This window comes from Gossypium hirsutum, chromosome D05 (assembly GCF_007990345.1).
Source record: "Gossypium hirsutum isolate 1008001.06 chromosome D05, Gossypium_hirsutum_v2.1, whole genome shotgun sequence".
Classification (NCBI taxonomy): domain Eukaryota; kingdom Viridiplantae; phylum Streptophyta; class Magnoliopsida; order Malvales; family Malvaceae; genus Gossypium; species Gossypium hirsutum.
This window is the reverse complement of record NC_053441.1, coordinates 51,609,170-51,681,258: the sequence shown is the minus strand read 5'-3', so window position 1 is coordinate 51,681,258 and position 72,089 is coordinate 51,609,170. Positions and strand designations below refer to the sequence as shown.

Here is a 72,089-nt window from a genome sequence, read left to right as displayed (position 1 = left end):
TGTTCGTTTGAATCATTGCGATTTGGATTTCCCTTATTCCTTCATTCGGCTTGGTAAGTAGGGCTTTGCTCTTCCTTAATTTCTTGATTTTGTAAGTTCTTTGGTTTAAGGGTTTTTGGAGTGGCAAAGTTGTGGTGTGGTTTGGGAATTTGATTTTTTGTGGATGTGTTTAGGAGAAGATCGAGAATCATTGGGTTTTCCTTAGGCGACTTAATTCGTATGTGTGGTTGTTGTTCATTCTGCGGTAAGGAGTTATTACGTTTTTTAATTTATTTAAGTGACTCGTTTGGTTTTGTTCTAGGAAGTAATTGGGAGCGTGTATTTTTTATTCACTCATGTACATCGTTAATTTGGATTCTAATGGATGCGTATAGGTTCGAAAAGTCTTGTGGGTGTTTGCACATTAGAATCAGTAAAGGTATGTAACGAGAAACCCGAAAAATAGCGAACGGCAGGAGCCGAAATTGGGCACCATCAACGCTACATGGCCGTGTGCCAAGTCATGCAGTAGGCCGTGTGATAGACTATATGTTGGATCGTGTGTGACACGCGATCTGGGCTATTTTGGGTCGTGTGGGCCATGTGGGCTACACGGGCTTGTAGGCCAAAAATTTAGAATTCTCCCTTAGGGTTGTACACGTCATCTCGAACAACGTGAGCCTTCTATGGGGTCAATATGTGACTAAATCTACTATAAGACATGAAATCTAGACTTCTACTGATACAAATTCTACTATCTGTAAGAATAATGGAAATGTCAAATGAATAATAAATCTGAATACGTATGATAAGTATGTGGTTCGTATCTGTTATGTTATGCATGAAAAGCTATGTCACGTTTAATTTTTGCTCTGAATATGTATGATATTTTCTGTACTCTGTATCTGCATCTGGGTTGGGTTGCAATAACACATGGAGGAAGTGGTTCTGTAAAAGGCGATAAATCGCCTATTGATTTGGTGACTCAATTACTACTATTCTGTAAAGTGTCCTGTGGACACTAAATGGTGTGTAGGGATGAGTGTTTTATACCCATATGGTGTGCTGGGATGGACGGAGTTGGTGTGTAGCAGCTGGGGGTAGGATTATGTGTTGTATTTGCTCTGTTTTGCTATAAAACTGATTTTTTGATAGATCTGTCTAATATGTATTTTATTGTATTAAGTTTATCGTTATACACTGAGTTTCAAAACTTACTCTCGGTTTAACTGATAATTTTAGGTAATCCTCAAACTTAGGCGGATCGGTGTGACGGGAGCTCGGTTATATTAGTATTTCATTTCTCTAACTATTTTAAATTGGGTTAAGTGCTTTCTAAATTTTGGACTGTTTGGACATTTTGGGACTATTTTGGTTTTGGATTTTATTTTCGATTTTTGCATGACACTAATAAAACGATTTATCGAAAATGACTGTTTTCTTGCAAACCATCGATTTCGAGAAGCAAACTTGGTTTTCCAAAATATAATGATCTAAGTTTTTCGCTGCAAAATATTCGTCTTATTAAGTAAATGTAAATAAGCAACATTTTCAACTACATAGTTATGTAAAATATGTTTTTCTAATAAAATAGGTTTTAGATAACAAAAGTTTTCGATGTTTTCAAAATATACGAGAATCGGATTTACAATTGTTTTACGTAGTATCTCCAGATCTAGCCATAACGTCCAGGCCAGATTTGGGATGTTACATTTAGTGGTATCAAAGCTGGATTTCAAAACTTTGGCTGTGAAATTTTGGATTCAAAATTGCATTTGTGAAAACTGTTTGTTTGAGTAAAGTTTATTTTTGCACGAATCTGAAAAATAATTCTGTGAAATACTATAACACCCCTAACCCGTATCTGTCGCCAGAACAGGGATACGGAGCATTACCCGGGTTTACGGATCAAACAGACAAAAATTTCAAACATTTGATAACATATTAATATTCATAATACAACCAACCAAAATCATATATACTATCCCTTATACGACACCTCAAGACCCTAAATACGCATTAGAAACAAGTCAGGACAAAATCGGAAACTTAGAAAATTTTCGAAAAACATAGAAAAATTTCAAAGCTACAGGGGTCACACGGCTGTGTGGTCAGGCCGTGTGACTCATACGGTCGGGAGACACGCCTATGTCTCAGGCCGTGTAACTCCCTGACTTGGTCATACGGCCAAGTCACACGCCCGTATGCTAGGCCGTGTACCCTTCGAAATAACTGATGCGACCTTGGTTTAGTAGTTGAACCCGAGTCATTTAGTTCCCGTTCGTAAACGAAGAAGTAGAATAGACGAGAAGAAGATAGAATATAATTGAGTTTCAAGAAGTAAAGTAAGTCCGTGCAAAGTTGGATATGGATTTGGTTTAATTCGAAATGGTATGACTAGAATGGTCGAGTTCGGTTTAAGATTAATTAGAAAATGGTATTTGGTTTTGGTACGATTTGGTATTTGGGAATTGGTACTAAATGGTAAAGGATTTGGTACGAAATGGTAATGGTTCAAAAGGTCAAGAGTGAACCAACACTGAAGAAAAGTGTCGACCCGAAACTTATAGGACCAAATTGAGTTGGAAATGGTTGATAAGGTCCTTGACCCGATACTTAGTAAAGTATGAACCAAAGGTATCAAAGGTGAACGCCACACTCGGGTTTTAGGAGTGATAAGTTCGGAAAAGACTCGGAAAGACGCCACTAAAAGCTTAGATAAGTCTTACGGGTCTCGAACGAAATTTGAGAGAAAATACCTCACAAATTTGGCAGCAATTCGCTAATTAAAAATGTCAAAAAGTCTTTTACAAAGTAAAATTTCAGCTATTTATAAGCAACACCTAAGCTAGCTGAATGGTCACTTACATTCCTTAAAATTAAGCAAATGAATCACTTAAATGAACTAGCTAGATTCGGCTGAACATGGAGCTCCATTAGACACCTTCTAGATGAAGCATTGGACTTGGAAAAACTTGGATGATGCATGGATAGCTAGGTTCGGCCAATAGGCATAAATTAGCTCATTTATGTTGCAACTTTTGGCTGAAAAGTGACCAGCAATTAAGAGGGTAATGAGCAGCCAATTCAAGTGTGAAAGCTCAACATTGAAGAGTCATGGAGTGTGAACACATGGAACCGAAAAGCCAAGATGCATCCAGCAAATGTGAAAGGATTAATTGACAGCTTTGGAGTTGGAAACATTAGCTCTCTTGACCGAATAGTCACCTAGGAATGCCAAATTCAGCTCACCAATTTGATGCATGTATCTCCAGGTTCATTGAATCTATTGTGCATGCACCAAGCTAAATGAATCTCCACATTCGGCTCACCTTGCTAAATGAACCCCCACATTCGGCCAACCTACATAAATAGGAAAAACTAAGATTAATGTGGTATTTAGCTGAACTAAATTAAGAATAAAAACAAGACACATTAATTCGGTCAACAATGACACTAAAATCAGCTCGTTAAATTCGGCATCTTTAAAGCAATTTTAAATCATGTAATAAAACTTGACATATTAAAAACATGCAACAAACATATTAATAAGCTGTAATAAACTAATTAAATCGACTTAAATATTCAGCTATTAAATTAATGTCTAGTTGATATTGAGCTGAATTGAAAATGTTTGAGCTGAAGTTGAGCTAATTCGAGCTTATTGAGCTTGAAAGGAGCTGGAAACGAGCTAAATGAAGCTCCACAAAAATATAATTGAGCTACGTCCAGCTTGCAAACACGACGAGCCTCGCTTGTAGGCTGATGCAATGGCCGTTCCCAAGGGCGGGTCGTATCAATAACCTCACATGCCTGTGTGCCAAGCCGTGTGCTAAGCCATGTAACAGTCTAATTTGTAACCCTTTAAAAGCTACAGGGGACATATGGCTGTGACACATGCTCGTGTGGACAAGAAAATGACCACTTCCAAGCCATTTCTTTCATCCTTTCAAGCATAAACCTACAAGAAATTTGTACATGTATACAAGGCCTTTAAACATACTCAAATTACGCAAAGAATGACTAATCTCCATACCAAATGTTCATACAACCAATATGCCAAAAGGCACCTCAATCATCAAGCATCAACTTATATTTATACATGATCATATTTGTTCAAACCTTAGCCATACATATCTAATTAATCTCAATACTATTTCCATGCTATATCAAAAATTATCTCACTACATTTGACCACATATATACCATTTACCAATTGACTTGTTTCCATACCAATACATAACACAATTGACACATACCAACCTTACCATATTAGGGGTACCATTTTAAATCATGCACATCTATTCAAGACTTTTCCAAAACATGCCATGTCTTGGCCATATTGAGATCGATACAACATATAACAACTTTGGTTATTTCTAAACATGCACTAAATTGACCATATTAATCATAACCAACAAGATATCAATAGTACCTTAAATACCTCAAATTCAAGGCAACATTTCATGCCATAGTTATCAACCAAAATGACATATATGTATATACCAAACTCATCAATTAAACATTAAACATAATCCACCTATACATGCCATAATAACTTTAACCAAGATATCAAAAATCTACCGATATAATCGTTAGATAGTGTGATAGATCTCCGACGAGCTTTCAACCTGATCGAGCTTCTGATAATCTATAAAGTAAAGGATAAACAACTACGTAAGCAATGAATGCTTAGTAAGCTCGTACAAACTTTAATCATAATATTCCAATTCAATAATAAACTTTATATGATAAATATAAAGCTATACCAATGCCTCAAGATTTATCAACTACATAACCACTAACTCATAAATGAGTAAGTCTATCAACATCATATATTTGTTCATTCCTAACATAATAAGATTTTATAAAACGTTTTACACCATCATTAACATTTTCATAAAACTACGAATAACTTCTTTTACTTACTTTCCATTCCATTTACTAAACATAAACTTAAATAACAACATCAATTAACTAATTAATATATTTATTCATAACATAGGTAAGTTCAACCATAACATACGAAATTTCTCATACATAAGTACATTATTCAACTCATCAATCCCTTTTTCATCATATCACATTTCAATTATGAACTTACCGTTTCATTTGTATAATACCTGTAACACCCTTAACCTGAATCCGTCGCCGAAACAGGGTTGTGGAGCATTACTAGAATTTACAGATCAAATAACATAAATTTCATATCATCTAACACTCGTATCAGAATCAAGTCTAAATACATCATATTGTCCCTTATGTGAGCCCTCGAGGCCCAAAATACATGTTAGAAATAAGTCGGGACTAAACTAGGTACTCAAAGAATTTTTCAAAAAATATCAAAATTATCCTAAAGTGCAGGGGACACACGCCCATGTGGCCAAGCCGTGTGTCTCACACGGTCAAGAGACACTCTCGTGTCTCATGCCGTATGGACATTCAAAATAGGGACACACGGCCGTGTCTCAGCCCGTGTCCAAACTTATGAGCTCTCTAACTTGGGTCAACCGCCAAGCCACACGCCTGTGTGCTAGGCCGTGTGAGCATACTGATTTGCATTAATATGGTGTAGGGGTCACACGGCCAAGCCACATGCCCGTGTGCAAGGCCGTGTAAATAATTTGAGCATTCTGTTTTGCAATTTATAAGATGGAGGGGACACACGGCCAAACCACATGCCTATGTGCTAAACTGCGTGAACAATTTTGAGTATACTAACTTATGTAATTTTTTTTAAATATAGGAGATACATAGCTGTGTCACATGACCGTGTGTCACACACGATTGAGACACACGCCCGTGTCTCTACCCGTGTGGGCGAAAAGAGGCCATTTCCAAGCCACATTTCTCACCCATTTTGGCCTTAACCTAAACACATCAATTTGCACATTCACAAGCCATAACAAAGCAACCAAAATAAGCCAAAATCATATCTTAAACATGACATATTACCACATATATCCAAGTATCCAGTCTTACCAAATTAACTTAATACAGATATATGCATATTTTACCAAATATACTATCTCAAACCAATCATCAATATGCCTATATGTTTTCCATTTATCAACCATTTCAAACACACATCAAACATGTTAAGGCCATATATATATATCAAAATATACCAATCACAAGCCATACCAATGGATAGTTTCAACTAAACATTTACATGCCATCATTGGCCAAATTTTGCCTATGCATGACATTATAACCAAAATTGATTTACTATATATACTGAAATAGGCCGATGGATAGTGTGATGTAGCTCCGACTAGCTTCTAACCTTAACGAGCTTCCAAGTTACTATAAAACAAGTGAAATATAACAATGTAAACATTTAAGCTTAGTAAGTTCGTATAACATGGAATTTAACTTACCACTCAATCACAATTAATGTAAGCATTTAAGGCATAATCAAACCAAATTGGCCAAAAGCCCTAACACATATCCTCATCAACCATGTTAGTCATGTATTTCATATGAATATCAAAAAATATGTATGAGCTCATCAATAATCAAATTTCCATATACATATACTTTCCACATCATATGTTCATGTAACATATTCAAATCATATCCATGTATTTCAAGTATATACCTGTAATAATTCATCTCAAATTCATATTATCTCATGTCAGAACTTTGCCCGTTGAATCATTCAAAATATCGATGGATACATGAGTAGTACACATGAAGTGTACAAATCTATAATCCATCAATTCATATACAGGTATGCCCATACGAGTATGTAATCGGGAAGCTCTTTAGAGCCATGTAACGAGAAGCTCATGTGAGCCATATAACGGGAAGCTCTTGTGAGCCAATTATCAGGAAGCTCATACGAGCCATAAACGGGAAGCTCAAGAGAGCTAAATATCGGGAAGCTCTGGAGAGCTAAAATCGAAAAGCTCATGCGAGCCAATATCGGGAAGCTCGTGAGAGCCATGTAACGGGATGAGCATAAGAGGTAAATAACGGGATGCTTTTGTGAACTGTGGTGTGTCCGCAACACATGCAGGACCACAACCAATCGGGAACCCTTAATGACAATGTCATTTGTATCCATCGAATTTCTTAGATTCAAACGGGATTTGATACTTGTCGGATATGTGATCATAATTACACATGACAATTTGTACAAATCACACACAACAAGATTCAATTTTAAAACATATAAATATACAATTTAGTTACACGAACTTACCTCGACAAGTGCTCATATACACAAAAGCTATTAATCCGATACTTTCACTTTTCCTTGATCCAATTTCGTATTATGTCTATCCGGATCTATATGAATGAATTTAACTCAATTTAATACAATTCATATTCAATTCAATCCAATACATATATTTGGAAAAATTACTATTTTACCTCTTTACTTTTGATTAATTACGATTTCATCCCTAGGCTTGGAAAATAAAATTCATACAATTTAATCCTTATTTCAAGCCTAGATGATTTTTATATGTCGCAATAGCAGCCCATGTATTTCATAAAATTTAGAATTTTTCCATGAATTTTTCATCTTTTCAATTTAGTTCCTAAATCATAATTTCATCAAAATTCTCTTTACAAAAGTTGTTTATCTATCAACAACCTTTCATTTTCTACCATAAAACTTCATAATTCAACTATACTCATCCATGAAAAAACCCTAATACTTTAATATTTTTACAAATTAATCCCCGAGATAGCTAGATTAATCTATTACGATCTCGGAAACATAAAAATTATTAAAAACGGGACAAGAATACATACCTAATTAAGAAAAATAAGCTTGCTTGAACTTAGGTTTCCATGGCTAGGGTTTCCATGTTTTTATTTTAGGAAAGATGAAGAAAAATGATGATATTTTATTATTTATTTCTTTTATCATCATTATTTTGTCATCTTTTCAATTTAACCCTTTACTTAATTAAATTTTCCAATGATGAATAATCATTCTTATCTACTAACTCCTCTAGATGGTCTATTTGCCACCTCAAATTTTGAATTCCATAGCTGTTTGGTACCTTTAGCTAGTAGAATTCAACTTTTGCACTTTATGCAATTTGGTCCTTTTCATCAAATTAAACATGTAATCAGTAAAATTTTCTTAACAAAATTTTCATATGATATTCCTATCATACTGTAGACCATAAAATAATATTAAAATAAAATTTTCTTCTGACCTCAGATTTGTGGTCTCGAAATCACTGTTTTAATTTCACAGAAAACGGGCTATTACAATACCAGACATAAGCATATACATCAATCATAATCTCAAGCTTGACATAACCCTAATCACCATCATCAATACACAAGTTAGTGCATTTATGTATATAACTCATTTTCATGTTTCAAATCACTATCTCATTTTCAATTCTCATGCAATATCATCCAATATCAATCTTAGTATCGTTTTATTTAATTACGCTTATTAATACGACTCAAACTCAGACGGATATACGGATGCAACCAACACAGCATTTTGGCACCAGTGCCTTATCAGATAAATTTGAAGTGGTAACTGCGCCCAGCACTATATAAATTGACACCTAGTGTATCATTGGTTAAACCGAAGTAAATTGACACCCAGTGCATTATCGACTCGAATTGAAGAAATCCCTGAACCCTTCCTATCCTATGGCATCCATCTATATCTGACTCAGCCCGATACAGTTAATAGGGTTCCAATTCACTTCCAAATACAACCAATATCCAATTCAATCCATTTCAATCAACTATCAAATGTCAACTTTTTGAATTCATACATATTAGCACATCATTTCAACATCATTTCGTACTATACTCAAATAGCACATGCTAACATCTTTTATTTTATTAACAAGGTCCCAATTCACACAATTTCTATATAAATAGCTATTCACATATCAAACCATAATTGTATATACATTGGCATTAGCCATTCAATACTTAATTTTTGAGTACATAACTTATGTATCTCATTTAGTCACAACATATCTCATTTTCATTTATGTTCAGGTCAATATTCAATAAATAAAAAATCTTTCAAATTCATTAAACAATTTTACATTACCAAGATTTTCCATACAAAGAACGACTTACGGATATGAGTACATTGTCAGTCCAACCAAACACACCAAACAAAGTGTATAACACAAGAGAATGATGAACCTTAGTTTACTCGGGTAATATGAATATACATCACTCCATAATTATCTCCACTCCAATCCCCCATAACACACCAAATCACGACTGTACTCTATCCCGCATTCAATCCAATCCGAGTAATCAAATTCAATATATATATCAAATTACCATTAATTATCAAAAAAAAATATACAAGTTGCACCATGTTAACCTAATAAAAAATCATATTGATGGTAAATTCGAACCGTACGAACTTACCTGGCTAAATTGCAGAAATGTTAAAGTACACGGGCATTTTGGTAATTTTCTATTCTCCTCGATTTTCCACTCGACCTTGATCTAAATTAATAATTTCATTAAATTTATTAATTCAAAAAATAAATCAATTTATTTTATGAAATTTATTTTTTTACAATTTTACCAAATTGCCCCTAATATTTTACTTTTATTTAATTTAGTCACTGAGCCTAAAACATGCAAATTAACCATTTTTAATGCAAACCCATGCTAGCCGAATGTTCATGGCATTCATTACAGCCAATTTTTGCAATAATTTCACAACAAACCCTTGTATTTTTACTATTTCAACAATTTAGTCCCTAATTAGAAAATTCATCAATATTACTTAACAAAATGCTTTTAAATGTCAACCAACATCTCAAATTCATCATTTAATAACTAAAATCATATAGTTTCATCAATAGAAACATTCACAATCTTTAATAGTTTCAAAATCGAAGGAATGGACTAGCTGAACTTAGTTGCAACTATCTCAATAACATAAAAATTATTGAAAACGGGGCTAAATTGAACTTACATGCACCAAAAGAATGGCCGAAACTTGAAGCTTACATGGTTTCATTTTTTATTTTCATTCATGAAGAAGAAAACACCGAAATAAATACAAAACATTTTGGTTTTAATTTAATTTAATTATCAAATTACCATTTTGCCTTTGGTTAAATAAATAAAACACCAAAGTCATGTCCATATTTGTCCATCACATAAATATATGGCATAATTACCTTCAAAGGAAGGTTTAATTTCACAATTGGTCCTTCAATTTAATTAAATTCTAACTAAATAAACTTATTTACAATTTAATCCCAAACTAATTAGGACTAAAAGAATAATTAATCCTAAAGCTAGTGGATTCAATCATAACACCACCGCTTGGAAACTTTGACCATGGTTTAATTACCATTTAAGTCCCATTTCCTTTATTCAATTAACCATTTAATCACTCAAATCAAATAGTGATTAAATTTTACATATTTTATAATTTAGTTCTTTTTAATTAATTAACTATCGAAACGTTAAAATTTTTCAACAAAACATTAATAACACCTTAATGACACTCCGTAAATATTTATGAAAATATTTATGGATCGGTTTATAGAAATGAGGTCACTCTAGAACCACTTGAACTTAATTAATCATTCGAATAGCATAAATTATCATATCAAAAATCTTTTTAAAACCATATTTGACTCGTAAATATTAAATAATAATATTTATGAACTTACTCGTCAGATTTGGTGGCCCCGAAACCACGGTTTCCTACACCACTAAAAAACAGGCTGTTACAAATATCGAATCTCCAGTGCCGATCCTGTAAGTACTTCGGGCTCAGAAAAACTTTAGTTTAGAAAACTCTGAAATGATTAAAACTATACTGTGACAGTTAGAGATTGAAATATCTCTGGAACTTCTTCTGATAACTTTTGAGCATAAAATATCTACTAGTAAATATTGAAACTGATACATAAAATTCGTAATGTAAATATTATATAAAACGAGCAATCGTGGATCACATGGACGCGGTACTCGTGGGCACAGCGGACGCCGTAGAGGGACTCAAGCCGAGTCATCCTCGATGCGTAGTATGGCCAATCTAGATACGAGTGAGACACCGACTACACCTACTACTGAGACTGGGTCTCAAAGTTGCTCGAATGGGGACTATGCATTGTCCTAGGCCATGCTAAGGGTTTTGCAGAGGGTCCTTGGGCCCCATTCTGATTCTGGGAGCCGTGGGTTAGTAACTGGATGACTCCGGTCCAATGGCGCTTAGTTATTTAGAAGTGTCACTGGAGTTGTCCCGATTGTGGCCGAGTATTGGTTAGAGGCCACAACAAGAATTATGAATGACATTGACTACACCCCAAGTAGAAATTGAAGGGTGCAATATTCCTGCTTCGCGATGAGGTGTATCAGTGGTGGTTAACAATTGAGGAGGGTACTCAGTCGGATCAAATTACCCAAAAAACTAATGGTGTTAAAAATTGTGTTATGCTACAAAAATATCATGTGTTAGATGAAATTTGTGTTAAAAAAGTATGCATTGAGCTATGCTTAACGAATTAATACTAAATAAGAAAACAATAATTTTGAAAGCCTAAAATAAAAGAAATTTATCATTTTAAATTAATAAAATGAAATAAATAAAACAAAAAATTAATTGAACATTTAAAATACAAAAAAGAAATACCATTTCTTCTGTCACATGTTGATCATACCTTAATTATTTTTGCTACCTCATAAAAAATAACATTGTTAATATATTGGAGTAATTTGTATAATGTTTGACAAATTCATGTACCAAATCAGACAAAAAAATAGAGATTAGGTACCAAATTAGACCCAAAAAAAGATTGAGTACCAAATTAAAAAAAATGTCAACTTCAGATATCAAATTAGGGAAAAAATGTCAAGTTCAAGTACCAAATTGGACAAAAAAATGTATAAGTACCAAATTAGAAAAAAAGTCAAGTTCAGGTACCAAATAGAATATTAAACCAAAATTTAAAAGAAAAAGAAAAGTTTGGGCCAACCCGACTGGCCAGTCTTGTAAACAGAGCCACGCTCCAGATCCAACATGTAATTTCAAATCCCCAATTCAAATTCTCTCTTCTATGAACGGCTATTTTTCCCTCACTGCATCACCTTTCTCTCTCTCTTTTTCTTTTCAACCAAAAACAGAAAGAAAATAGCAAAAATGAAGCATTTCATGTTACCAAGAAACACAAACTTGAGAGATCCGATGGAGAATTCTTCTTCCCCAAACCCTACCCCTCCCAAATCCAAGCGAAAACATAAAAAATCTTCCAAAGAGAACACTCCGCCTCCAGATCCCAACTCCCAACTTTCCCCCGCCTCCGCCACTTCAATGGCTAAGAGCAAGTGTCCACTGCCCCCTCGTCCCCCCTCCTCCAACCCTCTCAAACGCAAACTTTTCACTGAAACCCTCTCCGAAAACTCCGTCTCGGGAGCTTCCGATTCCGGTGTCAAGGTATTTCGTTTTTATAATTTTGAATTATTTGATTATTAGGTTCAAAAAATCTAAAAAAAAAAAACACTTAACTAATTTTCTTTCAAGGTGATTATAAGGATGCGACCACCTATTAAAGAAGAGGAAGAAGGGGAAACGATTGTCCAGAAAATTACCGGTGATTCTTTGAGCATCAGTGGACAGACCTTCACGTTTGACTCAGTCGCCAACTCGGATGCAACTCAGGCACTAATAAGCTTATTTTATTAATTTCCATATGTTCAATTATTTCTGAAATGGCCTAATTTTTGGAATTTTAAAAATTTTACTGCAGCTAGATATCTTCCAGCTCGTAGGAGCGCCTGTTGTCGAAAATTGTCTTGCTGGGTTCAACAGCTCCGTGTTTGCTTATGGTCAGGTACTTGCTTCTTCATTTTCTTTGATTTTTATGTTTGAATTACTTTTTTATTTGCTTTATAACCTTTCTCAATTTCTGGATCTGAATGATATGATTTCATTAGACTGGAAGTGGAAAGACTTATACGATTTGGGGTCCAGCCAATGCCTTGTTAGAAGAAAATTTATCAAGTGATCAACAGGGTTTAACTTCTCGTGTGTTTCAGCGACTGTTTGCTCGCATCAATGAGGTAAAATTTTTGAATTTATGTTCATCAGTGAATTTGCTGATTTTTTTATTATTATTTTAAGATTGAACCATTTTCAATAGTTTGTGTTTTGACCTTTTTTATTCTATAGGAGCAAATTAAGCATGCTGATAAACAGCTCAAGTATCAGTGTCGCTGTTCTTTTCTTGAGGTACAGTTAAATGACTTATTGTGATTCTTAGTTTTGACATAATTGAACTGCTTAGAGTTGTATTATTCTTGCTCCTTATCACTTGATTCCGAATTTCCTTTTGCAGATATATAATGAGCAAATAACAGATTTATTGGATCCAAATCAAGGAAACCTGCAGGTAGAATGGATAGTTATTTAACTTTTCAATTGCCATTTTCTTACCAGACGAAAAGATTGGGTTTTCTTATAATGTTTTATCATTTTCATCCAGATCAGAGAAGATGTAAAATCTGGCGTCTATGTTGAGAATTTGACAGAAGAGTATGTAAATTCGATGAGGGATGTGACTAAGCTATTGCTAAAGGTTTTTTTTTTCTTTCAGATTCTTATTTTTCATTGCTTTCTTGCTTGTGGATGCTCATGAAGGAAATCTTCAATTTTTATGTTTAGAATGCCAATGTTCAACTTTGTATTCCGAGAATTAGAACATTGTTATGTATGATTTAATTTTCCAATCAGCTTGATCGATTTATTCCAGTAGATAAAAGTGAATTGGAAGCATGACTATTTGAATAGGCCAATTTTTAAGATGTTAAAATTACAAGCTGCTCTTGAATGTAGGGATTATCGAATAGAAGAACAGGTGCGACTAGTATCAATGCTGAAAGTTCTCGTTCACATAGTGTTTTTACTTGTGTTGTTGAATCTCGGTGCAAGGTAATAATGCTTTGAATTTCAGGTGGTTAATTTTGTGTTTCTAATGTTTATGTTTGATCAAATATAACTCTTCCAGTTACGAATTGGTGGCATCAAATTACTAATTTTGCTGCTCTACAAAGAGGAATTTTCTCAAGTACAATGGCATTGTTTATTTGCTAATTTCTGTAAATAATAAACATACAAGGATCTAATGATCTGCACAACAATTGAAAAATATATCCTATTTTTGGGTTTCCTCTCTCAATTATACTCGAGGGATTCAGAAGTACTATTTATTGTTACAGAGTGTGGCTGACGGTGTAAGTAGCTTTAAAACAAGCCGGATAAATTTTGTTGATCTAGCTGGCTCAGAGCGACAAAAGTTAACTGGTGCTGCAGGGGAGCGCTTAAAGGAGGCAGGCAATATTAACCGTTCACTCTCACAGCTTGGGTATGCTTTTTTCATCCTTTCCTTCCTAGCATCCTTACTTGAAACTCTAGTCTCTGGATCAATTCTTATTTGACAGAGTTGGCAAAATATAGTACTGAACATGTCATCTTTACTGATGTAGGTTTCCAGTTACCCACTGAAAAGTATACAACAGTTGTTTTAATTGTGTTACAAGCTAGCACCTTTTGCTAATTTTACATAATATTTGGAGTTCAGGAACTTGATAAACATTCTTGCTGAAGTTTCCCAAACTGGAAAACAAAGGCATATCCCCTACAGAGACTCCAAGTTGACATTTTTATTGCAGGAATCTCTTGGTGGCAATGCAAAATTAGCAATGGTCTGTGCAATTTCTCCAGCTCAAAGGTAAATAAGAAGACATCCTATTTTACTTAAGTTCCCCCCTTAGTCTTTTTACTTTTTGGAAGGGAAGTTTACGCAAGTAATAATGCAGCTGTAAGAGTGAAACATTCAGCACACTACGGTTTGCTCAGCGTGCAAAGGCAATCAAGAACAAGGCAGTTGTTAATGAAGTAATGCAGGATGATGTAAAATTTCTACGTGAGGTGATTCAACAGCTCAAGGTATATTCTCATAATCCTCCCCCTCCCCCTCCCCCCCCCAAAAAAAAAAATCAGTTATGCAATAAATGTGAATCTAACAAAGTTGATGGAACCATACAGGATGAACTCCATCGAATGAAAGCTAATGGTAACAACCAAGCTGATCCAAATGCAGGTTACTCAACTGGATGGAATGCCCGCAGAAGCTTGAATTTGTTAAAATTTAGCCTCAATCATCCAAGGGTATTACCTCATGTTGATGAAGATGGTGACGAGGAGATGGAAATAGATGAGGAAGCTGTTGAGAATCTTTTTGCTCAAATAGGTTTGCGATCATCTGATATATATAACCATTCAAATGAAGTGACCAAACTAGAGATAATTGAATCAGATTCCGGAAATCCCACGTCCGAGATAGGATGTGCTAGTGATCCAGGGCCTAATGCATCTGAATGTGGCAAAGCACGAAATGTTGAGGGTACTGATGCTCACATTGAAGAAGAAATATCTGAAGAGCCTAAAACCTCTGAAATTATGGCTGTTGATCGTGTTGAACCTGCTACGAGATCCCCAAACATTATTCCTGCTCATGAAAGTATCCAAGAGAATCCAGACTGTCTAACTATTGAAACAACTGATGGAAATTCCCCTGGGATTCTTAAATCCCCAACATCAAGTGTCTCACCTAAAGTTAACCAGAGTACAAAGAGTTTGAGGACATCATCAGTGGTCACTGCTTTGCAGAAAGGCCTTAAGAATGATGGCCCAGAGGCTATCACACCAACAGAACACTTGGCAGCTAGCCTTCATCGAGGTCTTGAGATTATTGGTCGGAGTTTAGCATTGAGGAGATCATATCATTTTTCATTAAAACCTGCTGATTCCCAGCCAACCATTGCTGCTTTCAAAGTTGATGTTGGAATTCAAACTTTCCCTCAAGATTACGAGATTCAAGGAGAAGAACCGCTAGTATTTCTTTGTACTAATTGTAAAGAGAGAACAAATCTGGAGGGCAAAGAGAACAATGAAAGCTCAAACTTGCAGTTAGTCCCTGTTGATGAATCAGAGTCTTCTGAGAAAACCAAGAAGCAAGTTCCAAAGGTAAGAGGTCCAGGTTATGGCATTGCAGATTCACATCTTCAGCATAATTGACGTTTCTTATTTTTCTGTTGCACAGGCTGTGGAGAAGGTTTTGGCTGGATCTATCAGGAGAGAAATGGCTCTTGAAGAGTTCTGTGCCAAACAAGCTTCCGAAATAATGCAGTTAAACCGTTTGGTAGGTTCCTTTGTAATTGTACTAGCAGCTAACTGTGGTCTGTGGCCATCTTCATTGTCAACTATTGATGTTATATTTACCAGGCTGTTATTTACAGGTGCAACAGTACAAACATGAAAGAGAATGCAATGCTATTATTGGGCAGACAAGAGAAGATAAAATTCTTCGCCTTGAGAGCCTTATGGATGGTGTTTTACCTACTGAGGAATTCTTGGGAGCAGAGCTAGCTTCCCTCGCACATGAGCACAAGGTATGTGCTTGGGCTTTAAGCATTTCTTAGTTAAACATCTTTTATGCATCTATGACTTACCTATTTGCCTTCAGCTCTTGAAGGAGAAATATGATAATCATCAGGAGGTTTTAAGAACGAAGATTGAGTTAAAAAGAGTTCAGGATGAGTTGGAGCAGTTTCGAAGTTTTCATGATTTGGGTGAGAGGGAAGTACTGTTAGAGGAAATTCAGGATTTAAGAAACCAGTTACGGTATTATATAGACTCTTCTTCCACATTAGCTCGAAGACAAAATTCTCTACTGCAGTTGACTTATTCATGTGATCCAAATGTGCAACCACCTCTTAGTGCAATACCAGGGACGAGTGAGGCTAGTGCTGAAGCAAAATTTGAACAAGAGAGAATTCGGTGGACTGAGGCAGAAAGCAAATGGATTTCTCTTGCAGAAGAATTGAGGACTGAACTTGATGCAGCCAGGTTGCTGGCTGAAAGAAGGAAGCAGGAACTAGATATGGAGAAAAAATGTGCAGAAGAATTAAAGGAAGCAATGCAGATGGCTATGGAGGGACATGCAAGAATGCTTGAACAGTATGCAGATCTTGAGGAAAAACATATTCAGTTGCTTGCAAGGCATAGACGAATTCGAGAGGGAATAGATGATGTTAAAAAGGCAGCTGCTAGGGCAGGAGTCAGGGGTGCTGAATCTAAGTTCATAAATGCACTTGCTGCTGAAATTTCTGCATTGAAAGAGAAAACGGAAAAGGAGAGACTATATCTTAGGGATGAAAATAAAGTACTCCAGGCTCAACTGAGGGATACTGCTGAAGCAGTCCAGGCTGCAGGCGAATTGCTTGTACGGCTAAAAGAAGCAGAGGAAGCTGTAGCAGCTGCTCAAGTAAGCTAACTTATTGATATGTTTTCATGCACTTTAACTTTGACTGCTTGCTTATGATTGTTGCTACATATTCAGTTTTGAGCTTAAGGCCATAACTGGTAACTAAGATAGCTTTCATATTTGATTTTAGATGTTGAAGTGTCTGTCCAGTCTTCTAATTTATTGATTTTAAATGCTTTTGCTGGAAGAGTAATAAGTAGCATTGTCTTTCAATTTATTGATTTTCCAAGTAAATGTGGATGAGGCAATATAAGATACTTTCCAGATGGAACGCTTGTACTTTGAAATCAGAGAACATTAAATAACACTGCAGTTAGACTTGTTAGACCTAGTAAGTAGTAAGCTTCTTCTGTATCTTATATTTCTCCTTTCTCATAAAAAATTTCCTTTAGTATGCTTTCCCAAGATGTCTTTAGCAAAGCTCATAAATTTTAATTTTTTTGCTTTGGGATGAGCTTGGAATCTATATGATTTCCCAGGGGGCAGTGAAAGTAATCTTTGATGGTATTCGAAGCCTTTAGATTGTTCTCATTTCCTTCTGTTCTAAAATAATTGCAGAAGCGAGCAATGGAAGCAGAACAAGAAACTGATAAGGCTCACAAAAAGATTGATAAATTAAAGCGAAAACATGAGTATGAGATTAGCACTCTTAAAGAACTGCTAGCAGAATCGCGTCTACCTAAAGAAGCCAAACGACCTTCTTATGACAAGATTGATATTGCCAAATATGATGCAGGTGACCAGCGATGGCGAGAAGAATTTGAACCATTCTATAACGGTGAGGATGGTGAGTTATCATCAAAACTTGCAGAAAACTCATCATGGTTCTTTGGATATGATCGATGCAATATATAGATCACCTTTAACTGCAGCAACAGTGTATGTATGTATTTATGTATGTATGTATACTCACGTACTATTTCATATAAGTTGTGTCATGTAGGTCCAAAGTAGTAGCTTTCTTTTGTTGTTAATCTGGATACAACAGTTCTTGCCAATCAAGGGGGACCACTGTATCTTGGTTTTTGTAATCAAATTCCGATTCTTTAATTTCATAAGAGTTGAATGAATGATTTATATATTCTTCCCCTTCTCATCCAGATCACAGGTATTTTTTTCTTGTTATTTTCACTTTGCTTTTAGATTTTAGATGGAGCAATCCATTTATAGGCACTAGTATGATTCTCATCTAGCTTTGTCTTATTTATATTTGGCTAAATTATAGAGTAAAACTTTAAATGTTACAATATGATCAAAGTTATTTTGCTTTTTCCTATATTTGGAATTTAATTCATACTTTTATTTTTGAAAGTTTAGTTTTATTTTGCGAATTTAGTCCCTCTAGCTTTCATTTTCTTTCTCTAACTCTGTAAAAACTCCTATTGAAATCTAAGGAAATGATGGTGGAAAACTAGCATGTAGACATTTTAGCAAAACCTCAAAGTTTATTTAAAAAATTTAAAGAGAAGCAAAGAAAAAGAAGAGGGAAGCCATGGAAGGAGTGGGGGGAAACAACAGCAGCAAGGGGAGGAGGGGCTTCCACATCGGCACTTTTTTTCTTGTGTTAGGCAAAAAAAAGATTATTTTTAAAAATATTACAAAAATAGACTAATTTTTGAAAAATTTACAAGAATAAGCTTTTATAAAGACCCAAAGTGGCAGTACCAATTTTTTTTTGGTTCCACCAATTAATGTGAAAATAAAATTTATAAAACAGATCTTTATATAGACCCAAAGTCTCATTTCTCCTTCTTTTTTTTTTAAGTAATGTGAGATGTGAGATATGTGTATATATAGATTCATGAATAGGTTTGCAGTGTATTCCTAGACAATGTGTAATTCCTTCCTCTTTTAACTAACAACATAAAATTAAAGCTACACTATAATTTATAATTTTTTACAAAACAATTTCTATTTTTTTATATTTTGTTAATATTTTCTCATATTATAAAATTTTCTTTTGAGATCTTTAATCTTGTTGCATTTTAAAATTGTTAGCATATACAAAAGGACCATTAAAAAAAAAGAGAACAAATTGCACATATGAAACTTATACATGCAATAATCTTCTATTCAATTTTAAATGTTTGAAGTTAATATCCATACAATTCTAATTTTTAAAATAATTTTTCATTATTTCAATTCAGAAGTTATATTTTTAAATTTTATTATTATTTATTTTATTTTATATTATGAATGTTTGATTAATAAATAAATGGTGAATATTTGGTACTCAGATAGTATATATATTTTTTAATTTTAAAAAAATTGATCTCTTTTTTTAAATATTTTACTATACTCATTAATTTTTTAATCCTAATTTTAATTTAATTTTCATCACGTAATGAATGTTGATAAATTTATTTTAGATGTATTTTGACTAGATAGATAATCTATTTAAACATAGTATATAATTATGTTAAATAAGTTTTTTTATAGAAATATATAATATACATAAAATATAATAATTATTTTTCATATTTTTATATCTAGATTAAATTACATTAATAGTCACTTAACTATGACTTTTTGACCATCAAAGTATAAAAACTTATAAAATGATCACTCAACTATTAGTAATTTTTTTGGTCACCCAATTATCTTGAAATTTAAGGTATGTAACAAAAAAAAGAAGTAGAAGAAGACAAATTTGAATAGTTGAATGACAACTTTGTAACTTTTCATAAATAGATGATTCAAAAAAAAAACATGATTAAATGACTATTTTATTGCCTTGTATAATTAAGTGATAAAAAAATTACCTTAAATACATAAGAATAGACAACTTCATAATCAGTTTTTATATTACATATGTATAAAATTCTTTATACGTGAATGATTTTTGTTTCAATATAACATTCATTCATTTGAAAAGAAAAGAAATGTATATGAGTTGATTCATTAAGAGTTTCATACCTACACATTATATTGATTGTTTGCATCAAATTTTAGTGTTCAGTAAATAAATCTATATAATCTTTTTAGTGGATATCTAATAATATTGGTATTGAAGTATATACAATGAATTTGCTTTAAAAAAAATCAAATGCAACAAAACAAGATTGCATTAATGACAAATACTATATAATCTTCCACATATCCTCTAAACACCTTTACTTCAAACCCATTTGGTCATCTTCAAACAAGAAGAGACCAAATCCCACGTCATTTTATATTTTATAATTTTTTTACTTATAAGGTTTAAAATTTTTATTTATAATGTAACAAATGTTAACTTTTTGTAAAAAAAATTTAAACTCTATAAGTAAAAAAAATATAAAATATAGTGTAGCCTTTAATCTTATGTTGTTAGTTAAAAGAGGAAGGAATCCCACATTGTTTAGGAACAAGCTGCAAACCTATTCAGGAGTCTATATATACACATTGTAACAACCCTATACCCGGTCCAATCGTACAGACTCGGTATAAGACTATTACATTTGGTGCCAAAACGGTTATGGCTAGATATTGTTTAATTAAAACATTTGTACATAGTATTTTAACTTACCAACCATATTTGCAAACATACTTATAGTTTCACTAATTCATTTCATATGTACCAAAATACTTCAAGTACCTCAAAATAGATAGAATTGAAAGAGTTTACATTTTAGTCCCTAATACATGGGAACACAACTAAACTACCAATGTACATGCCATTTTAATTCAAAATATGGTACCTACTTTTGAAGCTCTTGAGGATGTGATGAGATGAGAAATCTTCTAGCCCGACTTTATCTTTTCGAGTCTAACTGAACCTACGCGTTAAAATTAAACGCATTAAACCGGTGAAGGCTTAGTAAGCACTACAAGAATAAATAGATAAATAAATCCTAATAAAATATTTTAAATTCATTCCATTAATACATATTTACATACATATAAGTTTATTTAGCTATGCTATATATTAATAAAATATAATATATCTTTTTTTGTAAGTTTTAAAACTTACCTTAACACGTTGATGATTCACTTTTGTTTACAACTCATATTCTTAGCCCAAAGTAGATTTTATAGATCACACCGGATATACGGAACAAATACAGAGGTACATTATTATGCATTAATGAACAGAGAGCATAAAGTGCTATACAGAGAGCACATATGTGCTAAACAGAAAGCACTGACGTGCCAATAATCAGAGAGCGCGCTAAGATTCCTTAATGGCATGCCACTAATATCCTAGTAGTTCTAAATTCCATCTACTTGGGCATTAAAACTGAACTTCATACATTTAAATACTTTACAAAAATATTTCAAAAAAGATTTCTCATTTCTCCATCATTACAATTTAGTGCATATTTCTCGATTCACAAATATCACACCTTTTTCACATATATATATTTTTGTCACAACATTTACTTAATATTCAAACAATATACCATCTTATATTCTCCATCTATAATTTTCTTTACAAATTTCATAGTTCCATAATCTTTTATTTTATAATGATTTTATTTTATAAATTTAAATATATATATTTTACATTTTTTTATTTCTAAATAATTCTATACTATAATATAAGTATTTAATTAAAAATAATTTAAAAATCTTGTAGTACTTACAACAAAAAGGTTGAGATGATGTCTTCCTTCACTCCTTAGCCTTCTTTTTTTCATATTCTTCAATTAGGTCCTCTCCTATCTTTTCTTTCTCTTCAATTTCATATAAAACATATAACATTTATATATTAGAGAAAAACAATCAAATGACTTTCCTATACCATTTAATAAAAATAAACATGTATGATATAATAAATTCATCATTTCTTACATTAGCTCACATTTCAATTTAATCCATAACTAAAATTATTTCTATTTTATCACAATTTATACCTTATTTTTTTACTTAAATTCTACTTATAACTTAACTTACTCTCAAATTTTCACTAATAAAACCTTAATTTTGAATTTTTCTTTACAATTTAATCCTTATTGCATTAAACTTATAACTTATTTCACAATTTAATCCTTTTTTCCAATTTTAGTTTGAATTTCCATCAATTCAATCTCTAATTCATCCATTAATTCAATATAAATTACATTCACAAATCTACTAACTTTCAAAATTTCAACATATACCTAATAGTATTTTGTTCTAGGATCATAAAAACTTAAAAATTACAAGAAAAGGAATTAAATTGACTTACCAATTTAAGTTTGAAACCTTGAAATCCCAATTTTTTTTTTCTTTTTCTTTCTTCTTTCTCCCTATTCTCTCTGTTTCAGTTCTATTTCTTTCTTATTTCTTTTCTTTCTTTTGTTATATATATAATAATATAATAGTATAATAATATAATACAATAACATACTTATTAATTAAGTAAACATAACATAATATATATTTTAAATTAAAAATATCTTAGATTTTTTTGTTAAACCGCCTCAATTTATAATAATGGCATATTTACTTATTTAGTCCTTTTTACTTTCTTTAATCTATAATTAAACTTTCACACGTATTTCAATCTAATCCTTTTTCCTAATTACTTTTAATTAAGTCAAATTCACCTAATCAAAACCTAATTAGACACACAACTAACTTGTAAATATTTATAATAAATATTTACGAATCCGATTTACCGGAACGGAGTCCCATGAATGCATATTTTTTTATTTGATCCTTTTAAATCAATTTAACCATATAATCAATAAAATTTTCTTATCAAAATTTTCATGCAACATTCCTATCATAATATAGACCATACCACAATATTAAGATAATTTTTCCTTCTAGCTCAGATTTGTGGTCACGAAACCACTATTTCGATTTCACTGAAAATGGGTCATTACACACATATCTCACATCCCACATTGTTTAAGAAAACAAGAGAAATGAGACTTTGAGTCTATATAAAGATCTATTTTGTAAGTTTTATTTTTACATTAATTGGTGGCATAAAAAATGGTGCTTCCACTTTGGGTCTTTATAAAAGCTTATTCTCATAAATTTTCAAAAAATTGATCTATTTTTGTAATATTTTAAAAAAATTACCTTTTTTGAAAATTTAGTCCGAGCACGGGCAAAAGTACGTCCATCTCAGTGCATTTTTTCCTGCCATTAAGGAAAAAAGCATTGATGTGGGGTTATCCCCTAAAAACGTGTAACAGTCGTTTTTCAGTGGTGTCAGAAATAGTAGTTTCGGGGCCACCAAATCTGACGAGTAAGTTCACAAATATTATTATTTAATATTTATGAGTCAAATATTATTTTAAAATGATTTTTGATTTGATAGTTTATGTTATATAAGTGATTAATTAAGTTCAAGTGGTATGACTCAGGTATTAGAAAATGAGGTATCGGGACCTTGTTTCTATAAATCGAGCCGTGAAAATTTTAAATATTTATGGAGTGTCATTAAGGTGGTATTAAAGTTTCGTTGAAAAAATTTAACGTTTCGATAGTTAATTAATTAAAAATAACTAAATTGTAAAAGATATAAAATTTGACCGCTATTTGATTTGAATGATTAAATGGTTAATTGAATAAAGAAAAAGAGACTTAAATGGTAATTAAACCATTTAAGGTTTTAGTGGACGGTTTTGGGCAACTAAAAGCATGAAATTGGATGATATTAAGTGAACAAAATGGTAAATTTTATAATTAATTAATTAAAAGAAAACAAAATGTTAAATTATCATCATCTTTTTGGTTTTCTTCACCAAGTACAACCGAATTTCCATGGAAATGAAGCTAGGTTCGTGCATGGTGAATTCCTCATGCAATTATTACCGGCTTTTAATAATTTTTATATTTTTAAGATTGTTGCAATTAGGTCCAGCTAACCCGTACCTTTAATTTTGAAACTGTTAAAGATTTTGAATGTAGCCATTGATGAACCTTGTGATTTTAGATGTTAAATGATGAATTTTAGATATTATTTTTTATTTTAAAGTATTTTAGTAAGTGATTTTTGATGAATTTTCTAATTAGGACTAAATTGTTAAAATAGTAAAAGTACAAGGATTTGATGTGAAATTGTTGCAATAATGGACTGTATTGGATGCCATGAGTATTTTTCTAGGCTCAATTTTGGGTGAAATTGATTAATTTGCATGTTTTAGGCTCAGGGACTAAATTGAATAAAAGTAAAACTTTAGGGGTAATTTTGTAAAAATGTCAAAATGACTAAATTGAATTATAATACATTGTTTTACTGTATAAATTAATAAATTGAATGAAATTATTAATTTAGATAAAGATTGAGTGGAAAATCGAGGAGATTAGAAATTATGAAAAAGCCATTGTACTTTGTCATTTCTGCAATTCAGCCAGGTAAGTTCGTAGGTATAGAATTGTATATACCCATATATATAAATAATGTTATTGCTTATTTGTGAATGTATATACTTATATATGATGTTGAAAATGTGCGTTGAAACTTGAAATATTATAACTGAATATAAGGTGAGAAATGATTTATTAGAAAACTATTGAATATTTATGAAATATGAGATATGCGATTTTAGAATGATTATGAATTGTTACAATTTGCATATCGAGAAATATGAAAGTGATTAATAGATGATGTTAATTTTTGTGATGGTACATTGACAACATGAATATATGTATTGATATTATATAATGTGTACGGGAACGATGAAGTGCCCTTGAATGATAAATATGTTTAAAGGAAAAGGATTACATGAAATGCCTGGTTGAACGTAGTAACCACTAGGATACGATTGGCATGCCAATAGGGTTAGGATGTGTAGTTGTACGAGATTTGCACTTCGGTGCCCCTGTATACACTTCTGTGTCTCTATTCGCACTACGGTGCCCCTGTTTACACTTCAGTGCCCCTGTTATGCATCCATGATGCCTTTGGTGCGGTGTAGTTACCCGAGTATCCGAGTCAAGTTACTAGTTCGTTGGGCTAACTGTGAATGGAATTTACAAAATTATTTTAATGTTAAAGGCTAATGTATAGTCAAGATATTAGTAATGTTAAATGTTAAATGAATTACTTGATCATATGTGAGTATCGTTATATTGATGATTATTTGGTTAAATATATATGTTTATATACATATACAAATGAGTTTGGGTTGAATTATTATAGTATAGGAAGTATAAGATGAACCATTTTCAATACTAAGCCTATAAGTGCTTCGTAAATGTATAACATGTATGATTAATTTATTCATTTAGCTCTAATCTTATTTAGTGAAGGTAAGTGATTCTAGAATGACATGTTTATAGGAAAGTTTGAGACGAATGATGAATTACAGAATGATTATTAGTTAAATGTGAAAGAGTTATGTTTAAATGCACTAGCTTGTGGTATGGTTGATGTTTATTCAAATGAAACTGGTGAGAATAGATACGAAAATAATAAGTTCATAGATGTGACGAAATATGATTAAATAGAAAGGATTGTTGAGTTAAAGGACTTACTTGTAAGGAAGGAATTTACTTATGATATATGTGACTTATGTCACGAATAGATACACTGATTCGTGAACTGATAATGTAATTAAGCTTATACTAAGTAAATGGAATGATAAGTTAGTAAATGAAATGGTTCACCATTTTAAGAAAAGGTTGATGATTATGTAATTCAGTTTATAAGACCTTATTATGGTATAAATGGAAAGTATTCGGGATGTTAATGAACCTATTCATTTGTGAATTGATAGTTATATAGTTTGATAAATCTTTAAGCATTGGTATAGGTTTATTTATGATTTATAAAGTTCATATTTAAAATGGAATGTTATGTTTAAAGTTCATAAGAGCTTACTAAGCATTCATTGCTTATGTGGTTGTCTTTCTCTTACTTTACAGATTATCGAAAGCTCAATCGAGTTGGAAGCTAGTCAGAGATCCATCACACTATCCATCGATTTTATCGGTAGATTTTGATGTCTTGATCAAGGTTATAATGGCATGTATAGGTGGAATTGTGATATATGTTAGTTTGATGAGTTTGACATGTATATATCATTGTGGTTGGTGTAACCTTGGTACTTGTGAGGTCTTATTGATATGTGTCACTTGACAATGAATTAATGCTTGTTGGAATGGCTAAAATGGTAGGTGATAGATTGACCACAACATGTTCAAGTTATGGCATGCTTTATAAAGGTTTGAATGGATGTGCACGAGTCAAATTTGGTATGTATATATGTTGGTTGTTAGATCCATTTGGAATTGGCTAGATTGGTGTCATTTAGATGGTTTTGATGCTTACATTGTTGGTGTTGGAATGGTCAAATGAAAGTATACTTTGAATGACCAATTTAGCATGTTTGGTTGTGTTTTGGAATATGGTCAATTATGCTATGTTTTGGCATGGAGACAAAATAGATGATAAATGGTAAATGTGCATATATTTGGGTTGATTTGATAATTATGTTTGAGGTGCCTTTTGGCATATTGGTTGTATAGATAAATGACCTATTGAATTGGTCTTATTATGCATATTTTAGGTATGATTGAAAGCTTGATTGTATGTGCAAATGTCTTGTAGGTGTGAGCTTGAAATGAGTGAAAGGAATGGCTTGAAATTGGCCTATTTCTTGTCCACACGGTTTAAGACACGGGCGTGTGTCTCAGTCGTGTGTGACACACGACCACACGACACGGCTGTGTGTCCCCTATAGGTTTATAAAAGTTGTATTTCGAGAGTTACACGGCCTGGCACACGGGCGTGTGGCTTGGTTGTGTGAACCAAGTCAGAGAGTTACACGGGCATGGACATGGGCTGGGACACGGCCGTGTGTCCCTACTTTGAATGCCCACACGGCCTGAGACATGGGGTTGTGTCTCAGCCGTGTGAGTCACATGGCTTGACCGCACGGCCGTGTGACCCCTGTAGTATGTGTAACACCCCAGACCCAACTAGATGTTATGGCCAAATCTGACAATGTCACAAGGTAGTGCTTTTCGAAAAATATGTTGCCGCTAAATCCCTTTTTCTATTTAACCATTTTTTCATTATCTTATGTTAATTTCAAATCGCGTCGTTCATTTCCAAAACATTATTCATTTACAAATCGTTATTCAATTTCAAAACGTTTTCTTATTGCGGAAGCTTTTAAACAGTTTGCGTATTCATGGTATTTTTGATAAAACATTAATTTCATTTGAAAACCCGAGTTTTACCTAACACTTGCAGATTTAAATCATAAAATCGTATAAAAACCAAATTTAAACCAAAATCCATAAAGGCCATAATTACAGCAAAATACTCCCAAATAAAAGTAAAATCATAAATAGGTAATAAACAGTGTAAAAGAAGTTGTGTGGCCACCACTGAGTCCTCTGTCGCACCGACCCGCCTAAATCTGGGGATTACCTGTACAGATTAAACAAAAGGGGTGAGTTTACGTAAACTCAGTGTGTAATCCCCATGCAAATGAACAGACAGTAAACAGATAATCACTGTTTGGGCTTAAGTCCTTTTCAGTACCAGTATCAGTCTAGTTTGGGCCTTAGCCCATCTTAGTACAAAAATAGTCATGCAATAGGGCTTTAACCTATCACAGTATTAGTAGCAGTAACAGATATGCAGTCACAAAAATCCTACCCATCCAGCCTCTACACACCATCTCCGTCCAACCTTACACTTCATGTGGGGATATAATCAACCCACCCATCCCTACACTCCAAGTACCGAATGCGGCACTAGACAGTAGTTTGTAGCTGAGCTTACAGTAAATTAGGCTCGAGGCATTTCAGTACACTTCCTCTGAACATTATAATCCCCCAACCCAATGCAATGCAATATACATATATGACACGCTATAACATAATATCATGCATGTAAACAGGGCATACAGTATCAAATCAGTGGGACATCATCAGGCTTAATCATATCAGTCATACAGTCATTTCAGTCAATTAGGGGTTTAGGTAAGATTACCGATCCTACAGTAGGTTTACAGTCGACTTGGGCGACCCGTGCAACCTTATCAGTTAAACAGTGAAAATGGGCCTACAAGCCCATGATGTTCGCCCGTGTGGGCCCACATGACCCAAATTGGCCTTGGCCTCGTGATCCATTTTAATGTAACCCGTGCTAGTTAATTATTCATATGTGTTTCCACTATTTACTCATATGATCCTTCAAAACTGTCTACTTGAATCACTGTTACTAAATTATTTGTATCTTAAGCTACAGAATTCCGAATTAAGATCCATAAATTTTACCTGAAACCAGACTCGCATATCTTCTTACCATAAAATTTTTAGAATTATTGGTTTAGCCAATAAGTACAGTTTATTCTTTAAAGTTTCCCCTATTCTGCTGTCTGACAGTTTCGACCTTTCTACACTAAAAATTAATTATCTTCTTATACAGAATTCAGATGATGTTTTCGTTTATTTATCTTGAAATTAGACTCATTTAGGATTTTAAAAATATAAATTGTAACCGATAATTATTTTTATACAATTTTTAATAATTTTCCAAATTCAGGATAGGGGATTCCAAAATCATTTTAAATCTATCTTACTAAAATTCAAATATCTCATAGTATGAAATTCTTTTGCTTACTTCGTTTCTTCTATGAGAAACTAGACTCAAATATCTTTAATCCCATTTTTTTCATCCTCTAATTCGATTTACATAATTTATGGTGATTTTTTTAAGTTAGCCTATTGCTACTATCCAAACAGCAAGCAATTTCAACTTTTCGCAGAATCCCTTATTTTTGTGTTTTGGGTACACACCTGGCTTTGTTTGATGCTAAAACAGTCCCCGAGCACTCCAAAGCCTATAATTGAACAAATAACACCATAATCAGTCTTACATCATGATTAATCAAAATCTCAAAACCAAAATACTTACTCATAAAACGATGAACACTTACCGTAAAAACTTGAAATCGGTACGTTTACAAAAATCACGAGGAGAGCCTTAATCCTCGAAATGCTGTTGACAACACCCCAGAATTAGACTATTGAACACAAAATAATCTCTTAAAATGATACCCAACAACTTATTGAATTTGCACAAGTGCTACTTAATGCTACGAAATCAAGAGGAAAGAATAGTTTAGGGGGAACAAGGGAATTTCGGTAGTAGAGGAAAGAAAAGAAAAGATAATCGAGTAAGAAGAAAAGAAGAAGAAAAAATTCAGTAGAGATGGGGGAGAGAAAACGTCAGAAAGATAGAGAGAAAAATGACTCTTTTTTTTTGAAAAAGGAAAAATTGATCAGATTTTGGATATTCTTCCCCATAATCCCTCACTTCATACTACACATCCACCACTCAGAAACCTAGTTCAGCACAACTCTAGCCAAAATTAGGAGCAAAAATACAACCTTTGCTGTCTCAAAAATTTGAACCTATAACCTCCCTTACACCAACACTCCACTTATCCACCAGACCAGCAGACCCATTTTATTAATTATTTTCCAACTTTTACTTAAAAGCCTACTGACCAAAGATAGAACTTATTAATAAAAAAACCAAAATTTACCCAAGTCTTGACTTAAACTTAGGACCTCCCAAACACTCCTAGAACACATAACCACTAAAGCTAACAAATGTTTGTGTTGTACATGCACAATTCCCAAAATTAAAATTTTGGGGCGTTACAGTATGAATTTTTCTATCTTTTGCCATGAAATTTTAAATGTTTTCTATTTAGTCCCAATTTGTTTCCAAAGCGCTTTTAGAGCCTCGAGGTCTCGATAAGAGACAATACGCATGAGATTGATTGATTGTGTAATGAATTATGTTATGATTTGAATCTCTTGAGTATTTGATTGTTTTGAAATGTAAACTTTTGGTAATGCTCTTAACCCTATTCCGACGACAGATACGGGTTAGAGGTGTTACAAAATACATCCATGTTAGCGCGTTTTTGGGTTTTTGGTCCATACCTGTAATTATTTTTAGAAACGGCTCATTTCCATAAATAATTTTAGAAATGGGCCTTTATTGGTATATTTCCCAACCAAATATTTCATATAAATAATATTTTATCATAAATTTTTTTAGAATCAATCAAAATATCATTTTGGGGCAAAATAATCTTTTTGTCCCTTTATGCTTCTAAACATAATTTCTTCACAACAAATATTAAGAACCCAAATTTCATAAGTTTCATTTAATACTTAATACGCATCCTTGAGTACTAAATTAATTTTTTTTAATTTAGTCCAAAGGTGATTTTCATCACTAAAAAAAAATCCAATATGCTTCCATGAAGGTAATCAATAATAATTCATTTTTCCTGTTTCTGTCAAATTTGCATTTTAGTCTTTGAACTTTTTAAAATTTACAGTTTGGTCCTTTAATCACATTTCGCTTCTAAAAATCTTTCCATTAATTCTCATATCCAAAATCACTTATTTTCAGAAAAATTCTTTAACTAACTCTTTTTCATATTTTCTTGAAAATTCACTATATTTGCTCTCAGAATGGTGTCACGTGTCTATTTGAAAATTTTGGGATGTTACAATTTCTATATGTTTACACTTAATTTCCTTATTTATGGTAAGAAAAATTCTAAGAGTACTTACTTTTTCTTTGGTTTGAATATGCTTCCTAACTTTCTCTACCTTCTTTCACTTCTTAGCTACTTGTTTTCCTTTCTCAACACCTCTTTAATAAACTTTTTTTTGTCTCTCTTTATTAATATATCAATAAGATAAAGTATATATAATCAAAACACTTGTTTAAGAACACTTTCATGCATTACTGATTGAAACAAACATGATCGTGAAATCCTTACATTGTCTCCATCGTGTCTCATGGTAATTTGATCTTCTCTCATTTCTACCATGAATATACAATATTAAAACTTGAAACCAAGCTTTCTAGGTTGCTAGAAACTTAATTTTACTAAGGATTTTAATGAAAATTCAAAGGTTTTTGGCTAGGATTTGACATTAATGGAGGAAAGGGATGAAATCGTAAGAAAAAAATTCTCTTCTTTCTTTCTATAGTTCGAGTATGAATGATGGAGAGTTTCTCCATCTTTCCATAAAAATATCTAATTATTTTAATAATAATATAATATAATTAATATAAAAATCTAGTTATAATAATTTAAATCCAATAGCTAGGATTTAATCTCAATTTCTCGTCAAATGCATTGGCTAAAAATCATGCCAACATATTCCTAATTTTCTTATTTTAATAATTCCATAATTATCCATTTTCAAAAGGATTTTTTTCCCTTTAAAAATCTTTACAATCCACACTTTGAATCACTATTCACTTTTGGTAAAATAATACTTCTAATCCTTTTACTTTTTCTTATTAATTTAATTTTATCCTTTCATATTTTAAATTCCACACTTTGATCCTACGCTATTCACAACTTACGATTTAGTCTATACCCTAAATTAATATTTCTCAACATATCATTATTTTCAACTTCCTCTGATATCCAACTATCTATCATTGATTAATCACATTGTAGTTACTCTAAAAAACCTACTTGCATATTTCCAAAATAACACTACCTATGAATCAATATCCTGCATAGCATCATTGTGTGTGAACGAATCATTGTATTTTTATTCAAAAATTTTTGTGTTATAATCACTACCATCATACATGAAGAAATCTGATTTCTTGGAAACTCTCCCGCTATGACGAAAATCTGTAGCTGTCTATTTTCAGTGTTGTCAGAAACAGTGGTTTTGGGACCACAATTTTGATGAGTGAGTTATTATTTAAATATTTATTGAGTCTACAGGATTATATTAAGGTCGTATTAAAATTTTGTTAAGAAATTTTGATGTTTAAATGGTTAATTAAGTGAAAAGGATTAAATTGTAAAAGGTGCAAAAGTGAGTATCTAATAGTTTAAAAAGCTAAATGGCTATGAAAAGGAAATCTAAAGGATCTAGATAGTAATTATACCTTTCTTAATGTTAGTGGACATTTATGGTAAGATTTGTTAAATTTTAAGTTAATAGTCAAGGTTAAAATGGTAAATTAATAAATAGACTTAAACTAAATTTAACAAAACTTGCTTCATCTTCCTCCCTTAGTCTCTCCACCGAAATTAAGGAAGGAAATAACCATTTTTAGGGCTTGGAGGTTCGGCCAAGTCTTTTCTTTGCATGGTATGTGAATTTGATCCCGTTTTTAATGATTTTTATGTTTTTGAGTTCATTTTAGCTTAATTTAGCTAGTCCAGGAGTTAATTTGTAAAATTTTTAAAGATTGAGGGACTTGCCATAGATGTTTTCAATGTTTTTTGATGTTATTTGATGGATTATTTATCTTTGTTGTAAAATAAACATGTTTTGTTTAGTGATTTTTGATGAATTTTGGAAATAGGATTAAATTGTTAAAAGCGTAAATTTATGGGTTTTATTGTGAAATGTTGGTTAATAATGGGTTATTTCAAGGTCCCTTGTAATATTGATTAAGTTGGATTTATGTTAAAATGAGTTATATTTAAGTTATGAGCTTAAGGACTAGATTGTGAAAAATTAAAATGTTAGGGAAAATTCATAATTTTACATAAATATGAACTATGGATTAAATTGAATACTAGAAGTACTTAATTGATTGAAATTATCTATTTAGATCAAGATAAACCACATTCGGGCTTAAATCGAGGAATGGCTAAAGCTTCAGATTAGTGTTTGATTCTACTTCTACGCTCTAGTTATCGAGATAAGTTCGTATGAAGTATGATTGTTTTAATGTTAGTTAAATTAATTATATACTATATTGTTGTAATATAAATGAATTTGATTATAAATGTAACAATGGTATTATTACAACCTGATGTTCAGTAGTGACGGAACAGTGGTTCGGGACCACAAATTTTTGTCATATCGACTCATATATATTATTTTTAGAATATTTTTAGAGTCATTAGAATTGTATTAAAATTTGGTTAAGAAATTTTAACGTTTTGATAGTTAATTTAAGAAAAAAAACTAAACTTTCATTTTCTTCTTCAAATGTCCGAAAGCCATAGCTAGGGGAGGAAAAAGCTTCGGTTTGGTTATTTCCTTGCATGTAAGTCCATTTTGATTATGTTTCTTGTAATTTTTCTATTTTTGATATCGTTGCAACTAGGTCCAGCTAGCCCGTACCTTCATTTTTGATTCTGTTAAAAAATTTTAAAGTTTCCATCGTTAAATATTGGATGTTTTTGATGAATAGCATGTATTTGGAGCTTTGATTGTGTTGTTTGATGATTTTGTAAAGTGATTTTTTTTAGATTTTGATTTTAGGATTAAATTGTGAAAATGTAAAAATAGTAGGGTTTGATAGTAAATTTAATATTCATTAGGGATTTTTGAAGGGCCTAGTATATTTGGATAGAATTTTGATTTGAGAAAAATGGTTAATTTGATGAATTTCAGGTTAAAGGATTAAATTGTAAAATTTGTTAAAATTTGGGGTAATTATGTAAATTCAAAAAAAGGGTATTAATTGTAAAATGGTTGAAATGTGAAATTTAAGCTGATAATTGAGAAATTTTACATTTTAGATCAAGATCCCGTAGATACTCATGGAAAAAGTATAAATAGCAGAATAGTCCCTGAACTTCTTCAATTACCACAATTAAGTCGAGGTAAGTTCGTACGGTTTAGAATTTAATATCTATACGAATTGGTGAGTAGAATAATATAGTACAACTTATATATATATATTTAATTGTTGATAATGAATGATTATTTGAGATATACTTTTAAAATTTGATGCTCGGTTTGGATTGAACGCGAGATAGAGTACAGTCGTGCATTGGTTTGTTATGGGGGATTGGAGTGGAGATGATTTTGAAGTTATGTATATATATTATCTGAGTAAACCGAAGTTCAACATTTGTTGCGAACTCTCGTGTTATACTTTTTGTTTGGTGTGTTTTGGAGGGACTAGCTCTTTTGAGCATTGGTGTGTTTCGGTTGGACTAGCTCTTATGAGCAATGGTGTATTTTGGAGGGATTGCATCATGTAAGCATCTGGTGTGTTTTGATTGGTCTGACAATGTACTCCTATCCTTAAGTTGTTCTTAGAATTGAAAATCTCGGTAATGAAATTTGTTTAATGAATTTGATGGATTTACTATTCATTGAGTATTAAATTGAATATATGTGTGATTCATCGATTGTGATTGTGGATGACAAGGAATCTTCGTGGTTGAATTGTTATTGTTTGAATTGTTGTATATACTTTGGTAAGATTTATTGTTTTAGTACGTCGAACTTACTAAGCTTCTTTAAGCTTACTGGTGTTAATATTTGTTTTTGTAGATACTCGGAAGGTTAGACGATCGGATCGACACTCGACTCACACTATCTAGCATATTTATTCTAGATTATATGGCATGTATTGGGTTTGAATGTTGAAACTCATGTTTTTGAATATGTAAATAGTTAAGTATGAACTTGGTTGTATAAGTTGTTTTGGATGATACTTTTTTGGTACTTTTGGTGTCATATTAGTTTGTGCTAATGTGATTAGGTTATAATTCTTGTTTGAATGGCCATAATGGTATATGATGAATTGGTTATAACATTGCTAAGATATGGTATGTTTGAGATGGTATTGAATTAGATGTTAGATTGGAAGAAGAGATAAGTTTTATTTGAAAATTATTTTTATGAACAATTGTATATATATATGTGGTACCAATGAGGGTACATTGGTTAGGCACTTAATACGTTGATTTTGGTATGTTTTTGGCTTGATTAATGTCTTTTTGAATAGGTATTTTGGTTGGTATTTGAGTTTCTTAGGGTCCAAGTAAGTTTGAAATGGTAAACTTGTTGTTTAAGGTTCATTTTAGGTCCACATAGCCTAAGACACGGGTGTGTGTCTCAGCCGTGTGACACAGTCGTGTGTCCCCTGTAGGTTTGAAAGTTTGTTTTTTAAAAGTTACACGGCCTAGCACACGGGCGTGTGAGGCTAATTCGAAGGTTACACGACCTAGAACACGGACGTGTGGCTTGGTCGTGTGACCCAAGTCAAAGAGTTACACCGGTATGGGCACGGGCTAGGACACGGCCGCATGTCCCTATTTTGATTGTTACAAGGCTTGAGACACAGGGGTGTGTCTCAACCGTGTGAGCCACACGGCCGTGTGACCCTTGCAGTCCAAATTTTCTGATTTTTTTCTTAAACTTTCCATATGTTTCCAATTTAGTCCCTGATTGTTTCTAAAGTATTTTTAGGGCCTCGAGGGCTCAATTAAAGGTCATTATGAATGTAATTAGACTATGTTTACATTAATGTATGAATTGAAAAGTTTACTATTTTGTTTGTATGGTAATGTTCTGTAACCTTATTTCGACAACGAATACGGTTTAGGGGTGTTACAAATATGGTGAATTGATGGATAACGAGTCTCGGTTAAACTTGAAGAATTCTTAGGATGCAAATGACATGTCATTAGGGATTTCATGTTTTGGGTGCTAGTCTTGAATGCCCTACCGATGGCTCAAGTCCTGCATTTGTTGCAGATTCTCCACAGCTCATGTGAGCAGCATCGTGTAGCTTACATTCTGACCCACAGCTCGTGTGAGTAGGCCCATTTTACAGCTCGTGTGAGTATTGATGTAAAGGAAATGTTATGGTTATATGGAAAGGCACACTATGTGTGAGCATTCCTGAGTATCTGATGTAATTCTAGATGGTTTAACGGGTAAGAAAAGGAAATGAAATGGTAAGTATGCAAATGGATTGAATCATGACCTTATGAAAAGATTTATGAGCTAAATGATGTATTTACATGTGGAACTGTACTTATCTTATGGTTGAATTCATTTGTATCATGAACAAGTGTACTAACTTGTGAGTTGATGATGTTGTATAGGATCATACTAAGGTTATGGTATTGGTAATGATTTATGTCTAATCTAGGAATTGTATTAATGAAATGGTAAGTTATGTTTAAAGTTTAGACGAGCTTACTAAACACTCATTGCTTACGTAGTTACTTTCCTTTGTTTTATAGATTAACGAAAGCTCGATCAGTTGAAAGCTCGTTGGAGACCTATCACACTATCCAACAACCATTTCGGTTGTTTTTGAGTATTGCAGCCAAGGTTAATAATGGTATGCATAGGATATTTTGTAATGGTATTTTGTGAAAGTGTTAATGGTAATTTGATATGTATATGCTTTGAAGTTTATGTTTGGTTTGGTGAACCTTAACACCTTACCAAGTTGTGTCATTTTGGTCACTTTTAAGTGCTTGTATATAAGGTCCTTGTTGGTATGTTTGGAATGGCTTGTAAATGGTCATATGTGATATCCCTTGGTAGGTAATTGAACTAGGTTTTTGTGCTTGGAATATGATAATGTTGGCATGTTTTGGTTAAAGATGTTTTGATACAACTGTGGTGCATTTGAATGGCACATCGGTCAGATGAATCAGGGTGTTTCAAATGGCATGTTTATGTGTGTTTGATTGATGTTTAAATCCCTTGAACGTGAGCCCAAATGGTATAGATGATTAGCTATGATTTGGACTTGAAATGACTTGATTTTAAGCAAACTTTTGGGTTCACATGGCCTGGCGATACAACCGTGTGTCATTTGTAAAATTCTATTGTTTCAAGTCAGTGAGTTACATAGCCTAGCACATGGCCTGACACACGGCCGTGTGTGGCATCTTAGTGAGTTACACAAGTGAGGACACAGGCTGAGACATGGCCGTGTGTCCCTTGTTCAAATGTTACACCGCCGTGTGATCCCTATTTTCCAATTTTTCTAACTTTTTCTTAAAACTTCTGGTTTGTTTCAAATTAGTCCCGAATTGCTCCTAATCTATTTTTAGGGCCTTGAAGACTCAATTTATGGACCAAATGCTTATGTTTGATATCTTTTGAATGAGATTAATTTATTTAATGTTATGATGGTGAATGTTTTATGATTGATCGGTAATGTTTCGTAACCCTAATTTGACTAGGGAGACGGGTTAGAGGTGTTACACAATCCCTATGTTGTTGATTATTTACAGGTCTATTATAAAAGAATAATTTGTTTCCTTCATTGATTCACTTTACTCAAAATACTTAGTCTAATACAAAAGTGATTTTGAAATAAATTTCTTAGTAGTTCATAAGAATTCTAATTATTGTCGCTTGGTTGATATAGTAAAAGTCAGAGCGAAGTAGTTGCGGCTACGATTAGACTTTTCCTACAAAGCTCCAATTAATACGATTTTTGTCTATGCAAATAAATTAAAGATATATTTCAAACCTTCCTTTTCCCGAATCTGTTATATCACACATGGGTCCATGCTGTAGGTTCATCAAATCCTATTTTTCTATTGCGCTTGTGATCTGTCGTAATTAGTTATAGAAGATTAAAGTATTTTCTATACTTAATGAGCTCGTAGGAAAGCAATTTTGTTATGTTTTCATTTAGTTTTTACCTATAACACTTAGGCAATAAAATGAGCAAATTTGGTGATTTATATAGCCTTGTAGGCCTTGAAGATATGCCCTAAGGAGTAAACTGACATCGGTGTTGTGACACAGGCCATAGGGTGTCACGGCACCGACTTGACATGGTTACTTACTGGTTATAAAGACAAACGACCTGTGGCCACATTTACTTTTCATGTATCATGTAATGTCGATGAGAGGATATCAATTTACCCATTAGTTGGGTTATGAATTCCATTATTTTGAATGATATTACATACTGCAGAAGCCATATACTCACCGCACTAGCTTTCGGCTTCTTATCTATTTGAATTTAGACTGTTATTTACATCAAAGTGTACGAGTCATGCATACATAATCTGTCATCCACTCAAGATTAATGTATGCCATACTATGAATGTCACAAGTGAATAAATCCGTAAATGGATCTAGGATCTATTCTACTTGGGTCCTGTCCAATGTACTGTTAATCCAATTAGTCACAACTATGTCTCTATCTTCTGGGAGTTATCTGCTCCTATGCTTAAAACAAAACATCTCCCTAGTTGGATTTGATAGGCGATATATCAGTCTTTCAAACGATTTGTTCATTTCCAATTAGACTAAAGACATGTTTAAGTTCATTTACTAATACAAATTATCTTTCTCTATTACGATTTGACCACGTAATACTGCTTAGTATTAGCTAAATGTTAGATAACCAGTGAGTCAATATTTGCTTCCATTTTGTTTTGCATGGAAAACATTGAGGACAATATACAAAGAGTATTCATGTAATTATTAAATATTTTTATTAAACCAATTTATTCAAAAAATATAAATAAACAAAAGGAGTCTACTACACTTAATATACTAGATCCAAGAAACCCAAATCCCACTCTTTTCCATCCGCACTCGGCAACATTTGCACCCAGCAATCTCTCATTAAAAGATAAAGCCAACCAATCAATATCACTTTGAGTCCCACATATCATCCCAAATCCCCACATTCGCCTTATCTCCAATTTTTCAATAGAAGCCCGGCGTCAACCTCCTTATAGCCATACACAAACTCATACAAATCAACGACGGTTTGTCAAGTGTCTTCAGCCAACACTACATCAGAACAGGCTTTTAGTGGCATTTTTAGCGGCGTTTGGATAAAAAACGCCGCTAAAGATCGAGCATTAGCGGCGTTTTTCCAAAAACGCCGCTAAAGATCGAGTATTAGCGGCGCTTTATGGAAAACGCCGCTAAAACCAAGCATTAGCGATGATTTCCAGAAAGTGCCGCAAAAACTTAAGCCCGACGACGCCGTTTTCTGAGCTTTCGGGGCTTTAGCGGCGTTTTTGGGAAAGCGCCGCTAATGCTCAAGTCTTTAGCGGCGTTTTTTGGAAAGCGCCGCTAATGCTCAAGGATTTAAAATAATTTAAAATATTTGTTAAAAGTGGAAAAAATTAAAATAATATTATTTAAAATTATTTTAAAGTTTTTTGGATACAATACTGATTTTTTAATTAATATATTAAATAATTTCTTATATAATCGTAAAAGAGATATTATTAATTTTAAAATATTGAATTAATTATCACTATAGTTTAGAGTTTAAGGTTTAGGTGTTACCATTTTAAGGTTTTTGGATTATGGGTTTAGGGGTTATGGTTTGTGGTTTACGGTTTATGGTTTATGGTTTAAAGGCTGTGGTTTAAGGTTTAAAGGTTATGTGTTAAGGGTTTATGGTTTTAGGGTTTAAGTTTATGGTTTAGGGTTTAGATTAACTAGTGTTTTCTAATTTATATATTAATTAAATTCTTATATAATTGTAAAAGAGATAATATTAAATTGGTTCTTCAAAATCGATATAAGCTATATCCAAGGATATCCCCATCTTATCCCATCCTGGTTCAGTATTTTTAGTGCTCGGTTCAATTTTTTTATCCAGTTCAGTTTTTTGCGTGTTTTGCCTTGCCCCTGCCGTGATCAAATAATTATATATGGATTTAGGGATTATGGTTTAAGGGTTGGGATTTAAGGTTTAATGGTTAAGAGTTAGGGGTTAAGAGTTAGGGATTTAGGGATTTAAGGGTCGGGTTAGGGTTTAAATTAATTAGTTTTTTTAATTTATATATTAAATATGTTCTTATATAATTATAAAAGAGATAATAATAAATTTAATATATTAAAATTATGAGTATAGTTTATATTATTTAAGAGATATATAATAGATAGACTTTATGTATATTGAATGATTAATTTAGGGTTTAAGGTTTATTTGAGATTTGTTAAATGATACAATTTTATACAATCAATTAATACTTTTATATTTAAAAATATTTAATCTAAACCATTTGATATATTTGATATGGATATATAGATAATTATTTAATTTGGATAGGACCAAATTATAAGAAAAAAATACAAAAAAAAGAGATAAAAATGATATGGATATATAGGTAATTATTTAATTTGGATAATTCTAACTTAATAATTAATTACAGCCATTTTATCATTTGTTTTCTTATTAAAATATATAATATTTATTTTAAGTGTACTTGGTTTTTTTATTTTATAAAAAATTAATTTATAAAAAATAAAAATAAAATTTTTTAGCATAGTAAAACGGCGTCATTTTGTTCAAAATAAAATATTTTTTTGCGGCATTTTTCTAAATAACGCCGCAAAAGATAAGCAATAGTGATGTTTTTTTATAAAAACGCCGCAAAAAAATTCACTTTTAAAAATGGCACCATTTTTATAAAATCCCTTTCTTTCCCCTTAAACAATAGTGGCGTTTTTATAAAAATACCGCAAAAAATAAGCAATAGCGACATTTTTATTAAAACGTCGCAAAAAGATTTCACTTATAAAATCCCTTCTTTTTCCCTTCAACAATAGCGGCGTTTTTGCAAAAAAATTCAGTGTTAAAAATGACGCCGTTTTTATAAAATCCCTTCTTTTGCAAACAAAATTTGGCTTTTAAAAATAGCGCATAAAATCCCTTCTTCGTTTCCCCCTTCTTTTTCCCAAAATTTCAAATGAAATCCCACCTTTCTTCTTTTTTCTCCGTTTTATTTTTCCCAAACCATTTCTCCTTTATTTTTTGCCCTCAAATTCCCCAAATCGACAGCCCTCTGCATCTCCGTTGGTCCTGCCCATTTTTGCAGCCTCGACTTCGGTGAACAAAATGAATACCTCAAAGGCGTCGTCACCGATGTTATCCATGACCCAGGCCGCGGTGCGCCCTTAGCTCGCGTCATGTTCTGTCACCCATTCCGTTACAAGAAGCAGAAGGAACTGTTCGTCGCCGCTGAGGGTATGTACACCGGACAGTTCGTGTACTGTGGTAAGAAGGCCACCCTTATGGTCGGAAACGTGTTGCCTCTTAGATCTATCCCGAAGGAGTTGTCGTTTGCAACGTCGAACACCACGTTGGTGATCGTGGGGTTTTCGCTCGGGCTTCTGGTGATTATGCCATTGTTATTAGTCACAACCCTGATAACGACACTATCAGGTCTCTAATTTCATACTCTTGTTTTAATTTTAATTTTGATTTCGATTTATTTGCTTTAATTATATGCGTTGTTTATACCCTGATAACTCTTGTTTTAACTTTGTGCTTCCATTTTTACAACATGGACTCAACCAGTAGGGAGAACTGGAGAAGACATTATACCACATGGTTTGCACCATCAATATTGTTCATTGGGAATTTAAAAACAAAAATTGTCTATATTCTAATGCTTGTAAAACAATTTGCTCAGTCCATCTTTTCTAAGTTACTAGCCTTGAGTAGGGAGACAGATAATATTTGATATTTGACAATTGCAATTATTATTTTGCAGCTGAATTGTTTGTTAATGGGGAGATTGTTCAACGAGCACTGGAAAGACAAAGGAGGGTGGAACCAAAACCGCAAAGGGCCCAAGACAGACCAAGGTACAACGATTGGACTCGTTATGTTCGTCGCAGAGAGAACATGAGGTGAAAAGTACAATTAGAAAGAAAGAAAATGATGTATATAACTCTTTTTAAGTGTTTCTTGAGATATGTGAGCATTATTATTATGAAGAGAAGACATGGAAAAGAAAAGCTTATGTTGATGTTTTTTAATGTAGTTCTGATTCTGAACTTGAATGTTTTGTGGTCTGTTTGAGTTTCAGCATAAAATTGATGTAGGATTATTTATGATATTGCTTTTTGTTTATTGTCCTTCTCCTTAGAATCTAAATTTTTATTCAAAAGCAATAGTGTGCTTTATGCCCCTTACGATTTTTTTCACTATTGCGTAATCTGTAAGCAAATAAAAATATCAACGTTTATGATTGGTGTGCGAATTGATGTTTCCCAGCGATTAGAGCTTGAGATTCCTAGTTGGAAGAGTTTAATTCGAACCTTGCGATGTTAACTAGAGCTTATGGGATTGAAAACAGTCTCTTCTTGTTGTGTAGCTCGTGACTTGGCGGGTCTTTGCATGCACCTCAAAGTAAATATTGAGATTTGAATGTCAATCAACATGTGAAGCTATAGAATTGATGTTCTAAACTCGGTTTAGTTGTAGAAGTCCGGTTTTCATCTAATTTGTTTGCTGTTTATGCTAAAGAACTGTGGCCTTTTTTATCATTTATTTTGTGCAGGAATTAGTGGTGCACCTCAAGATAACAACATTATGCTTTGGAATGCTGTTATATTTGGGTATATTATGAAATAAGACTAGAGAATCTTTATGTACTTGCTTTTTAGATTAAAGTTCTATTAAATTGTGCTAATGTCTTTACTTGATGGATTTGCAGACTTGATGACACCCCATGGGATTTGCAGACCATTCATCCGACCATGCTGATTTCCATCTTGACATTTTATTTGTTCATATTCCATGTAGTTTATATTTGCCATCTTGAAAACAACTCCACCGAAAATTTCAACAGTCTTTTTATATTTGTATTTTTTTCAAACGCCATTTTTCAAATCTTTTCCTTTGAATTTCCGATCCCTTCAGAGTTCTGAAAAATATTCAGGTACTTCGGTATTTTTCAATTTCGCATTTTATTTCCTCCAATCTTTGAATTTAGTTCCAATTTATTGTCATTTATTTGCTGAATTAACTTGTAAAATAATTGTTAGCACCTATGGTTTTTTTATGTAGGGTTGTTTTTAATTTTAATTGGAGAATATATTGTGGTTTGATTGTTTGTTAGGTTTTGATATTCATAGGGTTTTTAATTCGAATTTCTAGCTTAAGTAAGGACCTCATTTCTTCTGCCTCAAATTAATTAAATTTAATGGTTATTATTTGTAAAATTTAATGTAATGTAAAATTTTTGGCATGTTATTAATTGTAAAATATTTGGTATTTGGGGGGTTTTTCATTGTTACTGCAATTATATGTTTTGATGCAGAACATATATCTTGCTTCTATGGGATTTCAAGAAAAATATGTTGTTAAATGTACTTGCTCTTTTAGGTTCGTACTCTATTATTATGGTTATGCTTTTTATTCCGACTTTTTATGATTTAAGTATCAGTGTCCGGAACCCATGGATGTGGGAAAACCTGGAAAAAAAATTAAACATACTCATCTCAGACATGCCTTCATACCCATATCTGACATGTCTTTATACTGACACCTAACACTCATACTTAAGTCCAAGTAACATGGTTCTTTTCTTTTTCAAGTTCTAAATTGTTTAACAATAGGTTCTTTGTTTTCTTAAGTAGGGATGATGAAGATGATTCTGTTGCCAAGATGAAGGCAGCTGAGGAAGCCTTGGAAGCAAAACAAAAAGTAACAAATAGCTTGTCTGCTACCTGTTCTTTTTTTTTTTATCATGTTTTATAATTTTGTGACATTGTTCTTGGTACTCTGAAGATATTTATGCAAAATTACCCTATGATTCTATTGTATTTATCCTGCATGGCTGCACCATGTATTTCTTAACTAGTTTGATAAATTTTATGTGTGGTGTTTAATTTTTCGTTATTGTCTGTGTAACTTGCAGCAAAAACCTACATTTGAGCTATCATTTCATTGTTTATTTTAGTTTTGATTCTAAATTTTTATTTTTACTTTAATATTTAAGACAACTTGAGTTTTAACTTTTGGATTTTAATTGTGTTAGTAATTTTCGGCCTTAAATTCTAAAACTAAATTCATTAATTTTTATATTTAGTTTTAAAGTTAAAATTTTCATAGAAAATTTAATTTAAATAATATTTTTTATTTATCTTTAAAAATTATATTTAAAGTTCAAATTAAAAAAATAAAACATAATATAATATTTATCATAAAAATAATTATTATTTGATTAAAATAATTTTTTTTAAATATTATGTTTTTAGCGACGTTTTTGCTAAAAGCGCCGCTAAAGGTCTTGGTCTTTAGTGGCGTTTTTTTCTAAAAACGCTGCTAAAGTTAATGACGCATTTTTAGCGGCATTTTTTTAGCACTTTTTAAAGCGCCGCAAATACTTTTAGCGGCTCTTTTCAGCGCCGCTAAATGCCTAAAAAAGCGTCGCTAAAAACCTATTTTGGTGTAGTGCAAGTTAAATAGTTTGATGTCTTGGAAGCCAAAGTCCTCCCATGCATTTTTGGCTTGCGCGTAACCTCCCATGCAAGAATAACCCACCCTCAATCCTCACTTCTGCCAGCCCATGAAAACCCGCGCATGACACTCCGAGTACTATCAATTATAGAATTTTACATTTAGAAAAAAAAAAAAAAAGGGCCTCCCACCCCATAAGTTTATAACTGAAATGCTGGAAAGTGTAGCTTTATAATGCTTGACGCATCATTCTATCGAGATTTTGGGTGCCATTTGGACTTCCATAGAGCATAAGGAGCCGCCATAGTTTAAGTCGCTTGGCAGTCTGATTTTACTTGAAGCTTTAACTTCAATGACCACATGTATATATATATATATATATATATAAACAATAAAGTGGCTATCGACGTGACTCCAAAGCAAACAATACCGGAAAACCTAACTTGCCTTGTGATACAAGCCAAACATCTATGGCCATTGTCATCTTCCTCCCACCAAATTATATAATAATCATTGATTTTATTATGTATCCTATATACCCATTTCCGCCGCTTAAAAATTCCTGCTAATGAACCCAAATAATTGCACCAATGGCCCCTCTCATCAATCAATCGCCATTGAATCCGTTGAAATATCAGTTCAAAATCTCATTAAAAACTGGTACAAAAGGCAGCAATGGCAACACATTTTCAACCCAAGTTCATCATCACCATCAAGCAAAGCACCCTGGAGAAATCACTTAGCAAAATACCTTGAATCGGTTCAAATCCGGATTCTCGCAATATCATTGCTTCTTTTCGACCTCATTCTCACTACTCTTGAACTATCATCAACCTTAGTTTCCTGTAGTAAAACCATAGAGAAATCTTGGTTTCATTGGGTGGGGATTTCCATCCTGACGTTGCTTTCAACTAAGATTGCGGCTCTAGCGGTGGCGCTTGGCATCGGTGGGTTCTTAAGAAGGCCAGGCTATGTTGTTGACGGCGTGGTTGTCATCGGGGCGTTGGTTCTGGAAGCTGTTTGGGAGGCGAAAGGCGGAGGGTTGCTTGTGGTAGTGAGTTTATGGAGGGTAGTGAGGGTGGTGGAAAGTGCTTTGGAGTTGAGTGATGAAGCTATTGAAGCACAAATTGAAGCTATCGTTTGCCAGTTTGAAGCACTCCGAGTTGAGAATTCAAGGCTTTTGGACACCATTGCTCGACAGAATCAGATAATTGAGACGCTTGAGAAAGAAGTTGATCAATATAGGCATGCTTCTGATCCTAATGGAGTGGTCGGTATTGTACCCAAATCAACCAATTTTAATCCCACTTTAAATTAAAACAAGTCAAGGCCGGAGGGAAACCGAGCAGGCAGGTGCTTTGATCATTTTAGTACTTAGAAATATTTTACATTATCATGTAATCCTTACCTTTTCATTTCGGTTTCATTCGCGGTATTTAATATAATAAATTTTAGGGGGTTTAAAATTACATTTCAATCATCAACTTTAAAAAGTTATATAATAGTCATTAACGTTATTAAATTGTTATATTTTTATCACTCGGCTATTAACTTCTATTAAAAAAAAAGTAAACTTACACCTTATTTCACAGGATTAATAGTTAATTTAGTCCTAGAACTATAGTTAAAAAATTATTTTCATATTTTTAAAATTTTCTTGACAATAATTGTAAAAAAAATTTTAAAATCTTAGGCTAAAAATTATTAAAAACAATTTATAAAAATAATTTAAATATAATTTTATTTAAATATGTATAAATATAAAAAATTCTTAAAAATAAAAATAAAAAACTTTTAAATTAACATTTCTTGCAATTTTTTATTATATAAAAAATTTACTTTTAGCTATAAATAAAACATATATATTTTATTATATAAAATTTCAAGTCAATATTTTAATTTTTAACTATAAATAATACATATATTATTTTTAATTATCTGGGAAGAGTGGAGTCAATGCCGATATGCATGAAAAATGAGAACAAAAAATGCAAAGAAAGATAAAGATAAAGAGAGTATAAAACAACAAAGCAAATGAAAAAAAATAGGATCAAAGTAAATGGGTATTTAATATTTTTTTTGTGAAAGTTCAAAGACTAAATTTTTATGAGATTAGATGTGGAAAAATTAGCTGCAAAATTTACAATTATTTAATTATTAATTTTTATATAATTTATTTATTTATTTTACATATATTTTTACAAAATTTACAATTATTATTAAGAAAATCTTAAAAATATCAAAATTATTCTTTAACTATAACTTAGGGCCAAATTAACTATAACCTTTTGAATTAAGGTGCAATGTTACTTTTTTTAAGAGAAAATTTTTTTAGTCTGAGCCAAATATATTATATTAAAAATAAATATATTAATTATATATATTTATATTAAATAACTAATCCAATAACAATTCTACCTATTACCCAAAACCTTTAAAAAAATATCTTATCATTAAACAACATAGAATTTGCACATTACTTTGCTATAAATTGTGTAATAAAATATATATAGCCAATAATACACAACACCTATACTTAATTTATGCATTTTGCATTTGTGTCAAATCTTTGTTGGTGACATATGGTGGCTTGTGAACTTCCTAAAACTGAAATTTGCCTAATTTGGGCTCAAACCTTCCTATAATATATATACTGGTTTTTTTTTTATCCTGTAATGCTTGTGTTGTTGGTCTACTTTATAAAATTGTTATTATTTAAATATAATTAAAAATATTTAATAGTCACAATCATAAAAAATGCTTTAAATTTATGTAAAATTTTTAATTTTAATAATATATTTTTTATTTGGGTTTTTAAAATATTTATTAGAAAATTGTATAAACAATATTTTGAACTTTAAAAGCTTTCTAAATTATTTTAAAAAGTAGTGTTTCAAATTTGAAACTTTAAAATGCATAAGTATTTAATTATTTTTTTATTTTCTAAGCATTAAATATAAAATAGTTTAATAATTTAAAAATCATATTTTAAATCGAATGTAGAAATTTTATTTTAAAACATTTTAAACAACAATTTAGTTTTAATATTATTATTAAAGTGATATTTCAATTTTATTTTAAAAAAAATTAGTTTTCAACATTTTAGATTAAAAAAATATTATATGGTTGCGAATATATTTTAGAAAGTAAGTAAAGGAAAACTTAAAAACTTGTTTGAAGTAATCAATAATGGAAAAAAAAAGATAAATTTCAAATTTTATAATAAATGTGGAGACGGAATAGAGGTGCCCATGGGCCGGGCCGGGCCAAAAATATTTTTTCAGCCCCCTTCCTAGGCCTGGACCAGGCTCGACCCGAAATATGGGCTTGATATTTTGTCTAGGCCCGGCCTGGGGAAAAAATATGGAATCCGAGCCCGGCCCGGCCCGGCCCAGCTAGTTTTTTAATTAAAATTAAAATTATATTTTTATTAAAATTGTATCAAATTATATTTTTTTGCACTAGTCAACATTTTGTAAAATCTAACATTTTGCTAGTAAAATTATTAATTGTTAATTATATTAATTGTTACTAAAATTATCAAATTATAACAAATTATTAATTATTAATTGTTACTAACATTTTGTTAGTAAAATTATTAATTGTTAATTGTATTAATTGTTAGTAAAATTATCAAATTATATCAAATTATTAATTGTATTAATTGTTGTAACAAAATCTAACATTTTGCAACTTAAAACTTAAAATAAAACTAAAACTAGTATATTTTAAAATATATATAATATATTTTCGGGCCAGGCCGGGCCGGGCCCGGGCCAAAAAAATTTTGCTCGAGGCCGGCCCATATTTTAAACTGGCCTTATTTTTTGCCCAAGCCCATATTTTGGGCCTATATTTTTATCCGAACCCTCCCATATTTCGGGCAGCCGATCGGCCCATTGACACCTCTAAGACGGAAGGACTTATTGAGCAATAATCAAGTCATGATTTCAAAATTCTAAAGCGTTTAAAACCTTGCAAGACTAAACTTACAAATTTACAAACGAAAACTCTTGAAAATTATCTTCAAAAAAAGAACGGTCAAATGCTGCAATTAATTATGCTGAAATTTCGAAGTTTCAAATTAATATAAAACAGGAAGGACCTAGGTTGTAATTAAAATAGGCAGAAGGCCCTACGATAATAATAGGAAAACACTGAGAGACTTGTCTTGTAATTTCTCCATTAACTCTAAATATAAAAGCTAAACTTTCACTCCTTTGTTCATTTTGTCGTGAGATACAACTAGAATTGTCCACGCCTACACGAAGCCCCGCCTGAAAAGTAGAAGGGTTTGAGTAAAAATATATGCTTAAAAAATGAAATTCGACAAACAAATAAGACTCGTTTAAAAATTGGTTGGGCTTAGGGTAAGACCTTTTTCGTCCGGGCCTGACCCGAATATGCAAAAAAAAAAACTATTTTTTTACTGTTTTTTTGCTATTTTCTTGTTATTTGTTTTTCACTATTTTGCTACCATTTCATTATTATATTGATACTATTTTGTTGTGATTGTTTGGATATTGTATAACTCTTGTTTTATTGTTAATTTTGTTACTATTTTAGAGGTATTTGTTTGTTAAGTTGCACCTATCTTAGTGTTATTTAAGTATACATATTTATTTTTAATTTATTTTTGTTATGAATATCTTATTAAGTAGATATTCATCAGGATCAAAATAAGTTTTGATGTACTTTAAATTCTAATAGTCATTAAAAGTAGATCTCTACTTCATTTATACTTCTTATGCCTATAAATAGAGACCTTGGAGAAATTTTGTAATTATTTCCATTGATCAATAAAATACGTTCTCTCTTTTGCTCTTCTATTTTTTTTGTTCTTTACTTTCTATCTTTTTATTTTATAACACGTTATCAGCACGATTCTCTTTTATTTTATAATACGATCACTCTAAATCTGCTGCTTAAGTTGTTGTCGATTACCTTCTAGAGCTATTGCAATTTCAGTCTTCCATTGAGGCTTGCACACTATGGATAATCATTAGAGCCTTTAACCACTCAGATCTTCAGATATATTTTACTATGATTTATTTATTATATCATGTTTATTATAATTGGAGGTTAATCATGACAACATGAATAGATAGATTTTGATTTGAAATCCACGCATGTTTGCGATGGTGATTATGAAATAAAGAATCTATTGAGACGTTTATAAGTTCGTCTTAGTAAATCTATTGCATTCCCTGAAGTGAAATCAAACACAAAAGAAAATAAAAATCAATATTATTCTAATATTTGGCAATACAAAATTAGTTAAAATCTCCAGAAGAGCTAATATATCAATATCTAAAAAGCAAAAAATTTGTGATGGTTAATGCATTAGTTTTAAAGGATATTCATTATAATGGATATTATATTGAGATTGTGAATGAAGAAAAGATTATATTTCATATGAATCACTATTACTATAAATATATATTTTGAAAGGATGAAAAAAAAATGGACGATTGAATTATTGATTATTCTTGTTATTAAATTGAATTGATTGTGACTATCTTTGTGATATTCTTTTGTCATCATCCCATTAAGGGATTGAAAGCAAAATATTTGACTGTGAAAGATCTACTTATGAGCAATAGAATATGATAATTCTATCTCAAGCTCGTTATGGTTGGATGCACATAAAGTTGCAAGTGTTTTTTCTTAAAACTGTAAGTATAATTCTACAGTATTCAGAATAAGTTTCAATTAAAATTACATGAAAAAATATTACTAATGAGAACTTGCAATAGAGAAAACTTAAGTATAAAAAGTCATTGGTTATGTAGCTGTTGTACACCTAAAAAATAAAATTCACTCTCAAAGTTTGCTATTAATAATTTTTTTTGGATATTTGAAAATTTTGACATATTCCCTGAAGCAAATATTGCATATAATTGTTTAGAAATTGTATTTATTTTGTTGACTTAGCGGCATTATAAACTTCATATTGATTTAGACATTTCTAGTAGTAAATGTCATAATAGTATTATATGTGGATACAAAGTAAAATGAATGACAGTAAAATTATCAATTTGTCACAATTTATATTAATATTATTAGTACAATTAAAATGCATGTTAAAGTAAATCAGAAGTTTACTAATACAAATGCATTTACTACTTGGTGTGACCAGTTAGACCATCTTGGATCATATATAATGCGAAAATTAATTGAGAATTCATATAAACATTCATTAAAAAATCAGAAGATTCTTTAATTTAAAGAATTTATTGAGAATTTAAAGAATGCTAAAGTTGAGATTTAATGTCTTGCATTTCTGAAATGAATATGGGCCCATTCATCCACCATATGGATGGTTTTGATATTATATGATTTTGGTAGATGCATGTACAAAATAATAACATATGTGTTATCAACTTGCAACCTGTCGTTTGCAAGATTTCTTGTTTAAATAATCAATTTCAGATTATGCAATTAAGACAATTCATCTTGCTAATACTGATGAGTTTATATCTTAGTCTTTTATTGATTGAGTTTGAAAAACTTTTGTAAAAGCTTGTTATTTATGCGTATAATGGTTTAGAGAAATTATTGATTGAACGCCCCTGATTAATGTCTAAACCATTACTTATGAGAACTAAACTTCCTATTTCAACATGAGGTTATGTTGATTTACGTGTTGTACGCATCAACCCAATAATTTATAAACTCCCCATTACAATTGGTTTTTAGTCAATAGCTAAATATTTCTCATCTTTAAATTTTTATATATGCGTATATATGTTCCAATTGCTCCACCACAATGCACAAAGATGAGTGAATTCTCAAAAAAAGTTGGGGATATATATTAATTATAAATTTCCTTGTATTATTAGATGTTTTGAAAGTATTGGAGATTCAATTATGACATGATTTGTGATTATTATTTTGATTTGATAGTTTTCCCGATATTAGGGGAAGAAATAGTAACTTGTAATAAGTTAGGAGGAGAGTAATTTGAACCAGAAGTTCTGTAACGCCTTGAATAATTTAAGTCTGTTTTTGTGAAAATTGACACAAATGTGTATTTACTTTAATGATTAAGTGTTCTGGGTGTGTGTGTGAGGTTTTGGGTTCAATTCCCACTTTTGGAAAAACTTTGTTATTTTAGATCCAAGCCTTACTCTTATTGAGTGGACTTATATTAAATTGTTTGTTAATCCATATCAGAATGAGTTTGTTGGTTTGAGTGGTAAGGAGTTAGTGTGTTGGAGGTCTTGTGATTAAACCCCTGCGCGAACGTGGGTGTTAATTTTTGCTCGGTTATGTGATAGAGTTTCGGTGGAGTTGGGATTCTAAGGTAGTTGAGATTGAGTTATTAGTGGGGAGTTGGGATCTATCTAATTTGTTTTTTTTAAATTGTATTTTATTTTATTTTTCTCTTTTCAAATTTTTCTCTATCTCTATTTTTTTTCCTTTTCTCCTCTTCTTTGTCATCCTTCTTCGATTTTCGTTGTTTTTCTCGAATCTCTGTTGTAATTTCTTATTCAATCATCACTACTGCGTTCTTAGTTCATTATTCGGTTGGTAAGTAAAATTTTACAATCTTTTAACTTTTGGTTTGGGTTTAGCAATGTCAGAATATGGTGATTAAACGGTGAATTCTGTGATTAGGAGAAGGTTGCGAGGCGGAAAATTTCACTTCAACAGCTGGATTCGAGGTTGTGGTCATTTTTGGTAAGCGGTAAGTTAGTTTTTACGTAATTGGCTAAATCGTGTTAGACTCGTAAATTGGTTGCTAAAAGGTGTTGGGTATTCAGTTTTAGATGCTGGCGGTCTCGGGAGTGATTTTGCATCAAAATGGTACTAGGTGTGTACCCTAAACATGAAAAACTAAGCTTCGATAAAATCTGAAAGTGCATTCTATCAACGTCACATGGGCATGTGCTTGGCCATTTGGTAGGCCATGTGCTAGACACGGCCGTGTGTTTGACGAAGGCGTGGCTGTACTGTGGACACGGCCGTGTGATGATGTGAGTGTGGCCGTGTGGGCAGCACGGGATAGGCCAATTGGGCATGTGGATTTTGGGCCAGGTCATGTGGGCCATACAAGCAAGGCCAATTTGGTCGTGTGGGCCCATAATTTTAAAATTTTCCCTAGGGTCGTACAAGTTGTTCAAATCGATCGTGGACCTACCGTGTGGTTGGTAAGGGATAACCAAACCCTAAATTATGTAATCTAATATTTTGATAGATTGATCTGAGTAGGATACTAAATGTATGTCTAACTGTACTATTTAAGTATGCATGTTATCTGTATACAAGCATGATAAATCTGTTATTTCTGTATCTGTGATTGGGGTGGGTTTTGTATTTATGAAGGAAATGATCTGTATGGCGACACTTCACCTATATTTTGGGGGCCGTGGGTCGGTAACTGAACGACTCCTGTCTAATAGAGCTGAGCTATTTAGGGGTGTCACTGGAGTCACCCCTATTGTGACTAAGTATTGGTTGAAGGCCACCGAGAAGATTATGAACGATATCAACTGTACTCTTGAGCAGAAATGAAAGGGTGCTCTCTTTTTGCTTCACGATGAGGCATATCAGTGGTGGTTGTCGGTTGAGGAGGGTACTCAACTGGATCATCTGAACTAGGATTATTTTAAGACTACCTTTCAGGGGAAGTATGTGGGAGCGAGCTATGTTGATGCTCGTAAGTTTGAGTTCATGAATCTCACGCAAGGCGATAAACCTGTGATCGAGTATGAGGCTGAGTTTCTAAGGTTGAGCTGCTAAGCTCGAGGCATGGTGGCGTCTGAGTATGAGAAATACGTCCGTTTTAAGGACGGCTTGAGGGACAATTTGAGGGTTCTGATTACTCCGTAAAGGGAGCGTGAGTTTGCTAATCTTGTGGACAAGGCGAAGATCGCCAAGGAGGTTAAGCGTGTGGAGCACCAAAATAGCGATCGTGAGAGAGGTAAGAATAAGAGGAATTCAGAGCCCTCTAGTTCTGTTCAAAGGCCTAAGAAATGGGCCAGACCTGATGGGCCTGTTAGAGTGGAGGTACCAGTCACTCCTACTGGTATTCAACCATGTGGTGATTGTGGTAGGCGTCATTCGAGCGAGTGTTGGAGGAGGTTAGGGGCGTGTCTAAGGTGTGGGTCTATGGAGCATCAGATTAGATAGTGTCCACATCGTACTGATCAGATGCAAGCTTTGAGACTGAGTTTTGTACAGCTTCAGAGGGCAGTTCAGCAGCGACCTAGGGGCCGTGGACTAACTAAGGGTAGTAATGGTATGGGTCGAGGACAGAGAGCACCAGACATATGTGCTAATCAGACTGAGGTAAGGCAGCTTGCACTGGTTTATAATGCTCGACGTCGAGAGGATAGAGACGCTCCTGATGTGATCATGGATACGTTCTTTATGTTTGATGTTCCATATAATGCTCTGGTAGACATAGGTTCTACACATTCCTATGTAGCTAGTACTGTTTTTGAAAACTTGGGGATTTCTATTAAGTGTAATTCTAGTGAGATTACCGTGCTGAGTCTGTTGAGGCAATCTGGTCGGGTTGATAGACTATATAAAACTGTTCTATTAGAAGTGCAATAGGCTGTGTTTCTGGAAAATTTGATGGAGCTACTATTTAGGAAGTTCAATTTAATTCTAGGTATGGACTGGTTGGTTGAGCATCGAGTTAGCTTAGATTGTGCGACTAAGAGGGTTGTTCTGAGGATCGTGGATGATAAGGAAGTGGTTGTGATCAGTGAGCATCGAGATTACTTATCTAATGTGATCTCTGCTCTAGTGGCTGAGAAATTGGTTCGGAAAGGGTGTAAGGTGTATTTGGCCTATGTCAGTGTTTCAATTTCTAGAGACTCTTCTATCAAGGATATCAGAATAGTGAGGGAATTTCTAGGTTTACCTTTGAAACGGAAAGTTGAGTTTGGCATTGAGCTTCTACTGGGTACAACTCCGGTGTTCATCACTCCGTGCAGTATGGCACCGAAGGAGCTTACAGATCTTAAGGCTCAACTTCAAGAGCTTTTGGATCATGGTTTCATCTGTCCTAGTGTGTCTTTATGGGGGACACCTGTTCTGTTTGTGAATAAAAATGATGGTACCATGATGGTGTGCATTGACTATTAGCAGCTGAATAAACTGACTGTGAAGAATAAGTATCCACTTTTGAGGATCGACAATTTGTTTGATCAGTTCTGAAGGGCTTCAGTGTTCTCAAAAATAGATCTTCGATCTGGGTGTCATCAGTTAAGAGTTAAGGAAATTGATATTCATAAGACGACATTTAGGACTCATTATGGGCACTACGAGTTCCTAGTTATGCCCTTTGGTCTGATGAATACTCCAGCTGCATTCATGGATCTGAAGAACCAAGTTTTTCAGCTGTATTTGGATCAGTTCGTCGTGGTCTTCATCGATGATATTTTGGTTGACTCTAAGACTGAGAATGACCATGATGAGCATATTAGAGTAGTGCTTCAGATACTCTGAGAGAAATAACTCTACGCTAAGTTGAGCAAGTGTGAGTTCTTATTATGAGAGGTAACTTTTCTAGGGCACATGGTTTCTGCTGAGGGGATCTGAGTTGATCCTAGAAAGATTGAGGTTGAGCTTGATTGGAAACAGCCTAAGGACGTATCTGAGATGCGTAGTTTTCTAGGTCTTATGGGATATTATCGGTAGTTTTTTTGAAAGGTTCTCTCTGATTGCAGCTCCTTTGACTAAACTTCGTCGCAATGATATTCCTTTTTCCTAGACTTATGTGCAACAATTGAGCTTCGAGAAGCTCAAGTTTATTCTGACTCAGGTTCCTATTCTGATACAACCTGAATTTGGTAAAGAGTTTGTTGTACACAGTGATGCGTCGCACGTCAGTTTGGGATGTGTACTGATACAGGATGGTAAGGTTGTGGCTTATACTTCCCGTCAGCTTATGTCACACGAGGAGAATTATTCGATGCATGATCTCGAGTTAGCTACTGTGGTATTTACGTTAAATATCTAGAGGCATTATCTGTATGGTAAGAGGTGTATCATCTACACTGATCACAAGAGCCTCAAGTACCTCCTTACTTAGAAGGAGTTGAATCTTAGACAGCGTCGATGGATTGAGTTGGTCAAAGATTATGACTGCAGGATAGAGTATCATCTTGGTAAGGCCAATGCGGTGGCTGATGCTCTCAGTTGTAGGGGAATGACTGATTTGAGGGCGATGTTTGCTCGTCTTAGTCTGTTTGATGATGGGGGCCAGTTAGCCGAGTTGCAAGTTAAGTCGACTTGGATTGGGTAGATTCAAAAAAAATAGTTAGCGGATGAGTTTTTGGTTCTGCGATTTTGTCAGGTTGAGAGTGGCAATACTTCAAATTTTGGGTTGAATAAGGATGAAGTTTTGTTTTTTCAAGGTCGGGTTTGTGTACCGAATGATTCTGATATAAGACAGTTGATTTTGAGGGAGGCTCATAATAGCCCTTATGTTATGTATCCCAATGGTAATAAAATGTATTGCGATCTCCGTAAACTATACTAGTGGCTGGGTTTGGAACGGGAGGTAACATATTTTGTTGCTTATTGTTTGACATGCCAGCAGGTTAAAACTGAGCACCAGTTGCCTTCGGGTTTGCTTTAACTTGTTAAGTTTCCTTTATGAAAATGGGAGCAAGTGGCGATGGACTTCGTTAGTGGGTTTCCTTTAACACCCACTAAGAAGGATCCTATTTGGGTCATCGTGGATCAATTGACCAAGTCTACTCATTTTACTTCGGTTCGGACGGGCTACTCTCTACAAAATTTAGCAAAGCTCTACATTTCTGAGATTTTAAAACTGCATGGGGTTCTGGTTTCGATAATTTCTGATAGGATCCTCGATTCACTTCTCAGTTCTAGAAAAAATTGCATGAGGCTCTGGGTTTGAGATTAGACTTCAGTACTGCATTTTATCCTTAGACCGATGGTCAATCTGAAAAGGTGATTCAGATACTGGAGGATATGCTTCGGAGTTGTGTGATTGATTTTTGAGGTAGTTAGAAAGAATTTCTGCCATTAGCTGAGTTCTCCTACAACAACAGTTTCTAGTATAGCATCCAGATGGTACCTTACAAGGCTTTGTATGGTCGTAAGTGTCGTACTTTGCTATGTTGGACTGAGTTGGGTGAGTGTTAGGTTTTGGGTCCGGAGTTGGTTTCCGAGACTAAAGATAAGGTTAGATTGATTCAGGATCATCTAAAGACGGCTTCTGATAGACCGAAATCTTATACAGATTTGAAAATGAGATATATCGAGTATTCTATGGGTGACTTCATTTTTCTTAAGGTTTTTTCGTGGAAGAAAGTTCTGAGGTTCGGTCGTAAGGGCAAGTTGAGCCCTAGGTTCATTGGGTCGTATCGGATTCTAAAGCGTGTGGGATCGATCGCTTATCAGTTTGAGATACCTCTAGAGTTGGATCGTATCCATGATGTGTTTCACATCTCAATGTTGAGGCAGTACCGGTCTTATCCATCTTATGTTGTCTCTGTTAAAGAGATCGAGGTTAGATCGGATTTGACTTTTAAGGAAGAGCCGGTTTAGATTTTAGAGTGAGATATTAAGGTTTTGAGAAGGAATCCCATAACGTTAGTAAAGGTTTTGTGGCAGAATCATCACTGAGGAAGCCATATGGGAACCTGAGGACTTGATGCGTCCGTAGTATCCTCATATGTTCTGATCAGGTAAATTTTGAGGCTGAAATTTCTTTTAGGGGGTAGAGTTGTAACGCCTTAAATAATGTAAGTCTGTTTTTTGTGAAATTTGACACAAATGTGTATCTGCTTCAGTGGTTAAGTGTTCTGGGTGTGTGTGTGAGGTCTTGGGTCTAATTCCCACTTTTGGCAAAACTTTGTTATTTTAGATCCAAGCCTTACTCTTATTGAGTGGGCTTATATTAAATTTTTTGTTAATCCATATCAGAATGAGCCTGCTAGTTTGAGTGGTAAGGAGTTAGTGTGTTAGAGGTTCTGTGCTCGAACCTCTGCGCGAGCGTGAGTGTTAATTTTTGCTTAGTTATGTGATAGTGTTTCAGTGGAGTTGGGATTCTGAGGTAGTTGAGATTGAGTTGTTAATGGGGAGTTGGGTTTTATCTATTTTTTTAATTTGTATTTTATTTTATTTTTCTCTTATCAATTTTTTCTTCGTCTCTGATTTTTCCCCCTCTCATCTCCTTAGTCTTCCTCCTTCAATTTTCGTTGCTTTCCTCGGATATCTGTTGAAATTTCTAGTTCAATCATTGCTACTGTGTTCTTGGATCGTTATTCGGCTGGTAAGTGAAATTTTAAAGTCCTTTAACTTTTGGTTTGGGTTTAGCAATGTCAGACTATAGTGATTAAGCGATGAATTCTGTGGTTAGGAGAAGGTTGTGAGGAAGAAAATTTCACTTCAACAGCTTGATTCAAGGTTGTGGTCGTTTTTGGTAAGCGGTAAGTCAACTTTTGCGTGATTGGGTAAATTGTGTTAGACTCATAAATTGGTTGCTAAAAGGTGTTGGGTATTTTGTTTTAGGTTCTGGTGGTCTCGGGAGTGATTTCACATCAAAATGGTACGAGGTGTGTACCCTAAACACGAAAAATCAAGCTTCGGTGAAAGCCAAAAATGTATTCTCGATGCCACACGGGTGTGTGTCTGGTTATGTGGTTGGTCGTGTGTGAGACACGATCGTGTGTTTGATGAAAGCATGGCCGTTCTCTGGACATGACCATGTGATGATGTGAGTGTGGCTGTGTAGGCCACACGGGCTAGATGAATTGGGCATGTGGGCCACATGGGCATGCCACACGGACATGTGGGTTTTGGCCAGGTCGTGTGGGCCATACGGGCAAGGCCAATTTGGGTGTGTGGGCTACACGGACGTGTGGGCCCACACGGGTAGGCCACACGGACATGTGGGCCCATTATTCTAAAATTTTCCCTAGGGTCGTACGAGTCCTTCCAATCAACTGTGGGCCTACCGTAAGGTTGGTAAGGGTTAACCAAACCCTAAATTATGTGATCTGATATTTTGATAGACTGATCTGAGTAGGATACTAAATGTATGTCTGACTATACTATTTAAGTATGCATATTATCTGTATACAAGCATGACAAATCTGTTATTTTTGTATCTGTGATTGGGGTGAGTTTTGTATTTGTGGAGGATGTGATCTGTATGGTGACACTTCGCCTATATTCTGGTAGCTCGACTACATATTATCTGTAATGTGTGGGTGTTTTTAACCCCACATGGTTTGATGGGATGGTCGGAGCTAGTGTGTAGAGGGTGGAGCTAGGACTCGGCATATATGTTCTAGTTAACCGATTCTGTTATCTGTATCTGTAACAGACTTAAATCTGAACTTGTATGTGATTGTATATGGGATTTCTGTGTATATTGCATGTCTATTTCTGTTGGGTTACACACTGAGTTTATGTAAACTCATCTGTTTGTTGTTTTGTTCAGGTAATCCACAAACTTAGGCGGATCGGTGTAGCTGAGTCTCACGATGACCACAAGTTTGTGAACTGACTTTAAATAATTGTTTTTATTTAATTAAAGATTATTTCTGGGAGTTTTGTAATTAATGGACTCTTTGGATTGTTTGGTTTTTATGTTGGATTGGGTTTTTCGTTTTAACTCTTTGTTTGTGAAGGTAGACTAAAGCATGGTTTTTATTAAAACAAGGATTTTTCTGTAATACAGTCTGGATTTTCAAAATATAACGATTTCTAAGACTTCCACTGTAATTTATGTTTTGGAAAATGAATTAATTAAATAACGCTTTCAATAATAGTTATAAGCAAATATTGGATATAAAAATTGGATGGTTTAACGAACAACACTACAAAGCTTTATCGAAATAACACTGTTTTCAAAACCCTTCTTTGTAACATTTCCAGATTCGGCCATAACGTCTAGGCCAGATTTGAGGTGTTACAAGTTCAACAAGAATAACTCATTACAAGTTCCAAATATGAAAATTCTCATAAAAGAAAAAATGAATCTACATGGTCATATAGGGAATGCGGGTGCTCTAGAAGAGACCCAAGATATAAGTAATAAGTAAAACTTCAGAAGAGATTCAGGTACTTGAAACTGAATTCGAGAACATGTCGAACCAATAATAGAAGTGGTCGACAATAGTTTTGCATGCAATATTATTGTTAAAATAATGAAATAAAAGGAGGATCTTGAATAAATCAATTCAAAAATATAGATATGAAATAAATTGGTCAAAATAGAAAGACGCAACTCAAGTACAATTAAATTTGTGGAGTTTTTAGACTAGTAGTCCGAATATCTAAAGGTATAAAGCCAGTGAGGGTACAAATGAAGTATTTTTGCAAAAACGAAATAAAAATATGAAGTTTTTCGATAAGTCCTGGCATTGATTATGAAAAAAATATAATATTCTTTTGTGGTAGATTGAATAACATTTAGATATATTATTTTGACAATTCATAAAAGATTTAAGTTGCGTCTAATGGTTGTTGTTACAACCTTTTATGAATCACTATATAGTAAAGTTTATATTAAAATTCTTGAAGGATTTAGAATGCCAGAAGCATATTGAAATTCTCGGGAAATTGTTCATTTATATGAATTGAAATAATTTGAACATGTGTGATAAATTTGACATTGTGAATAGTAGTTGAAGGAGGATTATAAAATGATCCAAAATACTTATTTGTGTTTTTATAGAAGAATCATGATTAAAGTTTGCTATTATTATTGTTAAAACTTCTGAAGAGATCAAAATATATTTCCCCCAAAATTTTCCTCATTCGTGACTTTCAAAAGAATGGTGATATAAATGCTTAACAAATACATTCAAATAGTCATTTGAAAAACTAGTATTCAATCTTGAATATGTAGAATATGAAAAAGTATGTGATGTTTTCATGAGGGGGAGTAAATTCGCGCTGTACTCTTTTTTCCTTAACCGAGGTTTTGTCCCATTGGGTTTTCTTGGTAAGGTTTTTAACGAGACATCATATTATGCGTATTATATATATGTAACACCCCGAACCCGAGACCGTCACCGGAGTCGAACACGAGGTGTTAACAGACTTTAAACACTTATAAAAAAATTTCCCACACTGCCAATCTGCGTACTAGTCGCTTTAAAAATCATATCTTGAGTTCAGAAATTCGGAATCCAGTTCCGTAAATTTTCCCTGAAACTAGACTAATATACCCATCTACCTATTTTTTTCTAGAATTTTTGGTTCAGCCAATTAGTACATTTTATTAGTCAAAGTCTCCCATGTTACAGGGATCGACTACACTGACCTTTGCGCATTACGACTTGGATATCTCCCTGTACAGGGCTTCAATACTGATTTCGTTTGTTTCTATAGAAACTAGACTCAAAGAGGAATCTATAAATATATGGAATGACTCCTAATTATCTCTGGTTAATTTATAATGAATTTCCAAAGTCGAAACAGGGAATCCAGAAACCGTTCTGGCCCTGTCTTATGAGAACCTGAATATCTCTTAACATACTGTCCATATGATCGTTTCGTTACTTTCCTATGAAAATAGATTCATCAAGGTTAGTTTACATGATTTATTCACTATTTAATTCCCTTCCTACTATTTTTAGTGATTTTCCAAATCTACATCACTGCTGCTGTCAGCATCTGCCTTTAAGGTAGACTTTACCTATTTCATAGTTTCCATGATTCAACTAGCCCTTTTAGCATAAATAGCCCAAATTATGATAGTGATTAACCATTCCCATGGCCAATCCTTGTTAAGCATATCCACACCTCTCAATAACCATATCCATACCAAATGATTATAACATTATACTCAAACATATATAAGCCATTTTCGCAGGGCTATCCAAAATTATACAAGTCCAAAGGGTCCATGACCCCCAACAAAAAGGGTAGTCCTATACATGCCATTTCGAAGTTCAACCAAAATTGTACCAAAAAGGGGGGGGGGCTTTGATAGTGTGGGCGACTTTGACTTCAAAATCCCGAGTCCGATAGCTGGAGAACCAAAATCTATAAAATAGAGAATCAAGGAGACGGAGTAAGCAATTTATGCTTAGTAAGTTTTGAGCAAGGGATTCCAGCACAACAAAAGTATAGCATTCATGTAGCTAAACGGATAATTTCATATGCACAATTTTTCAATATCATACTTACTTCACATTACCAACCCTTTTAATCATACACAAAGATCAACTTAGCCAAAGGCCGGTAGCTCATTTATCAACTGAGCGAATACTTATTTGTAAGGGCTCAACTAATTCAAAGCACATACGAAACATACCTCAATGTTGGGATGTTTCAAGCGTATTAACTGAAATTTTTACAGCAAGATCATTCATTCCCAAATCACGTACCTTCAGAATTTAACCGGATATAGCTACTTGTAACACCCCGAACCCGAGACCGACACCGGAGTCGAACACGAGGTGTTAACAGACTTTAAACCCCTTATAAAAATATTTCCCAGACACTGCCAATCTGCGTACTAGTCGCTTTAAAAATCATATCTAGAGTTTCACAACTCGAAAATCAGTTTCGTGATTTTTCCCCGAAACTAGACTCATATTCCCATCTACATATTTTTTCTAGAATTTTTGGTCGGGAAAATTATTACAGTTTATTAGTCAAATCTCCCATGTTACAGGGATCGACTACCCTGACCTTTGCACATTACGACTTTGATATCTCCTTGTACAGGGCTCCAATACTGATGCCTTTTGTTTCTATAGAAACTAGACTCAGAGAGGAATCTATCCATATATGGTATGACTCCTAATTATCTCTGGTTAATTTATAATGAATTTCCAAATTCGGAACAGGAAATCCAGAAACCGTTCTGGCCCTGTCTCACGAGAACCTGAATATCTCTTAACATACTGTCCGTATGATTGTTTCGTTACTTTCCTATGAAAGTAGATTCATCAAGGTTTGTTTACATAATTTATTCACTATTTAATTCCCTTCCTACTATTTTTAGTGATTTTCCAAATCTACATCACTGCTGCTGTCAGCATCTGCCTTTAAGGTAGACTTTACCTATTTCATGGTTTCCATGATTCAACTAGCCCTTTTTGCATAAATAGCACAATTTATGATAGTGATTAACCATTCCCATGGCTAATCCTTGTCAAGCATATCCACACCGAATGATTATAACATTATACTCAAACACATATAAGCCATTTTCGCATGGCTATCCAAAATTATACAAGTCCAAAGGGTCCACGACCCACAAAAAACGGGTAGTCCTATACATGCCATTTCGAAGTTCAACCAAAATTGTACCAAAAGGGGGGCTTTGATAGTGTGGGCGACTTTGACTTCAAGATCCCGAGTCCGATAGCTGGAGAACCAATCTATAAAACAGAGGAGCAATGAAACGGAGTAAGCAATTTATGCTTAGTAAGTTTTGAGCAAGGAATTCCAGCACAACAAAAGTATAGCATTCATATAGCTAAACGGATAATTTCATATGCACAAATTTTCGATATCATACTTGCTTCACATTACCAACCCTTATGTACATACACAAAAGATCAACTCAGCCAAAGGCCGGTAGCTCGTTTATCAACTGAGCGAATACTTATTTGTAAGGGCTCAACTAAATTCAAGCACATACGAAACATACCTCAATGTTGGGATGTTTCTAGAGTATTAACTGAAATTTTTACAGCAAGATCATTCATTCCCACATCACGTACCTTTGGAATTTAACCGGATATAGCTCCTCGTTCAAATGCCTTCGGGACATAGCCCGGTTATAGTAACTCGCACAAATGCCTTCGGGACTTAACCCGGATTTAGTAACTCGCACAAATGCCATCGGGACTTAACCCGGATTTAGTAACTCGCACAAATGCCTTTGGGCTTAGCCCGGAATTAGTATCTCGCACAAATGCCTTCGGATCTTAGTCCGGATATGGTCACTTAGCACAAAGTTTCGGGACTTAGCCCGGACATCATTCAAATAACCATGCACATTTAACAATAAATCATGGCACATTCGTATTTCGTTTTCGTTAGCAAAACTCAAACACAAGACATTTATCATTCTTGCAATTTCGGCTCAATAGCCACACACAAAGAGCATGATTTTGATTTGCTTAAAACATGATCTAATCAAATCTTAATTTAAGCTCTCTTACTCAAGAACTTACCTCGGGTGTTGTCGAACGAATTCCGATAGCTATTCGACCACTTTTTCCTTCCCTTTATCGGATTTATTTCCCCTTTGCTCTTGAGCTTAATTAAACAAATAAATTGATTTAATCATTTGAGCATCGAAAAGAGGAACACAAGGTACTTAGCCCATATTTATACATTAGACATTTAAGTCACATATGTACGGAATCATGAATCAAACTCAACATTAGCCAATTTTTCCCCCTTGGCCGAATATGCATGTCCATTTTGGGGACGATTTCAACACTTAATACATTCTACAAGTATGGTCACTTGTATTGACTAAACACCCTTTTGTTTCAAGTTCAAAACTTGGCTAATACGCACATATATACACTAGTAAAGCATCCTCTCCCTTTCCATCAATTTAACACATGCATTGCTCATTAACATACAAAAGTTATATTCGGCCTTAGCACACAACTTGCTAGCCGATTCTTCCCCATCTAGCAACCAATGCACATATGTGCTCACTCAAAAATGCTAAAAAGGAGAGTCAAGAATCATCAATCCACCATCAGATGCATCATTAACAAGCTTCATATTTAGCATGCAATGGCATTAACACAAAATCCACCTAGGCCGAATATCATCCCCATGACATAGCAAAGATTTGAACCATGGGCTAATTAGAACTCAAGCTAGCAACTAAAAACATGCATGAATCTCATGGCACAACCTCAAACATACCTTGATCTAGATACAAGTATGGCCAAACCTCCTCCTAATCCTCTTCCAAACCAAACATGAAGCAAGAACTCCTTCCTCCTTCCTTAGAATTTTCGGCCAAAAGAAGATGAAAAAGGATGAACAAAATTTTTCTTTTCTTTTCTTTAACTCACGGCAATGGGGGGGGGGAACAACCACACACTTTTTTTTTGTTTCCATTTCTTTATTACCCATACTCCTTATTTTATTTTTCCTAACATACCTCACTAACATAACATGTTTGTGACATGTTTCCACTCATAGCATGGCCGGCCACTATGCCTTAATTTGGGTAAATTGACATGCAAACCCATCATTTTCACAATATGCATTAATAGGCCACTTTGCATTTGCCTAGCACATTTCAAAATTTTCTCACATAAGTCCTATTTGATAAAATTCACTTACAATTAACAAAATTCAAACACGAAATTTTCACATATGCACATGTACATATAATGAGCATCAATTATGACGGTTAATTATTTTTATGACTCGGTTTAGTGGTCCTGAAACCACTTCCCGACTAGGGTCAATTTTGGGCTGTCACAACTCTCCCCCACTTAAGAAATTTTCATCCCCGAAAATCTTACCGGTAAATAGGTTTGGGTATCGTTCTTTCATCGAGCTCTCGGTTTCCCAAGTAGCTTCCTCGATCCCGTATTTGAGCCATAACACCTTAACTAACGGAACCCTTTTGTTTCGCAACTCTTTCACTTCACGAGCTAGGATACGAATCGGTTCTTCTTCATAACTCAAGTCAGATTGAATTTCAACTTCTGAGGGATTAATCACATGTGACGGATCGGATCTATAACGTCGAAGCATCGAAACATGAAAGACGTCGTGAATCTTTTCAAGTTCAGGGGGCAAAATCAATCTATACGCAACCGGACCAACTCGTTCAGAGATTTCGTACGGCCCAATGAATCTCGGGCTCAACTTGCCCTTACAGCCAAATCTGAGTACCTTTTTCCAAGGCGAAACTTTAAGAAACACTTTATCTCCCACCTGATATTCAATGTCTTTTCGTTTCAAATCCACATACGATTTTTGACGATCTGTGGCTGCCTTTAGACTTTCACGGATTACCTTTACTTTCTGTTCGGCATCTTTAATCAAATCAACTCCGAAAATTTTACTTTCACCGAGCTCGGTCCAAAACAATGGTGTACGGCATTTACGATCGTACAAAGCCTCGTAAGGTGCCATCTTAATACTTGATTGAAAACTATTGTTGTAAGCGAATTCAATCAAAGGTAAATACCGTTCCCATGAACTACTGAACTCGAGGATGCAACATCTCAACATATCCTCAAGTATCTGAATTATCCGCTCAGATTGACCATCGGTTTGGGGGTGAAAAGCAATGCTAAAATGCAGCTTGGTACCCAAAGCTTCTTGCAATTTCCTCCAAAATCGTGAGGTGAATCTTGGATCTCTATCCGACACGATAGAAATAGGTACCCCGTGTAATCTCACAATCTTAGAAACGTACAATTCAGCTAGTTTATCCAATGAAAAATCCGTACGCACGGGGATAAAGTGAGCCGACTTAGTCAGTCTATCGACAACAACCCAAATTGCATCTTTCTTACTTGCTGACAATGGCAGTCCGGACACAAAGTCCATTGTGACTCGATCCCATTTCCACTCGGGTATCATGATCGGCTGAAGTAATCCTGAAGGCACTTGATGTTCTTCTTTCACTTGTTGACATATTAAACATCTCGAAACAAAGTCGGAGATGTCTCATTTCATACCATGCCACCAAAACCGACGTTTCAAATCATTGTACATTTTCGTACTCCCCGGGTGAATTGACATTCGGCTACAATGGGCTTCGTTCAGAATCATCGAAATGAGTTCCGAATTCCTTGGAACACACAAACGACTTCTGAACCTCAAACAATCATCATCATCAATTTGAAACTCCGATTCCTTGTTCGGAACACACTCAGCCCGTTTTGCAACCAATTCATCATCAACTTTCTGGGCTTCACGAATTTGATGAATCAATAATGGTTTGGCTTTTAATTCAGCTACTAACACATTGTCGGGTAGAACAGACAAGTGCACATTCATCGCTCGTAAAGCAAACAATGATTTTCGGCTTAAGGCGTCCGCAACCACATTAGCCTTTCCCGGGTGGTAATCAATGACAAGCTCGTAATCTTTCAACAACTCAAGCCAACGTCTTTGTCGCAGATTTAAATCTCTTTGAGTCATCAAATATTTGAGACTTTTGTGATCCGAAAATACATGGCACTTTTCACCAAATAAGTAATGTCGCCAGATTTTTAAAGCAAATACGATGGCAGCTAGTTCAAGATCATGGGTCGGATAATTTTTCTCATGTGGCTTTAATTGTCTCGACGCATAGGCCACCACTCGACCTTCTTGCATCAATACGCAACCCAACCCAAGTAGGGATGCGTCACTATAAATGACAAACTCTTTGCCTGATTCGGGTTGCACTAAAATTGGAGCTTCAGTCAAATAAGTTTTCAGTTGATCGAAACTTTTCTGACATTTCTCCGTCCATTCGAACTTAACATCCTTTTGAAGTAGCTTCGTCATTGGTGTGGCTATCATTGAGAAACCTTTGACAAATCGTCGGTAATAACCGGCGAGTCCCAAAAAGCTCCGAACCTCAGTAATATTTCTCGGAGGTTTCCAGTTAAGTATGGCTGAAATTTTGTTCGGGTCAACTCGAATACCCGATGCGGATACCACATGACCCAAGAAGCTAACCTCTCTTAACCAGAACTCACACTTACTAAACTTAGCATATAACTGCTTATCCCGCAAAATTTGCAACACTAGTCTCAGGTGCTCAGCATGTTCGGTCTCATCTCTTGAATAGACCAAGATGTCATCAATGAACACAACTACGAACCGATCCAAATATGGTCTGAAGATCCGATTCATCAAATCCATAAATACCGCAGGGGCATTAGTGAGCCCAAACGGCATCACTAAGAATTCGTAGTGACCATATCTCGTTCTGAAGGCAGTTTTGGGTATGTCCGAATCTCGAATTCGCAACTGATAATAGCCCGATCTCAAATCTATTTTTGAGAACACCGAGGCTCCTTTTAGTTGATCAAACAAATCATCAATACGCGGTAACAGATATTTATTCTTTATCGTCACTTTATTCAGTTGACGATAGTCAATGCACAACCTCATGGTTCCGTCCTTTTTCACGAACAATACTGGTGCACCCCAAGGTGAGAAACTTGGTCGAGCAAAACCTCTATCCGTCAATTCTTGCAATTGAGCTTTCAACTCTTTTAACTCGGTTGGTGCCATACGATACGGAGCTATCGAAATCGGCGTAGTCCCAGGTACAAGCTCAATACCAAACTCTATCTGCCGAACAGGTGGTAAACCCGGTAATTCTTCAGGAAAAACATCTGGGTATTCACAAACCACCGGCACAGATTCGGGTTTCTTTTCTAATTCTTTGTCATCAAGTACATACGCAAGGTATGCTTCGCACCCTTTTCTTACATATTTCTGGGCCAACATTGAGGATATTACAGCTGACAACCCCTTTAAGTCTGTAGACTCAACTCGGATCATCTCGTTATTTGCGCACCTCAAATCAATAGTCTTGCTTTTGCAATTCACAACCACATCATGCGCGGTCAACCAATCCAAACCAAGAATAACATCAAATTCATCAAACGGCAAAAGCATCAAGTCCGCCGGAAAACAGGAACCTCGAATTACTAGGGGACATTTCTTACACACTTTGTCGACAAGCACGTAACGACCCAAGGGATTTGACACCCGAATTACGAACTTAGTAGACTCAATAGGTAAAGTCTTATTGGATGCTAAGGTTTCACATATGTAAGAATGAGTAGAACCGGGGTCAATCAAAGCAATTACATTAGTATCAAAGAGAGTAAAAGTACCGGTAATAACATCAGGCGAAGAAGCATCCTCGCGGGCACGTATAGCATAAGCTCTAGCAGGCACACGAGCCTCGGATCTGGTCGTAGCATCTCTAGATCCTCTCTGACCACCACTAGCATTGCCCGTATTTCCAGATGGTCTACCTCGAGCAGTGGTAGCACCCGGTTTCCCACTCTGATTTACATTCTGTTCAGACAACCTCGGGCAATCTTTAATGAAGTGGTCAACTGATCCGCACTTGTAACAGGAGCGGTCAGGGAATCTACAACTCCCCGAATGCCATTTACCGCAATATCGACATTTCGTTCTGTCTCGACGTTCATTCCCAACACTGGCGACCGAAGTGCCTCGTGTACCCACAGGGGGTCGATCACGATCTCGTGTAAAAAGGCCCGAAGTGCCTCTAGACCGGCCCACATCATCTCGAAATTTCTTCGATGCCTGTTGAAGAGACTTTCTCGAGGATCTTTTACGAAACTCTCCAGTTCCCACATCAACTTTTTGTTTTTCTTTTCTAAGCTCTTCGGCTTTACAAGCTCGCTCGACAAGTACTACGAACTTTCGTATTTCAAGAATGCCCACGAACATTTTTATATCTTCATTCAGCCCATCCTCGAAGCGTTTACACATGATAGCCTCGGACGAAACACATTCCCGAGCGTACCTACTAAGTCTAACAAATTTTCGCTCGTAGTCAGTAACTGACATAGAACCTTGCTTAAGCTCAAGAAATTCCTTCCGTTTTTGATCAACAAATCTCTGACTGATATACTTTTTCCGAAACTCAGTTTGGAAAAACTCCCAAGTTACTTGCTCTCGGGGCACAACAGAAGTCAGAGTACTCCACCAATAGTAGGCAGAATCGCGTAGCAAGGAGATAGTACACTTTAGGCATTCATCGGGTGTACAAGATAGCTCATCAAGTACCCGGATAGTGTTGTCCAACCAAAATTCAGCTTGCTCGGCATCGTCGCTATCCGTAGCTTTAAATTCAGTAGCCCCATGTTTTCGGATTCTGTCAACTAGGGGCTTATTTGACCTTATTTGGTCAGTTTCCAGAGGTATTGTAGGTGCGGGGGTGGTATTAGTTGGGAATGGAGGTTGTGGAACAGCCGTATTAGTTCGAATGTATTGGTTGAACCAATCATTCATCACGCTATAGAAAGCTTGTCTAGCTTCATCATTCAGGTTACTAGCATTAGGTTGAGAGTCCGCCGGCGCTGTCCCTTGTGCGGGAGCAGGCGCTACATTCTCAAGATCATCAGCTACCGCTCGGTCGGGATCGGGATCCATTACTATAAATAAACACATTTACAATTGTCAGAAATCACCACACTATTAAATAATCACATAAAATGGCATGTATAGCTAGACCCAACGCATTACGGTAGTCCTAGAATCGACTAAACCGTAGCTCTGATACCAATCAAATGTAACACCCCGAACCCGAGACCGTCACCGGAGTCGAACACGAGGTGTTAACAGACTTTAAACCACTTATAAAAAAATTTCCCAGACACTGCCAATCTGCGTACTAGTTGCTTTAAAAATCATATCTTGAGTTCAGAAATTCGGAATCCAGTTCCATAAATTTTCCCTGAAACTAGACTCATATGCCCATCTATCTATTTTTTTCTAGAATTTTTGGTTGGGCCAATTAGTACATTTTATTAGTCAAGTTCTCCCATGTTACAGGGATCGACTACACTGACCTTTACGTATTACGACTTGGATATCTCCCCGTACAGGGCTTCAATACTGATTTCGTTTGTTTCTATAGAAATTAGACTCAAAGAGGAATCTATACATATATGGCATGACTCCTAATTATCTCTAGTTAATTTATAATGAATTTCCAAAGTCAAAACAGGGAATCCAGAAACCGTTCTGGCCCTGTCTTATGAGAACCTGAATATCTCTTAACATACTGTCCATATGATCGTTTCGTTACTTTCCTATGAAAATAGATTCATCAAGGTTTGTTTACATAATTTATTCACTATTTAATTCCCTTCCTACTATTTTTAGTGATTTTCCAAATCTACATCACTGCTGCTGTCAGCATCTGCCTTTAAGGTAGACTTTACCTATTTCATAGTTTCCATGATTCAACTAGCCCTTTTAGCATAAATAGCCCAAATTATGATAGTGATTAACCATTCCCATGGCAAATCCTTGTTAAGCATATCCACACCTCTCAATAACCATATCCATACCAAATGATTATAACATTATACTCAAACATATATAAGCCATTTTCTCATGGCTATCCAAAATTATACAAGTCCAAAGGGTCCATGACCCCCAACAAAAAGGGTAGTCCTATACATGCCATTTCGAAGTTCAACCAAAATTGTACCAAAAAGGGGGGGGGCTTTGATAGTGTGGGTGACTTCGACTTCAAAATCCCGAGTCGATAGCTGGAGAACCAAAATCTATAAAACAGAGAATCAAGGAGACGGAGTAAGCAATTTATGCTTAGTAAGTTTTGAGCAAGGGATTCCAGCACAACAAAAGTATAGCATTCATGTAGCTAAACGGATAATTTCATATGCACAATTTTTCAATATCATACTTACTTCACATTACCAACCCTTTTATTCATACATAAAGATCAACTTAGCCAAAGGCCGGTAGCTCATTTATCAACTGAGCGAATACTTATTTGTAAGGGCTCAACTAATTCAAAGCACATACGAAACATACCTCAATGTTGGGATGTTTCAAGCGTATTAACTGAAATTTTTACAGCAAGATCATTCATTCCCAAATCACGTACCTTCGGAATTTAACCGGATATAGCTACTCGTTCAAATGCCTTCGGGACATAGCCCGGTTATAGTAACTCGCACAAATGCCTTCGGGACTTAACCCGAATTTAGTAACTCGTACAAATGCCTTCGGGCTTAGCCCGAAATTAGTATCTCGCACAAATGCCTTCGAATCTTAGTCCGGATATGGTCACTTAGCACAAAGCCTTCGGGACTTAGCCCGGACATCATTCAAATAACCATGTACATTTAACAATAAATCATGGCACATTCGTATTTCATTTTCGTTAGCAAAACTCAAACACAAGACACTTATCATTCTTGCAATTTCGGCTCAATAGCCACACACAAAGAGCATGATTTTGATTTGCTTAGAACATGATCTAATCAAATCATAATTTAAGCTCTTTTACTCAAGAACTTACCTCGGATGTTGTTGAACGATTCCGATGGCTACTCGATCACTTTTTCCTTTCCCTTATCCAACTGGGGTCCTCTAAGCTCTTGAGCTAATTCAAACAAATTTAACTCATTAAAGTCTCATTTTGCTAGCTTATGGCCGAATATGACAAGGAGTTTGATAGGTCATATGGCCGCCCTTTTAGCTCAAATACACAATGGTCATACGCATTTTTAATCACATCAAGCAATTTAATACAATTCATTCGAACATCAAAAGAGAAGCTCAAGGTACTTAGCCCATATATACATTAGACATTAGAGTCACATGTGTACGAAATCACGAATCGAATTCAACATACTAGCTAATATTTCCCCTTAGCCGAATTTTCTAAGTCAAGCTAAAGCCATCAATAGGCTACCTATGGCCGAACATACACATAGCTTATGTACTTATTCATGTGGCCGAACATACATGTCCATGTTGGGGCCGATTGCAACACTTAATACATTCTACAAGTATGGTTACTTGTATTGACTAAACACCATTTTGTTTCAAGTTCAAAACTTGGCTAATACACACATATATACACTAGTAAAGCATCCTCTCCCTTTCCATCAATTTAACACATGCATTACTCATTAATATACAAAAATTATATTCGGCCTTAGCACACAACTTGCTAGCCGATTCTTCTCCATCTAGCAACCAATGCGCATATGTGCTCACTCAAAAATGCTAAAAAGAAGATTCAAGAATCATCAATCCACCATCACATGCATCATTAACAAGCTTCATATTTAGCATGCAATGGCATTAACACAAAATCCACCTAGGCCGAATATCATCCCCATGACATAGCAAAGATTTGAACCATGGGCTAATTAGAACTCAAGCTAGCAACTAAAAACATGCATGAATCTCATGGCACAACCTCAAACATACCTTGATCTAGATACAAGTATGGCCAAACCTCCTCCTAATCCTCTTCCAAA

General features: G+C 34.1%; 3 protein-coding genes across 15 annotated transcripts; all 3 read left to right on the top strand.

Annotated features, from left to right (window-relative positions):
• The first annotated feature begins 11,983 nt into the window (after positions 1 to 11,983).
• Positions 11,984 to 18,363, top strand: LOC107903824 (kinesin-like protein KIN-12B). The gene is made up of 16 exons (XM_016829994.2): positions 11,984 to 12,391; positions 12,479 to 12,616; positions 12,705 to 12,788; positions 12,892 to 13,017; positions 13,127 to 13,186; positions 13,293 to 13,346; positions 13,440 to 13,532; positions 13,790 to 13,885; positions 14,173 to 14,318; positions 14,535 to 14,684; positions 14,773 to 14,902; positions 15,002 to 15,982; positions 16,059 to 16,157; positions 16,255 to 16,407; positions 16,482 to 17,282; positions 17,841 to 18,363. The coding sequence occupies exons 1-16, from the start codon at positions 12,098 to 12,100 to the stop codon at positions 18,135 to 18,137; spliced, it is 3,702 nt and encodes a 1,233-aa protein (XP_016685483.1). The 5' UTR covers positions 11,984 to 12,097; the 3' UTR covers positions 18,138 to 18,363.
• Positions 18,364 to 40,562: 22,199 nt separating this feature from the next.
• Positions 40,563 to 43,521, top strand: LOC107903822 (uncharacterized). Of its 13 annotated transcripts, none has more exons than XR_005913287.1 (6): positions 40,563 to 41,097; positions 41,429 to 41,567; positions 42,221 to 42,278; positions 42,377 to 42,601; positions 42,983 to 43,047; positions 43,302 to 43,521. XR_005913287.1 is itself a non-coding variant. In XM_041092629.1 (6 exons), the coding sequence occupies exons 1-4, from the start codon at positions 40,842 to 40,844 to the stop codon at positions 42,225 to 42,227; spliced, it is 390 nt and encodes a 129-aa protein (XP_040948563.1). In that variant the 5' UTR covers positions 40,581 to 40,841; the 3' UTR covers positions 42,228 to 42,278; positions 42,405 to 42,601; positions 42,983 to 43,521. The 13 variants fall into 13 exon arrangements, 10 of the variants coding, with proteins under 10 accessions (XP_040948560.1, XP_040948559.1, XP_040948563.1 ...); XM_041092629.1 differs by adding an exon at positions 41,233 to 41,265 and having other exon boundaries at positions 40,581 to 41,097; positions 41,429 to 41,522; positions 42,405 to 42,601; positions 42,983 to 43,521; XM_041092624.1 differs by adding an exon at positions 41,233 to 41,265 and having other exon boundaries at positions 40,581 to 41,097; positions 42,405 to 42,601; positions 42,983 to 43,521.
• A 1,143-nt stretch (positions 43,522 to 44,664) lies between these two features.
• Positions 44,665 to 45,593, top strand: LOC107902949 (transmembrane protein 266). Its single transcript, XM_016829048.2, has one exon. The coding sequence runs from the start codon at positions 44,693 to 44,695 to the stop codon at positions 45,440 to 45,442; it is 750 nt and encodes a 249-aa protein (XP_016684537.2). The 5' UTR covers positions 44,665 to 44,692; the 3' UTR covers positions 45,443 to 45,593.
• The last annotated feature ends 26,496 nt before the right edge of the window (positions 45,594 to 72,089 follow it).

Coding starts and splice junctions, on each gene's coding strand:
- LOC107903824 (XM_016829994.2), top strand. CDS start 12,098: ATGAAGCATTTCATGTTACCAAGAAACACAAACTTGAGAGATCCGATG. Junction 13,533..13,789: donor TGACTAAGCTATTGCTAAAG/GTTTTTTTTTTC, acceptor TCTTGAATGTAG/GGATTATCGAATAGAAGAAC. Junction 17,283..17,840: donor AAGCTGTAGCAGCTGCTCAA/GTAAGCTAACTT, acceptor AAATAATTGCAG/AAGCGAGCAATGGAAGCAGA.
- LOC107903822 (XM_041092624.1), top strand. CDS start 40,842: ATGTTCTGTCACCCATTCCGTTACAAGAAGCAGAAGGAACTGTTCGTC. Junction 41,098..41,232: donor CCTGATAACGACACTATCAG/GTCTCTAATTTC, acceptor GGACTCAACCAG/TAGGGAGAACTGGAGAAGAC. Junction 41,266..41,428: donor AGAAGACATTATACCACATG/GTTTGCACCATC, acceptor ATTATTTTGCAG/CTGAATTGTTTGTTAATGGG.
- LOC107902949 (XM_016829048.2), top strand. CDS start 44,693: ATGAACCCAAATAATTGCACCAATGGCCCCTCTCATCAATCAATCGCC.